General features: G+C 42.4%; 1 protein-coding gene across 1 annotated transcript; it reads right to left on the bottom strand.

The window, feature by feature from the left end:
* Positions 1-38,401: 38,401 nt before the first annotated feature.
* Positions 38,402-51,394, bottom strand: LOC147436970 (vesicle-associated membrane protein 727-like). Its single transcript, XM_086486364.1, has 5 exons — positions 51,126-51,394; positions 50,507-50,687; positions 50,298-50,418; positions 38,907-38,969; positions 38,402-38,824 (listed from the first exon to the last, which is right to left on the bottom strand). The coding sequence occupies exons 1-5, from the start codon at positions 51,313-51,315 to the stop codon at positions 38,678-38,680; spliced, it is 702 nt and encodes a 233-aa protein (XP_086342490.1). The 5' UTR covers positions 51,316-51,394; the 3' UTR covers positions 38,402-38,677.
* Between the last annotated feature and the right edge of the window lie 20,695 nt (positions 51,395-72,089).

The following is a 72,089-nucleotide window of genomic DNA, read 5'->3' as shown; positions in this document are numbered from 1 at the left end:
CCTGAAAAGTGACCACCAGCTACGCCCATGTGTGCCTCTTGTAGAATATATAAATACTCATCCTCGTGGGCACAGCGTCTAAGAACATCATCTTTTCCTCTCTTATAGAGAGTTCCAGCCAGTAAGCAATAGGGTTCACATTCCTTGATTAATTTTCGAGCTATATCTTTTCGCAGTTCTTTGGGTGGAAAACCATTAACTAAGAAGTTAACAATCTTTTCACTCCATTCAGGCATTGTCTCAACAATGAACAAAGGAGTATCAGGAAATTCATCATCAACCCCCGTAGGAGCTTCGCCATTAGGGATACGAGATAAATGATCCGCCATGACATGTTTCCTTCCAGGCCTCACAACAACGGTGAAGTCGAACTCAAGAAGAATTAACAACCATTGTGTAATTCGACCTGTGGAACACGGCTTGTTTACCAAATATAGCAATGCTTGATGATCAACATAAAACACAAACTTGGTAGCAAGAAGGTAATAGCGAAATTTCTTTACTGCGTAAATCATAGCTAGACCTTCGTGCTCTGTAGTAGTGTAGTTCATCTCGGCATCATTTAATTGGCGACTTGCAAAGCTAATAGGGTAGTCCAATTTATGTTCTCCTGGTTGAGTTAGAACACAACCAATAGCAAAATTTGATGCATCAATATGCACATGAAAAGGTACATTCCAATTAGGTGTTCGCAGGATTGAAGCACTTGTTAGGGCCTTCTTTAATAACTCATAAGATTGATGACATTCTTCCGTCCAGTGAAACTCGATAAGAAGCTTGTACAATGGACGCGCTATCTCGGCAAAGTTTAAAATAAACCTTCGATAATAACCAACATGGCCCATAAATCTTTGAACTCCTTTATAGTTCGTAGGTGGTGGCAAATCGGCAATGTCTCTAATCTTACTCTCATCTGTGGATATCCCGTTCTTGGACACTATATGCCCTAGAATGACTCCATGCTTAACCCAAAATTGGCATTTGAAAGGGTTCAATGAGATGCGATAAAATCTGCACCTTTCAAATATTTTTCGTAGATATAACAAATGCTTCTCCCAAGAAGAATAAACACAAAGGTCGTCTAGGAAAGCTTCACAAAACTCCCTTAGAAATTCTTTAAACGCAGTGTTTATTAATCGTTGGAATGTAGCAGGGGCATTCGTTAAGCCAAAAGCCATAACACGAAATGCAAACACTCCAAACTCTGTAATAAAAACAGTTTTAGCTTGGTCCTCTAATGCAATTGTGATTTGATTGTAACCAGAGTACCCATCTAAAAAGCTATAAGCTTACTTGCCCGCAACTCTTTCAAGCACATGTTCTGAATATGGCAAGGGATAATGATCTCTCCTAGTGGCTCCATTAACTTTCTTGAGGTCCACGCACACTCTTAGTTTCCCATTCTTTTTTGGCACAATGACTATTGGAGAAACCCATTCTGAGTGCTCAATAGGGTATATGAATCCACATTGGATAAGTTTTTCAATCTCCTCTTGTACAATTTTGGCGTACTTAGGATTCATTGGATAGGGTCGTTGCTGGACGGGTTTAGCAGTGTTGATCATGGGAATTGTATGTTGCACCACAGAAGGTGGAACGCCCTTCATGTCATGATATGTCCAAGCAAAGATATCCTTGTATTCCTTGAGGAGCTCCTTAAGTACAGCCTCTTCAGTTTCGGTAAGGTCTTGAGCAATAAAGACTGGTTTAGACTCCTCACCTGGTTCTGCTAATTCTATCTCTTTAACTACCGCTGGACCATCATAGACTCCACTGCTTCCATTGGTAGGTATTCGTTGGGCTTTGGCATACACAACCTTTCGCTCCCCCGTGGTATAAGATTTAAAATGTTCAGGAGCCGTATGTAAGTCAGCAGGCTCTTGTCCTGACGGAGACCTTTCTTTTAGTTATGCCTCCTTTTGTTGTTGTGCTAGCTCTCGGTTTTGACATCTTCTTATAGTTCGACTCAATTTCGGCTCTGTAACCTCCAATTGAGCGAGGTCAATGGGTCGCGGGCTGCACCACATGACACTTTGGAGATGTTCACCCCAATTGTCTACTAGCTTTCGATGAGCATCACATGCCCCCATATAGCTAAGCCATTCTGCAGTAGATCTTTCCTTGTTTATTCTAGCTCTCACATTTGCTCGATATCGTCGTCTCTTATATGACCTTTGTTTCTTGTTAAGGTTTTGATTTTGGTAAATGTTTGAACTCGACTCGCTTGATAGGTCTTCGCTTGTATCTTCTTCACTCTCATATAAATTACCATATATGGTCGTACTAGACCTTGAGTGTTCAGTTTCTATACTTGGCTCACTCGATGTTTCCTCAGGTTCTGAATCCATTTCTCCCTGAGATTCCGTTTCTGATGTGTATTGGCCTGAAGCCTTTGAGGAATCATCGGTTTCACTCTCAGATAGGTGTGCCTCTTTCTTATCATCTGATGTTACATGCGCTATACCTAACATGTTTACTGGTGCAATGTGTGGTATCTCTTCCCCATCTGGTGTTACCCAGGTTGTTCCTCTAGCTCCCCATGTATCTATAGTTTCCGCTAGGTGTACCCAATCGACATTGTCTGACTCAGCCATTCCGGGTAGGATATCCATATAAGGAGAGTTCTCCCCAATATCCGTGTCTTCGTTACACGTGTAACAATATTGTAATGGAGCTGAGTGAATTGTTGTGACTGATCGATTATCAATGATGAATTTATTTCCTAGAGGATGCGTTCGACCACTTAAAAGATCAACTCGAATGACAGAGTCTTGGAACTGTAAGTAGACGTGGTTTTTGGACTAGTCATGCACCATTTTTGCTTCCCTCATGAATCGACGCCCTAAGATCATCTCAAATGACATAGGATGCTTGGAAAAATCCATAACAATGAAAGTTTGCCTTACCTTGTGTCCCAAGACCTTGATTCTGAGATCCTTTAGCATTCCAATAGGCGTAACAATAGATCCATTAGCCATTTTTACCACTACGCTTGTGGCTTCAAGGTGAGGTCGCCCCATAGACTCCCAACAACTCTTTGTCACCATGCTAACTCCCGCACCACCGTCAAGGACCCCCTTTACAGTTAATCCTTTAGTAGTGATTGGTAGAGTAGCATTAGATTCATCACCTTCAAAGTATTGCCCCAACTTGTTAACGGGTACTTCAATTACAGATTCATGTCCCGCTAGGTCAGATGGTGGTGCTAAATGTTCCTCATCATTCATTACCGAGTCAGGTTTGTTCATATGTGCAAACTGTGGTAATCCGGCCTGTAATTCTCCATTGAGAAAGGCTCGAAGAGCTGAGACTAGCTCAGGGTCTTTATATAGTTTGGACATGATGGTGGTTCTAACTTCTGAAGACATGAAATCCATCAATTTGGCAACATTTAATGGCATCTTGTGGGACGTAGGACCCTGACAAGAGAATGGTGAAGATGGAATCTCCACTTCCTCAAGGGGGTCGGGCATTCCCTCACCAAACATTCTCTCTAGTAGGAAAGGTGTGTGTCCACTTTCAGATGTCCTACCCTCACTCTCTTCCCGAATGATACTGGGTATAGCTAACGGCTTGTAGTTCTTGTGAGTTTGAACTTGTGTGGGAAACACTGTGTCCGACATCTGGATATGTTTGGGTTCAGGTTCTAATGTTCGTTGAGTTTCTTCCACCAAACCCCTTAGTTGTTGGACTCGTTCAATTTCCACTGTTGGGTTTGGATAGGTTCCAATCTTTCTCTTGCAATCCTCATTTTTTGTCTCTCGTGGCTTATCTTGGGGGTTCGCAACTGGGTGGTTTAACCTTGAATACTCATTTGGTGTTCGTCGTAATTCCCTCTCGTGATCCTCCTCACTGGCTTTTTCCTTTGTAGTAACCACGTGTTGTGCTGTTTGTTCAAGAGGTCGGGCCGACATCAATGCAGGCACTCGAGGTGTGTCTGTCCATGCTAAGGTTGGTCTATTGGCCATCGCGCGCTTAAATACTATGCAATCCTTAGCTTGATGACCATACCTCCCACATGCATTGCAGTTCCCATTGAATTTTACTCTAAAAGTAGGGCATTCACTGGTACTATGCGGACCGTAGCATACTGAGCACCATTGTTGCTCCGTTCTTGGATACATATGATTGTTTTGCGGAGCATGATTGTCTCTAAGACTCTCTTGAATAGCCTTGGTGAGATCTGCTGAAGTCATCTCAGATATCTTTGGCTCCTTAGCAATAGGCTTTAGGGTCATTGGCTGATGCCCTGATGCTTGCGAGCTAATAGATTTAGGCTCAACAGACACTCTTTCTCCTTGAATCATTAAATTATCCTCCAGTTGAATCGCATTGGTGGTGACTGCTTCCCGAATGGTGATACCTCTACTGACTAGGCCATTGTAGATATCCTCATGCCGTAACCCCCTAATGAATCTATCAAGCAATTGGTTATTGTTGAAGCGCTCATTGGATTACAACGAGAATTCAAATGCTTCAAGCGACTAATAAAGTCTCTCACCGACTCTCCTTCCTCTCGTTGGGCTTTCTGGAGCTGAGAGGCTACACCCCAAAGTACACCCTCTCGTATGTATTCTTTTAAGAACAGTCTCCTAAGAGTAGGTTAAATCGTTTTTTCTTCCACCCTTAGGGTTCTATACCAATCCCTAGCCTTTCCACTTAAGCTTAGGCTTAAAGCATTGCTCTTATGTAGGTCATTGTGTTCTCCTAGAGAATCGCATATTTGTTCAAACAATTCGATATGCTTTCTCACATCCCTATCTCCATTAAATTTTTGTGTGAGCTTGGCTATTTGTACTGTGTTACTTCTAGGCTCTCTATTAGGCGCGTTATGCATATTCTCAGCAATAGATCGACCGATAGCTTGAGAAAATGTTGCCAAGTCACCTAAGTGAGCAGGCACCGTGGGTGGACGTGCTCCAGAGACTACATGTGGAGTAGGTATTGGCATTGGGCTTGGCGCATAGGAAGCCCTTGGGTTCCACGTTGGGTACGACGTTGTGCCATGTGGTGGTCCATAGTTCATACGTGTGGCCCTAGGCATAGCAGACATCGGATGTGACATGCTAATGCTAGCCGGTATAGTCCCATGGAAATAAGAACTTGGGTGTTGTGGTTGTGGAGCATAGGTAGTTGAAAAAATGGGAGGAGTAGTGACTACATGAGTACGAGGATCCATGGGTGTATACGATTGGTACACACTTGTAGGTACTGTTGCAGGCATTGAGCTATCATGTATCGATGCTTTACTAACAAATGAGGTCCATGGCATGTTTCTTGGCATGCCCTTCATTGGGGTAGGCATGGTAGCCATGGTGTCATCAAGGGAAAGATGAGCTAGACTTGGAAAGGTGAAGCTATCACTTGTGGGCTCAGATTGTACTGAGACCCCTGGAGAAACAACATATGGAGGATCCATCGGACTTACCGAGGGAGTCTCCATTTTCCATAAGGTCGGTTATTTAGCCTTTCCTGTATCCAAGAATCTCATGAGACCCGTTGAAGGCATGTTGATCCCCTTGTTCTGTCTCTCTAACTCAATGACCCTATGGATGACCTCACAAACTCTTTGTTGTTGATCCTCCATACTAGTAGCACCCATTGTGGATTGTAGGACATCTAACCAAGCCATGTGATAGGTGTGACCTGTGTATAGGTCGGTGAGAGTTTTCGTTTGTAGTTCGTACTCCCAGTTCTCATTTAGGAACACTCCCTCTAGGATTGAGGTGCTAGGGGTGTCCTTTGAGCTAGATGCAATGTTGCTTTCTAGGGGTTGGCCCTTAGCGGTTGCTAAGTCAGGAGCACTCGATTGCTCTCTTAGCAAGGATATTGACATAGGGGCTTTCGCTTTTAACTCTCTTCGTTGCTCCACCTTACGTAAGGTCTCGACTTCCTTTTCCTTCGCTGCAAGGATATATCGCTCAATCTCTTGCGCTTTGGCAAGGCTTCTACCATCGGGTAATATGACCTCGGAGGGAAATAACTCTGAAGAGTCAGGAGGTGCAGTGAATGAAGTATTCACGTGCACATTCTCTAACGGTATAGGGTCTCCGTTGGTCACGAATGGAGAATTTACTTCCCCACCCCCCTCATTTACATCATTAGCTCCATTTTCGGAGCGAGTGGCTCTACTAAAGGTTTCCTTCAGGCGGCTAAGCACGCTTGGCCTGGACCGGGGGCCCATGGCATGCATGTCTTGGCTTGAGCTATCGGGATTAGGCATTGCGAAACCCTCCATGATGTCATAGTCACAGGAAGAGTCACTAGCCGCTATGTTCGGGTCTTGGTTTTTACTACCTTGGGTCCCCGCCGAGGGCCCCGAACCTAAAGCAGGTGGATATTGAGAACTCGCGTAAGTCAAAATTCTCTCTAGTTGCTCCGTCTCTAGCACACAACCAGAGCGTAGATGCATGTGCCTTTGGCACCCTACAAGCGTCGGCGAATAACCTCGAAGGTTAACCGCTTACCTTTTTTAAGCGTCTGTTTTCACTTGTGTTTTTTACGTTTTTAATGTTTTTGAATGATCGATTTTTTGATTAAAGTGTGTGATAGCTCAAAACGAGCGTATCACTTAGAGGGTCGATGTGTGCTTTACAGCATAATTTTCGGGCATCTGAAGTTCTGTTGGTCCTCAAAAAATCAATTTTTTGCTACGTGTGAAGCTAAAATTCGTAATTTTAAAAGGCGACTGAGGCCTAGGCCTGAGCGTGAGCTTGGGCTTGGGTCTGGGAGATATTCTTGATCTCGGTCCTACCTTTTTTTATTAAAAAATTAGTTTTTTTAATAAAAAAATTATAGAAAGGATAAGGTCGCCGCGGCCTGCGTGAGAGCACACACACACACTCTATCTACCTACTTCTAACTAATACACCTACTGTTACACACTAACACACTCTATTAGCTCTCACAGATCTACTTCCTACTTACTGTACATTACATTACACAGAAAACTAACAACCTTAATACACAGAGAATAAACACAGTACCTTTGAAAACTCCATTAACAAAGAAAACTAACAACCTTAATACACAGAGAATAAACATAGTACCTTTGAAAACTCCATTAACAAAAAAAATACACAGTATAACACAAAATCCTTCTTCTCAACACACACACCCTTCTTCCTTACCTTTCCTACAATTGAAATTGCACCACAAAAGAAGCACAGAGTGCCATTCAAGTTTAGTGTATGGCATTCCCCGGCAACGGCGCCAAAAAATGTGCGTGTATGTCGCACGTGTCAATGCAAGGAACTTGCCAATACACTGTGTGTGAGCCACAAATGGCTCCAAGCACACAACAAGCCTAAACTAGTAAGCTCAAAGATGGCGTTGGTGTGTCACTCACCGCTCTCCGCTTCCTGTCGTGGAGGATTCCTCACCGCGAAGAAGAGGGAGACGCCGCTACGCCGCGCTCAACCGCCTCGCCACCGTCGTGCCTCCGCAATGCTCGATCACTCTCTCTCTCTCTCTCTCTCTCTCTCTCTCTCTCTCTCTCTCTCTCTCTCTCACACACACACACACACACACACACACACACACACACACACGCATACACACACACACACAAGGAGATGAAGAAGAAGAAGATGGAGATGGAGATGGAGATGGAGCAAGAGCACTCTTCAATTGCACCAATGAGAGAATGAGTGAATTTTAGGTTTAGTTGACTTTTATATGAGCTCGCCCCATTCACACTTGGGCGCCCATGCTTAGCCAACTATTCCCTTGAATGTTCCAGTTAGAGTGCGCCTCTCATCGGCAATCACGCTTACCCTTTTCCTATTGGACTGACAAGCCCGATACCTGACTCTACCAAGTAAATAATGCAACGTCCGTCGTAGGTGATAGGGTATCCGTAAGCCGTAAGGGTTAACAGTCTACAAAAGGATTATCAAGCACTTAAAGCCTTCTTTCAAGAAACAGATATGTCAAAATATGTGTTTCTCTTTTGCCGATCCTTGAGAGATAGTAATTTAGTTGCCTTATTATGTAAGTCACTATGGATTTTCTTTTTTTGCTTGATATAATGTGCCTGAATTCATTTCAAGGGATCAATGGGTGCTTTTTTTTGTCTACAAAAGTAACATTAGAAGGCTTTCTTGATCTCCATTAGAAGAGAATTCTCTTATGTACTTCATTTTTTGTATATATACGACCTTACTCTATATCTTTCATGTGTTTATCGACCTTACTCTATATCTTTTGTGTGTAAATAGGTATAGAGAGCATAAGTGGTGTGGGAGAACTTTCTTGTGATGCCTAGAACTAATGCTGTAGAGTGCTTGAGGTCCTCTTTGTCACTTGCTTTGGCAAGGGCTAATGGAAAATCCAAGTTAGGAAATTTTGCAACTCGTGAAGTTGTTGGGGCCCTATGCTTGCCAATCCTAACTATCTTATTGTACAGATAGCGAGAATCATGGAAATAAATGTCATACCGTGGGATGGAGCTGATTGAACTAGCACATGGAGGCTACAAGAGATTATCAGTCTCTTAGAAAACACATTCATTCCCTACTTACTCAAAACGTAGAGCTTTCACCTGCAAACTCAATGGAAGTAACGACACTCCAAACAGACCATTCATGAGAGAGTTACGAGCTTCTAAAGAAAGAGAGAGAATACATAGTGTTCTTTGTAATTGCACGTAGCTTCATTATCCAAAATGAACTTACAAAAAATAATATAAAAGTTGGATTTCATACATTGCCATAAGGTTTTAGGTCAAAAATAAAGAGGTGTGCCAACTCTATCTCAACCTAAAGATTAAGTGATACAATCTGGAAGCTTATAGACTCACTGGATCTAGCTCATAATTGCATTATGCACTTGCTTTGGGAAATAATAAAATAAAAAAACTTGCGGCTATAATTGTCCAAATTGAGTAAAAAATGAAATATTACGTCATTGGCTGATTCCTAGAGCATCTCTATTAGCTGGGCGGCTAACATTATCCCCCTCCTAATCTAGGTCGTTCATGACACAACTTCAAAGAACAGGGCTATGGCCAGGCTTTAGTGCTTTCTGCCGCTTCTTGAGAGCTTTGAGGGTGTCATAGTACTTAATCCTCATCTTCTTATCCGCCTCGATCAAAAATTGCATGCCAATGGGGTGACTCAGCTCCATGGCTGTGTATGCCACAAATCGCACTCATATATTTTCCATCATAGGACTAAAAATGTGGGAGCAGAATGTAAAGAATCTAGTGTAGAATTCTTCTTCAAAAGTCAGCATATAATATGATGGCAAAAACATGACTCTAGCACAGAGTCCATAAGGGACCGCATCACTGGTTTGTGTGGACAGGTCATAGCATAACCCTTGCTTTTTCTCCAAGAAAACCATCCATGGTGCATCACTCTACTCTACATGATGAAATGTTTGTATACAGGTAGGGATCATTTTGGTAGTCTTGATGAACATGATGCATGCCAAATCCGGAGTATGCTTGAAGATCTCCACTGCCTCATTGAGCGTCTTTAGCATATAATGTTAAGTAGGCTGACCTTTGGGTGCAGCAAGCTTGGGCTAGTTGAGCCAAGTAAGATGTTTCTTGAGAATATGTTGATGACTTCCCCAGCTTCTAATCCTAGGCATCTGGAAAAAAGAATGATCCTTGTAGAGCTCAGGTGGAGCTTGAGTATACATGATTATATACCTTGGATTCTGCTTGAGCTGTGTCTTTTTCCATGATAGATGTGGATCTATAGCATCAACATCTTGATCTTTGACAAGTATTTCTTTCACCTTGAGGACTTCATACTTGATTAGAGGGTATGGTAGAGATTTCCAATGCCATGTAGCTATAATTTACTAAGATGTGAGCTCTGCTACATTGATAAAATGCAAGATCCTTTCCTCCCACTCCATATCTTCTTTCTAGATATTTTCCGTTACTTGAGGGATCTGAACCTTTAACTATTTTTCAGCTTCGGTGGTGAAACTGTCCAAGAGCCCTTCATGCACTGGAGCTGCTGTTTCTTCCTCTTGGATAGAGGTGGAAGTTTCTGCTAGATCTATACTCTGCAAGAACTCGAGAGCTCCCACTTTGTAGTCATCCTACCAACATTTCTTGATTGGCTTTTGCATGCTGGACTTGCTTATAGTGACGATACTCTTCACTCTTTAGATTTTCTAATATTTGATGAGCATAGTGAGTGTATTTGTCGATATCTTCTAAGCCCTTTATCCTAGACGTGGAAGCTTTGGCCTGCTCTCCACACTCAATTTTGATGGTTTCCTCCTCAGTTTCCTCCATTTTTCTGCTTCAGTGTCTTTTGTTGTTTGTTCTTAAATAACTTGGTTCTCCTCAAGGGGTTGTGTTGTGTCTTCTATTTTTGGTTCCATTTGGACCTCTTGAGCTTCTTTTGATTTCGTCTCTTTCCTGATAGTTTTTTCTTGAGGTGCTGATTCTGGCTCTTGGTTCTTCTCCTCAAGTGCTTCTTCATCTTTTTGTTCCTCATAGATGGGTGAAGGAGATTTTGCAGTTTCTTGAACTTTTGGTGAGGTGAAGGAACATTGGTTGTCTTAGCTTCTCTTTCCTCTCTTTCTCTTTCTTCTTCACCATATAGTCACTCAATATCAGCAAGAGGATCTTGCCCGGCTTGGTACATGGGACTTTTTAGGCATAGCTTGGTTGGCTTTGACTTTGAGAACTCTTCAAAATCACCTGCCAAACCTCCTTCTCTCTCAAAAAACTCCCTTTCCCTTTCTAGGCGGGCTGGTCTCTGTGCTAGTTCTTCAATGATGATCGGTGCTGACACTTTTCTTCTTTTAGTAGTAGGTTCCTCCACCTTTTACTTTCCTTTAGCTTTTCTCTTCTTTTATTCTTCTGTATCTGAGGATTGTGATGCACTTCTAGAAGGTTTTTTCTCTTTAAAGTCACTTTGTTTCTCATCACTTTCATCACTGTCTCCTTCAGAGGGTACTACCTTTTGTCTTGCATACCACCTCAATTTTGGTGCTGGTATCTCTGACTCTTCTTCCTCATTTCTGATTCCAGTGAGAAGCCATGCATTTTGATTGGGGTAGGTGGTAAGCTGCATGCCATCCCTATTGCATGGTGTGCACTTCGTGTAAGGACTTTCGATGCTCCCAAGTAATTGATGCATGTGCTCTTCTTTGTACTCTTGAGCGCATTGAGCACATATTGGGCATGGTCCAGTGGCATAGGTAGCTTGGTTTTCAAGACTATTGTAAAGGCCAATGCAATTGCATGGTTTGGAATGGTGTAGCTGTTGGACTTCTTTGTTGTAAAGTGGAAGTGTTGGGTGAACACGTAGACAGGATCTACAATCGGTTTATGAGTTATATTTGAAAATGTAGCTACTGGTGGTTCCTTGCAATTACACCCACTCTTTTCTTTTCTCTTTACCTTAGTGATTCACCTCTTGTCAGAACTTCAAAGATTTTGCAATGATCTCTTTATTGATTTGAACTTCTACTTTCTAGCTTGCCGACTCTGAAAGCTTAGCATTGCCATCTTCTTGGATAGAGCTTTGGAGTTTGTATGCTCTTGGTAGGTCTACTCCGCATGGTGCCATTTTGTAATAGGCTAGTAATCCCAACTGCATGTGTGCTTCTGCCAAGGCTGGCTCCTTTGCCACATCATAAATCTCTCTAGGCATCATCTGCATCTCTACTGCTTTTCCATATGGTGTCTTGAATTTCCCATGGAAGATGGCTACATGGTGCTTCTCTAGGATCTCTTCCCTTGCATAGGTCTTCTTGGCTACCCCTATAGATTCCTCTTGCATCTTGCAGGGGGGAAGCTCTTGCAATCTTTGATTCATTGGATTCTTTTTTACTGAGCCCGATGAGCTCTGCATTGAACCTGGGTGTAAGCATATAGAAATCGGCGATTAGGTGCATTTCAGAGTTGAAATACGACATTCTGTCTCACTTGAGTTGTTATTGATCATTTTGAAGTTGAAAGCCAAAATATTACTACCAAAATCTATAGAAACAAATCAACTTTAAGCAAAATTTTCATCCATAGCTATTAATCACGATCAATAGCTAACCGCCATTTTGGCTTCATTCTTGAGTTTTGCTTGTGCACTTGGGTTAAGGGCATTGGAATTTGATAGGATTTCACTTTTGTAACTATCTGGATACCAAAACATCAGATCTTGATTAGTTTTTGGCTAGAAGGCTTCTGGAATTGATAAAGTGATGATGCACATTCTTGACATGTCTATTTGGCTTGAAATTTGGTGTGTGGGCTAGTAAGAGTGTGATTAAGTTGGTGGTGACTAAAATTTGCCAAGTCAAATCACCTTTTATCCCAAAGATATTAATAATGATTAATATCTTGGTCTACATTTGATGGACTTTTTGGCATTTTGAAGTTATGGGGTGTTTGGTCATGGTGTCCCCAAACCCTGAATGTGACTTGCTACTTTTTTGGACACATGAGTGTTATTCGGTGTCAAATCTTGGCTTTGTGCAAAGTGAGTGCGTTTTTTTGGTCTTGGAGTCAATGAGTAAGTGAATTTTGTGCAACATAGGGGTTTTTGGCTTTAACACAACACGTGGAAGGGTGCCAAAGTGAAAAAATGCAAGTAGGTGCCAGTTTCAACCATTGAGCTATTGCGATTAATACCTAAGAATGTAAATTTTTACCAAGTTAGTTTTTTGATGAGCCACACTTTTCCTATACCCTTAGTAAGTAATACTTAGCTCCTGATTGGCCTTTTTTCAAGCTTTTGACACCATTATGGCACTTCGTACTCTAACTCTGGCGATGTTTTGGTTCTTGCACTCTATGGTAGGCCATTTTCTTCACTCCACGCATATGGGCACATCACATAGGTTATCTAGACATACTTTGTCAAGTTTCATTCGATTTGGAGTTGATTTGTGGCCGTAGCTAAAAAATGATGCTTTGTCGACTACCAAGTAGTTTTTGGCTACCATAGGTATCAGATGATGATTTCTCCAAGTCCCACTATAGTACATTGGTTAGTTTGCACTTGGGAAAGCTTCTTGTGAAGTTAGAATTGAATTCCGACCTCGGGCCAAAATTGAGATTATTATCTATGGACCCCCCCAACTGGTCAACTAGTCATCTACTCACATGGGAATATTTTATAGGTCTTTGTTATGCTCCCTATCAGGTTTGGTAACATTTGATGGGCTAAGTTGGCTGGTACGGTCATTTTTGCACTCGCGCTCCCCGAAGAGATTATGCTAACCTAGGGGATTTCTTGCCCCTTTCGGACCTCAAAGGCATGATAAAAAACATTCATTAGTAGGTTAGGAACTGACCCCTCATGTCTCGTGTGAGAAGGTATACTATAGTGGTCGTTAGAAGATGCAAAAGTTGCACACAGAAAGGTCACTGAGAGCTCTCTCCCAAAATAGACAAGTGAAAATAGACTACTTTTAGCCTACCTTGACTATACATACTTGCGCTTCCCGACTCATTTCCTTTCAAACCCCCCAGTTAGTCCTACTAGATTATGAAATATACTTTCCTTTCAAATATTGCTTGATTTGGATTTTGATTGCTCCATTTTTGAAGGTTCTGCAGAATCAGGTGTTGTGGGTCTAAATTAGGCTTTTTGTCACCAACCTTAGAATTGCACAAGATTTGACTTGGTTGTTTGTCTCTGCTTCTTGATCATCATGGTCCCTTCTGTTCTTCCATCTGGATTTGTTTGACATTTATTTTTTATTTTTTACCTTATTATTAAGAAAATTACAAACTCACCAAAAATAGAATCCCATACCTAAAATTACGAAAACACACCTAATTTTAGTACTTGGCCATATTTTGGTGGATTTCTCCATTTTGATCACTTTTTCGGCCAAAAAACACGCAAAAAGAGTAAAAGTTACAATATTTTGGGGCTTTTTGGGCGATATTTACACTATTTACACACACGTAGGGATTATCATATCACATATCCCCTATTTTGTTTGCTTATCATGGCATTTTACTCTTGAGTGGCAATAATTCCACACATTAATATTCAAACACTTCAAAAACATTGCCCTTTTCAAACACTGTAGATATTTGGGTCCGCATTAAGAATGCTTCCCCCCCTCTTTGCTTCAGTCCTATGGGAAAACAAGGTGTTGCCCAGGTTGTGCAGTGTATGGGTGACAAAGTCGTGTCTATGCATGGTCATGATTGGCCCTATCATGCTATTGAGGTCAATGCAATTGGAAACAATATGATGTGCAAGAGGTGGGTCTTGAGCGGTGTACTCAAGGATTTTTGATGGCAAAGCATCTGGTTGGTTAACTCTCTTAAAGAGAAGATCTTGCAGTATTTGTGCTCGCTCTTTGATAGTGTTGTGCACACATTCTGTAACCATGGTGCTGGAATCGATGGGCATTACAGTGGGTGGTGTTGCTAGTAGATTGATGAAATCTTTGGTGCCCATTTATACATAACTTCTTGTGGCTTTGCCTTAAATTTCTCCTTACAATCAGCCTTTGGGTTGGTCTTGGCTTCTGATTTTTGCTTAGGTTTCCAAACTCATTGAGCTGGTTGTTGTGACTTTCGTGTTCGTTGTTGATGTTGTTTGGGTGGTGTAACTACGGACTTTTTCTTAGTTTTCAACAGATGTTCAGGCACGAAATCTACTGAGGATTGTTGATAAGTTGGGTTTTAGGAACCCAAAATTTCTTAGCTCCTTGCATGTCGAGATTACGAGGATGGACTTGTGTTGAGTAGTGGATATGGGGTTGGAGTTGTTCCTGATGTCTGGTACCATAGGAGTCTTGAGAGCAGCTTTCCACTCCTCACGACTATGAGAAAATGGAACTCTTAGCTGTCCTCCCTTGAGTGTTAATGCTAAAAACTTTTCATCCTAGTTTTGAACAGCTTTATAGATTCTCATCGAGGGGACTTCTAGCACCATATTTTAATTCATATGCTCATCATCATGAATGAAAATAAATGTGTGTGTGTGTGTATAACAATCCATACACAAAGATGTTAAGATTAATCAATCCCAATGTTGGAGCGAATTCTTTATGACATCCCTTGACTTTGGCTTTGCAATATTCTAGCTGTCGCTTTTTTGTATGTTGAATAGTTAACAACGTTAAGTCGTGCACGTGTGTAGGCTAAATCTTTGACTCTATATCCATCTTTTGGAGTCACTGCTATTTGTTTATCTAATCCATCCAAACATTCAGCATCTGTCTCCACTTCATCATCAGCTAAGGATTGAGTAAAGTAGTGAGGTGAACTTGAAGAATATTGGGTGGCAACACATCAAAAATTGGTTGCATTGGCACTTTTTGCTTCAAAATACGACTGCATGCTTCTTCTTGTGCTTTGTCAATCATGTGTTGTCATTTGAGATTGTGTTATTTTGCTGCATGCATTCTTTGCAAGAGATCATTAGTTAAGGGTACATGGTATTTCCGAAGACGACATCCACTAATCCAATCTTCCATGACCTCTCCATCTAAGGTAGCTAGTTTTATAGCCCCACTCGGTGAAACATTCTCAATGACAAAAGGACCATGTCTCTTCTTCTTGAATTTTGGAATGGTTTAGGGAGTACCAAATCCCTTGCTTGAAGGTTTCATTAAACAAATGTGAGTCAAAGAACTGTTTTTGTTTACGTTTTTGCGCATAAATATGTGCCATGGCTGCTAGTCTTTGTTCATCTAGCCGCTCTAAGTCTTCCAGTCGTTTTGACAACTTGTGGCATTTCCGTTCCACTTTGTGCGCAACTCTAAGAGTGGTAACAAGAACTCCATGGGCAATATTGCGTCTAATCCATAGACTATGTTAAAGGGAGTTGTACTCAAGGATGTTTTGAATGACACTCTATAAGCCCACAAGGCCGAATGAAGATGCATTTCTCAATCAGTCCTTCTCGTACTAACAATCTTGGTAAGCACAGAGCTCAGGATCTTGTTTGTATGATTGGCTTGAACATTTGCTTGAGGATGATAGGGTGCAGATTTGTTATGGATTACCATAAACTTGTTCAATAATTTTTCTATCACCTCATTAAGAAAATGCGACCCTCTATCACTTAGAATCTCAATAGGAAGTCCATACCTCGTGAAAATGCACTCATACGTGAATGATATAGTGGTTCTAGCATCGTTCTTCCTAGTGGCTCTTGCCTCATCCCATTTGGTCAAGTAATCCGTGGTCGGGGGTTCACCGTTTAGTACCCCCTTATATAATGTGGGTTCGCGGGGTGTTAAAAACCCCCTCTTTTAACATGTCTGAATGAATAAAATGACCCCTTATTTTAGGATTTTTTTTTCAAAATTGAATATGAAAACCCCTTATTTTAATGTATCTCTGTTTAATTGCCTATTTTTTTTTCATTTTACAACCCCTCCTTTCGAACTCACGTTATACATTAACATGATTACATAGTGCATCCCCCGAGCCACAATAATATACTGCGGCTAAGTCTTATTTGATGGTGGTTGTATTGTACAAACAAAGTCTATACCCCACTTAGTAAATGCACGTGCTCCCATCATAGGTCACAATGGTATACTTTCAAATTGTGTTGGCATCTTTGCTCGTTGATATGAATCACATCGATGAACAAATTCTTTTGCATCAACAAACAAGGTTGGCTGTAGTTTCATGAGAGAAATGACCTACATGTGCTTGTTCCAAGACAGAAATGTATTCATCCTCATTGGCACATAGTTTAAGTTTTTGGTCATTTCCTTGTCGATAGAGTTGACGTCCAATCAGCACATTGTTGGTTACTTCCGTCTTGATTACTCTTTGTCTTCATTTACTCATATCTTTAGGGAATGTCCTATTGGTTAGATACTCTACGAGATATGTACTTCATTGTGTTGTCATCAAGATCTAGAATAATGTGGCATGAGGTACGATAGCCTTTCCCTTACACCAAGAACAATTGTTTACATAATCATGAATGTATTTTCTCATCATAGGCCAATGGACCCCTAGCCAGGTTAATCCTCGTAAGGTCTGGTCTTTTGCAAATTGGAGTCCCATTATCGTCTTATGAGCTTGACTCAAATAGCCTACATGTTCTTCATGCCCAATGCATAACACTAGAATCCCATCCTTGTTTCTCTGAGACATGCTTCCAACTTGTAATTGATATAAAGCCAATCGCTCAATCAATCGTAGTGTAATAGAAAGTGGTATATTTGAATTTACTTGCACTATGGTGTTTAGAGATACAAGGTCTTCTGACCATCTAGGAATCATCTCTACAAAGAATAGATAAGCATCTGGCAAATCATCATCTACCCCTTTTGGTGCTTCCCCTGAAGTGATCTTTGATAGGTGATCTGCTCTTTGGTGCGTGATGCCCTTTTTCACTACCACTGTGAAGTTGAATTCAAGTAGGATGATAAACCATCTCACTATTCTTCTTGTATTGCATGGCTTATTCACCAGATAGAGTAAGGCTTGGTGGTCCACAAAAAAGACAAATTTGCTAGCTAGCAAGTAGTGTCAAAATTTCTTAATTGCATACATCATTCCAAGGCCTTCCCTTTTGGTGGTGGTGTAGTTCTTTTTCACTAAGTTTAGTTGTCTACTCGCATAGGAGATAGAAAAATCCATTGTCTCCTCACCAAGTTGAGCTAATACGCAACCAATAGAAAAATTTGAAGCATCGACATGCACATGGAAAACTTTGTCCAGTCTGGAGTCTTCAGTATTGGTGCTAATGTCAAGGCTTGTTTAACTGAAATGACTCCCCACATCATCCGTCCATTCAAAACAATAACAAGGCCATAGATGGGCTTTGCAATGACTACATACATGTAGATGAATCTACAATAATCCGTCCATTCAAAACAATAACAAGGCCATAGATGGGCTTTGCAATGACTACATACATGTAGATGAATCTACAATAATAGTCACAATGCCCCATAAAGGCCTAAAATTTCTTGACATTTGTTGGTCTTGACATCTCAGTAATTACTGCTACTTTCTCCATGTGTGTAGCAATAGCACTTTTTGATACACTAAGCCCAAGAATTTTGCCTTGTCTAACTATAAATACACACTTTTTTGGATTTAAACAAAGCATAAGTGTTCAAAATGGATCTCTCTTTTTGTGGAATGCACACAAAGATCATTCATGTATACTTTTAGAAAATTTTGTAGATATTCCTCAAAAGCATGGCTCATTAGCCATTGGAATGTTGCTGGTGCATTGGTCAGTCCAAAAGGAATGACCCTATAGGCAAAGATTCCCCGTTCTATGGAAAAATCCGTTTTATGTTGATCTTTGTGATCTATGGTTAATTGATTGTTACAAGAGAATCCATCCAAGAAGCTATATGCCTCTTTCCTAGCTACTCGTTCTACGACATGGTTCGTGATAGGTAGAGGATAGTTATCTCATATGGTAGCTACATTCACCTTCTTGAGGTTCATACACACTCTAAGTTTGACATTTATTTTTGACACTACCACAATAGGTGATACCCAATGAGTGTGTTCTATTTCGTAGATGAATTTGGCTTCCTTGAGCTTCTCAATCTCTTCCTTGATTTTCTTAGAAAATGTCTCATTGTAGTTTTAAGATTGTGGCTTAACATCATCTCTCATAGGGATAGTACACTGACATATTTCAGGATCCACTGCCTTGAGATCTTTGTAGGACCAAGCAAAAACATCCCTATACTCCTTTAATGTCCGAATAAGAATTTCTTCCTCCTCTTGAGGAAAATTTGTAGCTATATATGATGGTTTTGAGTCCTCTCTTGGCTCCGCTAAGTCAATTTGTTTGGCATTTTTAGGTCCCTCATATGATTTTCCTGGTTCTTTTGGCTATCACAACGGTTTCTCCACAATGATTTGTCAATCTTGCAAAGTGTTCTTTGTAGTGCAAAGGAACACTAATTGCCGTTGGTTTGTCGTCATTTGACTCCATTTCAGTTGCCTGGACCTCTTTCAAGGTCCGTTTCAACTCCTTATACTTTGCTTTGTGCTCAGTTTTAGTCATTGGAGGTTCTCTTTCCTTGGTCTCGTCAGGCTTGCTCAATTTTTGTTTTGTTTTCATGCATTGATCCGTGTTTTTCATGGCTAGATACCTCCCCATTATTTTGTCCTTGATGCAATCCGATGCATCTATCTTTGTCAAAAAATGAATTTTGTTTTTCATTGACTAGTTTCAATTGTTTTCTTTTAAATTTATTTTATCTTTTTTCGCAATACCTTTGTTGGCATCCACAATGCTGATTTGAAAACTCAAAAAAAATTTCTTCTCCTCCCCGGAATAGCAGTTTTGCCCTTACATGTTTCTTTTTACAATCCATTTTCTTCGTTGTGAGTGTCTCTTCCTCTAACTCAACCGTGGCATCGTAATAATGATCAAAGAAAACTTGTTGGTCCTCAATCAATTCAATAGTTATTATATGTATAGGAACTATGTCATAATTGTCCTCATCACAAAACTGTGTGGGTGTGGATCCGTTAATGCATACGTCCATGGTAGCCAGAATTTGAGTCCGCTCGAATGGTTCAAACATATGCTCAATAAATGGTTCATGTACGTATTCAGCATTGTTGACCTCTCGATCTAATATGCAATATTCTCTTTGTAAACTACCAGACTCCAAAGCTCCACACATCCAAATTGGAGTGTCTTTACGTATCCATGATGGCAGTTTAGTTTTCGTTGAGGTTTCCAAAGCCAACTCTTGGATTGGTGTCCTCAAGACATCCTTGTAAGAATGATCCTTCAAATTTACTCAAGTAATTGACCCAACTTGTTTAGGTAAAGGTAATCGTTTCCCCAGTCCTGGATCAATTGTATTTGTCTCATGAAAGGTCTCCCCAGAATGATTTCTTAATTGATTTTTTCTCAAAATCTACAATGGAAAAGTGTGCTGGTAGGTGTTGAGTATCACATTTTCCAATAGTCCCATTGGTTTCTCAATATGTCTGTCTGTCAGTTGCAGTTTCATGCATGTTTGTCTAATTTTTGGTTTTCCCTAGGCCTCCTAGATAGCTTTCATTGCTATGGAAATGCTTGCGGCATTGTCCAAAATAGCCATGGTCTTTACGTCATTGTATTGCATTGGAAGGGTTGTGTTTCCTTTGTTCCCGTCACAGTAATCCCCAACTTTGTTCATGGGCATGGATTTGACAACTTTAGCATGTATCTCCTCATTCTAAAATTCCTCTAAGTTTTCTTGGGTTACCTCCTTCAATCTAGGTCCTATTTATAGGCTATCGACTGCATGTGCACTGTCACTTACTATGGTAACTCACTAGTTATTGCTCCTAGAAGCATCCTTTGTTCGTCAGTCCAACTTGGGGTTGGTTCCGCCTTCTATATTCCTCCTCTCCTTTCTTGAATTTTGGTATATACCAAAATTTCCAATAAACAATTTCCCGATTGTTATCCAATTGCCTAGTGATGGTGTCAATAAGGTTTCTCAGTTTCTTGTTGCTTATTTTGTATTTGGACAGCCAGCTCTCCTATGTCACCATAGGACTCCAAAGGTGACGATTGTGGACCATCATTGTATTATACCACGCATCTCTAGGTTCCTTAATTGCCTCCTTGTCAGCACCCTCCATGTGAGCAACAATGGACTTCCTCACCCAGTGTCTGTCCAAAGAACCTTCTTCTTGTCAAGTGCCTTCTTCCTCTTAGATGGTGCCTGGGATGCTTCAAAAGTAGTGGGTCCGACATTTCCCTTCTGAATCAGTCTAAATAGTGCCTCTTGCTCCAGTTGGTCCTTCCTCACTGTTGTCATTTCAACTTCATAGGGTGTCAAAGCATCCCCAGTCTTGGTGTCAACATTATATAGGGTGCACTCCCCATTGTCAGAAGACGAGTTCTGACTAGCTTGTGAGAATAAGAGGACATATGCATCCATCCTTGAGGTAATGGCTGGTTGCACTTAATGCGGGATTCAAACAAAATCTCAGCCATTTCTCTAAATTGTGGTTTAGAGCTTGCCTCACTAGCCATTTCTTTTCTAGAATTTAATAGGCCTCAACTGTCAGTTGTAGTAGCTGATTTGTAATGCGAATGAGACGTTTGATCTCAATTTTCTATTGGCCCATTAACAACTTAAACTACACAGATCCTCCCTTAGTTCATTGGCCATGGTCTTGTGTTGTGCACCTTGCACTACTCGATTCCATGTCAGCCATTGTGCAATTGCCTCTTCATACCATGTTCGGAGCCCATCTACTATCTCTAGATATTTTTTTTAGTCTGCTGGCTCTGTATGAGGTGGAAAGAGAGCTGGAAAGAACCAAGGTAACTCAGCGTCCTTAACTAGAATGGCATAGAGCAAGGTTGGAGAGTCAGGGACAAACTCTAAGAAGTTCAACATTGCTTGATTTTCTTGCTACATCATTTTCCTTGTAAGTCGAACCATGTGAAATAGACTCTTGAGCTGTGTTTCCTGTTCTTTGAGCGACATCCTAGTCTTGGGTCCTTTATTGTTGGCCTCACTACGTTCTATTAAGTCCTTGAATCTTAGATCTAATACTCCTCTAGCACTTTGCATTTGAATGAGCACATCCTTCAATTGTTGTTTGATCTTCTCCATACACTCGTATGTAGGCTTGTTGCCTAGCAGTATTTTGATTTGATGTGGTTAAATCTGTGGCTTTGGGATACATTGCTCTATCATTGCTAGTGAGGTCCCACTCTGGAATTATTTCCAACACTTAAATACATGCAGGATGAGCTCGTAGCCCGAAAAATTGTCTGGTCATGATAACTGGCTGACTTCCATGTTGTTGCTTCCTTAATCACCTCTAAATCCCAAAGTTTGAGCAATTCCTCCACACTTTCTTGGAATACATACTTTGCTATTTTGCTGTGTGGTATGAGACCTAGCGACTCCTTAAGGCTCTCTGTGTGTGAGCGTGCATCTTGTCCATGGATTCCTTCATATACTGTGACATTTTCTTCCTTTCCATACATGACTCAGACAAAGAGGTATTTGTTGAAGAAGACTTACTTGTTGTTGATGTCGTGAATGATCTTTGAAGGAATAGTGTGGCATTTCGGGTGTGGTTATGGTTGAAGGAGTTAGACTGTGCGCAGGCGAAGCAAGCTGCTATGGGTTGGACACACTCTCTGCAGGTGGAGGAGCAAGTGGTGCCAAAGGTTGTAAGTAACTTGTTGATGGGCAAACCCATCACATAGTTATACGTATCCTTTCCATGAATGCTTCACTAGCTGGCCACCCTTGATCTGTGCACTCTACTTGTGATGTGTCGAACATGCATTGGCTTGTCTATTTAATTATTACTAGAGAGATTCTCTTTGGGATTTGGTTCATTCTCCACTTACAGCTGAGTGGGACTTTAAATGGTTTATTTGTTCTGAATTGACTGATTGGATGATTGATGCTGGTTCCTTCAATGAATTGATCAGATGAATGGTTGAGTATTGCACTGGTATTGGTTCCCTTACTGAATTGACATAGAATAAGTAGAGTAGTTCCCCTTCTAGTTCTGGTTGTGGTTCTAGTTCAAGTTCTGGAACCCCTTCTGTTTTTTAATAATAGAGCTTAATCTTGGCCCCATTGTACACTCCTAGAAACTGTAGACCAGACAAATCTTTGAGTCTGACTGTTCTATTTGAAAATATCCAATTTACCTCATAGGGTCCTGACCATGCTATTTTCAGATTTGGTTTCTTTGGTCCCAATTTGAACTGGTAAAGTATAACTAGGTCACCTCTCTGGAACTCTCTAACTTTGATCCTACTGTCATGCCAATTCTTTCTCCTTTGTTGTACCACTTCTTGTTCCTAAATAGCCCTCTATTGGATCTCATGTAGCTGTAATAGATCATCCAATTGTTCCATCAATTTCTTATTGAAATCCATCCCATATTCAACTGCCAGTCTTAAGCTTGGAATCACAAATTCCATAGCTACAATTGTTTATGTGCCATAAACTAGTTTTAATGGAGTCATGCCCGTCGTGACTTTGTAAGCAGTTTGGTAGGCCCATAATCCTATATGAAGTATTGTATCCCAGTGGTGTGGCTCCTTCTAAACAATTTTTGTAAGAATAGTTTTGATGGTTTTAGTACTACTTTCTGCCTGACCATTGCATCCGGGATAATATGGTGTTGACTTCTTGTGTTTGATTGAAAACATTCCCATGAGAATTTCAATTGTATCATTAATGAAATGAGTGCCCTGGTCTGACACCATCTCAATGGGACAACCATATCTGCACATGATATTTTCATAAAGGAATGAAGCGATATAATTGTTCTTTTGGGAGTAACCTTTTTGAATCGTCCCATGAAGTCAAGTCCCCATTTCATAAAAATTCATAATGGCATAATTGGAGTTAGTTGTGTCATGTCAGTTGTTGTAGGTCTACTTATCCTCTGAAAGATGTCACAATTATTACAAAATGTTCTAACATCAGCCATCATTGTCTGCCACCATAATCATGCTTGAAGGATTTTCTTGTATGTGACGTCCACTAAAAGATGACCTCCAGCATCACCATTATGTTCTTCAATGATGACTTGCATTTGTCCTTTTAAAGGTACACAATGTTGAGGTACTCCATAAATTCCCAATCTATGAAGTGCTCATGCAATAATGGTGAGCTTCAGATTTCGGACGATCAGTGCCTTTTTCTTGTTCTGAGGCCAATCTTCTGGAAATTTTCCTAGCTAAAGGATATCATATACTTCTTGCCATTTTGGGACAGGTTCTTCCTCAGTGGTGCTTTGAAATAGTTCAGCGTCTACTGGTTCATCTCTCAAGGATGTTTCAAAGTAACCTTTAGTGCTTCTTGAAAGAAAGTCATCTCCACAATGTGACTTTCCTGGTTTGTGGAAATTTTGAAATCAAATTCCATTAAGAACATCACCACTTGATCAATCTTCCTTGTATGATCACTTTATTAATAAAAAACAATAAAGCTTGATGATCAATATAAAAGTGAAATAATTTCCTCAGTTGGTTGAAAGCGCAAAGGAGAGGCTACCGGGAGATGCGGGAGGTGAAGGAGTGCAGGTTTGACCGGGTGGAGCTAGGCATGAGTGCAAGAAGACTATCACGCTGCAAATCGAAAGCAGGGAGAGGGGGGGGGGGGGGGGGGGGGGAGAGAGAGAGAGAGAGAGAGAGAGAGAGAGAGAGAGAGAGAGAGAGAGAGCTTGTACGGTTTGGGGAAACCCACATAAGTGGTTTTGTGGCCTTCCCACTTTTATTATAAGTGACTTTAAAAATGTGTCCAGGTTCAATGTGAACCTGGAAAAAGTATAAACATGTACATAAAGGGGTTCATTTAAAGCCTTTAACCCAGTAACCTCCCACTTAAAGGCATAAATGACACCTTTAAGCTAACCAAATCCCACCAGTTGTATGCAATTCTCATGTTGAGCCTTAGCAAGACTCTTGGTGAGAACATCTACAAGGTTATCCTATGTATTGGTCTTAGTCATGGTGACTAGACCATCCTCCAATACTTGACGTATGAAGTGGTACTGCACATCTATGTGTTTGGTACGCGCATGAAACATGGCATTTTTGGCTAAATAGACAGCACTCTGGCTATCACATCCCAACACTAGAGCACTAACAGGCATGCCAAAGTCTGCCCAACCAAATGGCTTCCTTTGAAGCCTCTGTGGCTAAAACTCATTCAGCCTCAGTAGTACTCTCAGTGCCACGATTTTCTGCAACCTAGAACACCAAGAGACTGCACCACCAGCAATAGCAAATACATATCCACTCGTAGATTTCTTGGTATCCATGTCACCTGCCATGTCTGCATCACAATATCCCTTCAACTTTAAGTCACTTTTTCCATAACAAAAACACTTTGATTGTGTACCTTGCAAATATCTCAGAATGCATTTGACAGCTTCCAAATGCGCTTTGCTAGGATTCGACATGTATCGACTAACAACTCCCCCTGCATAAGCAATGTCGGGACGAGTGGCAACCATAGCATACATAAGAGAACCACAAGTTGATGCATAAGGGATTCCCTTCATTTCTTTCAATGCCACCTCATCCTTTGGGCAATCTGCTTTGCTAAGCTTGGTGTATGGAGGTAAAGGCACTCCAAGAGGCTTAGCATCAGCCATATTAAATCTGTCAAGTACTTTTGCAATGTACTTTTCTTGAGATAAAAAACAAAAATTTCAGCTTTCTATCTCTTTTAATACGCGTGCCCAAAATATGCTCTGCATCACCCAAATTCTTCATAGCAAATGTTGAATTTAGCTTACGCTTCAGAGCATCGAGACTACTCTTATGTTTCTCGGCAAGTAGCATGTCATCAACATAGAGAACAAGCACGATGGGACTACCATTTTCATCCCTTTTTGTATACAAACAATAATTTGCATGGCTGCGTTTAAAGCCTTCAGACAGCATAAAAGTGTCAAACTTCTCATACCACTGTCGTGATGATTGTCTCAAACCATACAGAGCCCTTTTCAGTTTGCATACTACTTCCTTGCGTGTAGGAACTACAAAACCCTCAGGTTGTTTCATGTATATGTCCTCCTCAATATCACCATGCAAAAACGTTGTCTTTACATCCATTTGATTCAATTCCAAATCAAGCACCTCAACGAGAGCAAAAAGGACACGTAACGTTGTAAGCTTTACAACAGGGAAAAAGATTTCTTGAAAATCAATTCCATCTTTCTGTGCATATCTTTTTGCAACCAATCTTGCCTTGTACTTGGGTTTTTCATTCACGATCTTAATCTTGTACACCCATTTGTTAGGAAGAGCCTTTCTCCCTTTAGGCAATGGCACAAGATCCCAAGTATCATTTTCATACAAGGATTTCATTTCCTCTTGCATTGCAAGCTTCCGCTTACTGCTTGACTCACATGACTTAGCTTCTTTATAAGTAAGAGGTTCACCCTCATCTGACAACATTACATGATGCAAAGAGGGATTAAATCTCTACGGTTGCCTTCTCAAAAGAGTTGACCTGCGTACCCAATGATGTAGCCCAATGATCTACATCATGAGGCAACTCATTTTCAGCTCTATCATGCTGCTGAAAATCATTTTCAACCAATTCAGGTGGTTGTCCATCCTCATTAGGAGCATCAATATCATGTCCTACCTCTTTTGGCTCAAGGTTAACCGACATATTATCAATTTTAGCTTGCAGTAATGCATCATGAGGCTCTTTTTCAACATCAATGGGTGGCACGAGAGGCTGAAATCTTACTGTTTCTTGTTAGAATCAATTTTTGTAGCATTCTTAAGAAATTTTGCCTCATTGAACACTACACATCTTGGCTGTGAATTACCTTTCTAAATTGTGGTAGCTATACTCTATAGCCCGTTTTACCTTCTTCCCCATAACCTAAGAAGACTCCCTTAATGGACTTCATATCAAGCTTTGTTCTCAAGTCATTGCGTACATGAACAAAAGCTTCACAGCCAAATACTCTCAAATGATCATAAGAGGCAGGTTTGCCGGACCAAACCTCCTCTAGAATGTCATTTTTTAGTGTACTATTAGGATAGCAATTGCAAATATGAACTGCAGTTTTTAATGCCTCTCCCAAAAACTCTTGGGATGGATTAGCGGTGGACAACATGCAACGCACTCTCTCACATAAAGTGCGGTTGTACCTCTCAATCACGCCATTAGAAGACGGATTAAAGGGGCTATCAACTCCCTGTTGATACCATTATCATCACAAAAACGCTGAAATTCAACAGATATATATTCTCCTCCATTGTCGGACATGAGACATTTAAGCTTAGCACTCTTTTGAGTAGTGACAAAAGCATGAAACTTCTTAAAAGCATTAAAAGTCTCACTCTTACTTTTCACAAATGCACCCATCCTTTCCTAGTACAGTCAATTGATAAATGTAATAAAATACAATGCACCACCAAAAGACTTAACAAGCATAGTGCATACATCAGAGTGAATAAGATCAAGAGGATTTACTTTGCAAGGGACACCAAAATAATAAGAAGATTTATTTTGCTTTCCATAAAGACAATCGTTACAAAATCCCAATTCTTTGCCTTTTACATCAACCCTCTTCGAAGAAAAAAGCACATCAATACCCTTTTGGCTCATATGGCCAAGTGCCTTATGCCACAATTCTGTATGTGAAGCAATTTTAGCAACATCAAGAAATTTTCCAGGCAAAGCTTTGCATTGAAGATAGTAAAGTACCTCTTTTAGACCCTTTTGCAACAAGCATAGAGCCCTTAAGAAACTTCCATGAACCCCCAGCAAAGATGGTAGTTAAACCATGTGCATCTAACTGGCCAACTGATAGCAAACTTTTCTTAATGCCTAGTACAAACCTGGCATCATTTAATAAAAGCTCTTGACCATTGTTAAAATCCAAGAGCATGGTACCCATTCCCTCAATATTGCAAGCAAAATTATCACCAAGGTAAACCTTGCCATAATTGCATGTGACATGTGTAGCAAAACACTCCAAAGAGTCACATGGAAAGAAGCACCAGAATCTACTATCCAAGACTAGGATAGGCCATCATTAGCACTAAGCAATGCATCAATGACATCTTTCTTTGAGATAAGCATGTCTTCTGCATTAGCTATCACCAAATCTGATGGGCATGAAGCCACAACCAAGATTTTCTCAACATCTGACAACTCCTCAATGACCACATTAGAGGATACATTTGCATTTTCAGCATCCTTGGAGGAATCACCTGCTGATTTTTCCCCTTTCTTCTCATCTTTCTTCTTCTTCTCTTGCACTTCCTTCTTCCTTTCTTGCTCTTTCTTGAAATAACTGTAATCGGGTTTCTTGTTACCCTTTCTGCCACATTGATAACAAGTGACATCATTATCCTTTCTCTTGCTCTTTACTTCTATTTTGAGTCCAATTGCCCGCATCACGCTTTTGAATTTTTCCTTTTGCATTGTAGGCAGATCTACCACCTTCCCCACTAGACTTGCGTCTAATCTCTTCATTGAGAATATACCCTCTCACACCGTCATACGGGAGGTTGGGACTATTACTCAAGGAGACAACCAATGTCTCCCAAGTATCTGGAAATGTCATAAGCAAGAAAATACCTTTCAACTTATCATCAAATTGTTGAAGCCCACTGTCATGCAACTAACTCGACACACCTATAAAAGCACTCAAATGCTCAGAAGTTGGCTTTGAGTCATCAAGCTACATATTCACCAACTTTTGCATCAAATTCACTTGGTTCACAGGCGTGGTGTTCTCATAATTGGACTTTAGTTTTTGCCATATAGCATAAGCAGTGTCCAAATGTTCGATGTCCGTCAAAATGTCATCATTGATAGCCATTTTGATGTAGGCCATGGCCTTCTTATTCAACCTGGTCCACTCTAAGTCAGAAAAACCTTGCGGCTTATTCTCTTCCAATGCATTTTCACAATCCTTTAAGAAAAGGATACCTTACATGCATTCTTGCCAAATGTCAAAACCTTGACCATCAAACCATTTGATTTCCATCGAACAATCCTTTAAGAAAAGGATACCTTGCATGCGTTCTTGCCAAAGGTCAAAACCTTGACCATCAAACATTTGGTGTTTAATGCGGAAGAGGTACCAGTCATCTTAACTCAACCACAAGTGTGTATACAAGATAGATGCAATAGGCTAAACATTTTCAACAAATAGGAGCAACCACAAGACTTTGCATACAAAAGACCACAATTTCTTTACATGAAACAGTCCAAATCTGAATTTTCAACTGAATATATGATTTAAGTCACTGTACTCAGCTTTCACTGCCTCGCAGCAGTAAACATCAATACATGTGATCCCATAAATTTGGTACACTTGCATATAACTGTTATAGCCTGAAATAACATGTAAATCACCTGTTTTGACCTAAAAACAGCCTGTTTTGGCAATTTCAATGACCCTCTTGACCCTGAAAGCAAGGAGCTCCGCGATGGAAGTGAAAATTGTTGCAAGAAAGCAATATAGCTTGCTATCCAGCAGCCTGCGTATGTCCTGTTTCGGACCCTAGGGCTCTGATACCAATCGAAAGCACAAAGGAGAGGCTGTAGGGAGATGCACCAGGTGAAAGAGTGCAGGTTTGGGCCGGGTGGAGCTAGGCGTGAGTGCAAGAAGACTATAGCACTGCAGATGGAAAGCAGAGAGAGAGACAGAGAGAGAGAGAGAGAGAGAGAGCTCGTACAATTTGGGAAAATCCACAGAAGTGGTTTTGTGGCCTTTCCATTTTTATTATAAGTGACTTTAAAAATGTGTCCAGGTTCAATGTGAACTTGGACAAAGTATAAAAATGTACATAAAGGGGGTCATTTAGGGCCTTTAACCCAATATAGGTAATGTCTAAACTTGGTTGCACTAAACACATTCTTAGTGCCTCCCTTTCTGTTGTTGAATATCCTTGTTCGATTGAACTGAATCTGCAACTGTTGAAGTAGATTGGGTAGTGTGTCTTTCCATCGGGCTAAGCTAGTATAGCCCACATCACCATTCTTGAAGCGTCAACATGTACATGAAAGATAATATCCCACTTGGGCTCGCGAAGGACTGTCTTCCTGCTAATTGCATCTTTCAAGAATTGAAAGCTTCTCTCACATTCTTCAATCCAGATGTATTTAGTTCCTTTCTTTGTGAGTTCATAAAGGGGTAAATCTTTAGCTGCAAACTTGTGAACAAATCTTCGATAAAAATTAATGTACCCCAAGAATGAACTTAATTATGAGACCGTACTTGGTGCTCTGGCTTGCTGAATACTCTTAATCTTGTCCTCAGCCATCTAAATGCCATTTCTTGAAACAATGTGTCCCTAACTAACCTTTTCAGACCATAAACACATACGTGAATGGGTTTAAGCTGATTCTTTTCTCCCTGCACCTTTCAAAAACCATCTCCAAAAATAATATGTACATCTCTACAGTGGAAAACACAATGAAATCATCCACAAAAATGGCTAAAAATTTATGCAAAAACTCACTTAAGATTTCCATCATACACCTCTAAAATGTAGCTGGAGCATTACAAAGTCTGAATGACATTACTAGATACATAAATGCTCCCCATTCAGTTATGATTGTCATTTTTGCTATGTCTTCTGGTGCAATCTTCAATTGGTCATAGCCATTATAGCCATCCATAAAGATATACATCTCGTGGCTTGCAATTTTGTCCAGCATCATATCTATAAATGGCAATGAAAAGGGTCTTTAATGATCTGGGCATTGAGTTTCCTATAGTCAACACAGCCTCTGAGCTTGCCATTCTTCTTTGGGACTACCACTATAGGAAATAATCATTCGCTGCTTGCTACCTCTCTGCCTTAAGAAACAAATTATTGATCTTCTCTTTAACCTTCTTTGCATAATTGGGATTCATTCTTTATCTCTACAATCTTACTAGTATGGCATCAAGTGTTAGTGGTATGTGGTGCTGGCATACTTCTGGATCCACTCCCTTCATATCTATATGTTCCCAAGAAAATATGTCTTTATACTTCTAGAATAGTGCTTTGGCTTTTTCCTTGATCTCTGGCTTCAGATGTTTGTTGATTTTAATTATTCTTGGTTCTTCATCTGAGCCAAGATCCCATTCTTCAAGTTCTTAATTGTCTGAAAGTTTGGTCCACCTCCTTTTCAACTTCCTTGTCTGTTTGAATGCCTACACCATAATCATTAAATGTGTTTCTGACTTCCAAGAATTAATTTTGAAGATCTTGTTGTGGTACTACTGGAATTTCTTCATTCACCTCTGAATGATCATCTGAGCTGGTTTTTGCTCTTCCACTGAGCTTTTGAGGTACCGACTGGTCTGGTTCTTGACCATCTATCTGGACTGATCTCTCCCCAACATTTACTTTAGTGATTAGGTCAGGATATTTTTTTTTTTGTCATTCCTCTTGTTGTTTGTCCATTAGCACCGCGCTGAGGTCGATCTCTGTTAAAGGGAAGATATTCATGGAGACTAACATCCTCTCGATTTTTTTTGTACCATACTTCTTACAAAGCTCTTCCGATCTTAATGACTTTCTCCATGATCTTGTGTTATCTTTCTTGACTTGGATTCTCTTGCTGGAGCCTTGGATAGGCAATGTTTGGTTTGCATAATCATGTACAGCCCCATCAGTTTTGAGCCATGGCCTTCCTAATAACATTTCATAAGCCCCTTGGACATCAAACACCAAGAAATTGGTTTTGGATTTCTCTTTTCCCACCCTTATCTGCATGTTTTCAATGAGACCAGTGGCTTGGACTACCCTGTAATCTGCCATCCTTATTCTAAATGGGGTTGGGTTCATCTCAATGATTCCCAGCATTTGTCGAAGATGCTCGCCAAGAATATTCACTCCTGCTCCCCCATCCAGAATAACACTAGATAGTGGTTCCCATTGTTTTTGAGCTTATAGTCTATTTGGATTACTGGAACTTTATCAACTCTGATAGCCGCCAAATCCACTGTTCTGGCCTCTGCTTCAGCTTTTCTCTTCTGTCTGATAAATTTGGTTGCCTTAGGAAATGGAAATGTGCGTCGAATGTCATCCAACTCTACATTTAATTTTTGAATCCGATCATAGACCTTGACAGATATCTCATCCTGCTCATTGCCCGAGCTCCCGTTGTCTGAACCGAAAGATTTCTCTTGAGAATCTTCATAGTTCCACTCCACTGATTTTCTTGTAGTTGTTGGTTGGCTCTATGATGAATCCATTTGACTCTTCCCTAAGCGAGTATGTCCAGCCTTGTCCAAGTCTGCTATGACTTGCCTTGATTCTTCTCTCAAACTTTGTATTGTAGCAATCATAGACTCATCTAGTTCATCTACTGCCTTCTCCAGTTTTGGTTCTGAAGGCTGAGATGGTATTTCGTGAATGGTCTGAGCATCTGAACTTTTTGGTTGATATGACAGATTTCTTGATAGATTTTCATTAATTTTTGCTGCAAGCTCCCTTTGTTCTTGCCAACTATCTTTTCTTTACCCTTAGCCTTCCACGCTTTTTTCTATTGTTCCCACTTTTTGGTCTCATCGGTTCGGCTATCTTCTTCAGTAGGGATTTCTTCAATCACTAATCATCTGCTTCTTGTGACTACTCTTACGGGTACTGGCTCTGGCGATTTACCTCAAGTTTTGGTAAATCTAGACATTGAGCTACAAAGTGGCCATACTTTCCACAAGTATAGCGGTTCATGTTTCTCTTAGAAAAATCTCCCTTGCCTCTACCCCTTTCAGTTCCATTTTGATAGCGTCCCCTTCCTCCTCCGCTGCTTGTAGTAGCTTCATTTTCCATAGTCCCATTGGCTCCATCTGCCTTGGGAGCTTCTGGATTCATGAGGCCAATCATTGATAGGTCCTTTCCTTTCTTGAAGTGATGAATCTGAATTCCACAATTTTTCTAGACATGAACAAAGGCTTTGCAATATGTACATTGGGAACACCTCACTTGACGTATGGTCCTTTGACCTGCACTTAAAACACCATATTTCTATTTTCCTTATTGAAGTTCTTGTTTTGGCTATCTCGACGATTTTCTTAGACATTTCTTCAATCTTTTTGGTCCAAGCCCCTTTCTTAATTTTACTCTTTTCCTTTGGCTCGCTTTCAAAAGAACTGGAGTTGGATCTGGATTCTGAACTTTCTACAGTAGATGATTCATCGTCACTGGATTGCCTTCTTTTATGCCCCTTTTCACGTGTTGTTCCAACTTCATTGCTCTTTGTACTAGGTCATTGAATTTCCTTTTTGGTGCTATTATTCTTGCACTCGCAACTTCCTACTCTTAAAGTCATTCAGGAACCAAGCTCTCATCCTTTTCTCTGAGGGAGGTTCTTGTAGTTGTCTAGTTAGTTCTTTTATGTTTTCCACAAGACTTCTGACTGACAAGTTGCCTTGCTTGATCTTATCTAGCTCACACAAAATATCTTCATCTCCCCTATTGTCTGAGTATTCCAGTTTGAAGGCTTTAATGAACTTGTGATATGATCTGAGTTGGCATGTTGGGTAATGGTATTACCATTTCCTAGCTATGTCCTTCAATGTTTGTGGAAAGTATTCCCCCCATTCATCTTCATCTATGTCTTTCAGTTCAGCATACTGCTCAAAAGCTTGTATGTGAACACCGGGGTCATCCTTCTTTCGTCCTTTGAATATAGGAAAGAAAATTTTCAAATTAGTAGAATGTTCCTTGGTCTTGCTGATTCTGGTTTTACATACTGGTTTCTTCCCTCGTGGCTTGTTCTTGTCATAATGATCAGTGTCAGCCTCACAGTCCTCTGTTCCCATCTCTGCCACTGTCTCTTTGATTGCTTTCTTGGTTCCCTTGTCTGTTGAGTGATGAGTTTTTTTGGCTCCTATCACTCTCATCAGTCTGGTTTTGACTTTTGGATCCTCAAGTCATATTCTATCTAGCAGCTCTTTTATCTCATCGATGCCTGGAATGACTGGAATGCTACGAATCCCTTGATTCCTCAACAGTACCCCCACTTGGAGCAAAATCGGTCTCATTCCTAGGTTGAGGATCAATTTTAGAGCCTACCTCGGTCTCCTCTAGAATTGGACTGGCCCTTTCTTGATATTTTGTAAAACGAGTTGCTGACCTATGACATCTGGTACTTTCCTGGGTAGCATTGTGGACATACAATAGCTCTAATACCATTTGAAAGATAGCTCGCCTGTCTCAAAGCTTTTAGCTCAAACCAGCGTGATTGCCAAAATGGAATGAGTTGGATGCATTTAGACATCTATTCCAGGTTGGTACTTAGAACTAAAGATGTCAGACTTAGAGACTTGACGATTATTGGAAAACAATACTGGAACTAAAATAGGAAACACCAGCATCCAAAGGTGAAACATTGGAACTGAAAGACAAGACACTGTTAAGGAAGCTGAAACTGGAATTGTATTTCACATATGCAGAATACACTAGAGAGTGTTCGATATCCCAGAAGCTGGCTTTATCATTACAGAAGAGAGAGAGCACACCAAAATGATAACAAGAGCACAAGTAGCTTTGAACATAGACTAATTAAGATTCTAAAGAGCACTACAAAATGAGTAGTGGGTCCTATTTATAGGTTGTAAGACTAGTGTCAGACTGACTATGCATTGTCAATTATTGCGGTAACTCAGTGGTTACTATTCCTGGAAACTTCCTTTACTCGCCAATCCAACTTGGGGTTGGTTCTCGCCTTCTACACTAATATTTGAATCGCTTTCAATCACAAATGGAAAGCTTCCAAAGCTGCATTGATTGGTTCATATATTTTGTCCACAAGTACAGATCCTGCCAATCTTGGTTTCAACTCTTCACATTCTGACGACAATGTTTGTGTCATTTTCTCTATCTTCTTTTGCACTTCCCCTTCCTCCCTCCGTTATTTTTGTCTTCTAAGATTGTATCATTTGCGTCGCTCTTTTTTGGAGTCCTTTGAAGGTTTACTGGGTGTTTCTGTCGTCCCACTCACACTTTTCTCTCGATCAGCTCTAGCTTGTGCTCTCATAACTACCTGAATTGGAATTGTAGGTTCCCCTTCGGATGGGCTACTTGGTATAACTTGAACTACGTTTATGGTTGCCTTTCCTTTGTTTGCTGGATTCCTAGGACAATCTTCTAGAAAATCTCTGCCTTTGCGACCACACTTTGCACAATATGCCTCCATGGGTCTAACATTCTTATTTGGCTCTAGACAATCATTTTTCTAGTGGTCATCTGCCTCGCAGAAATGAAAATTCTTGCTTTTTGTTTTAAGCATTGGTTTCATCATGGGTGGTCTAGCCCCTTGGTTTGCAATGGAGTAAATTGGTGCTACATTGGATGGTGCCTCGTAAACTTGTTCCACTGTGACAGGTGTCGACTGATTGTACCAATATTCCCATCGTCGTAGAACTCGCTTCATTATACGTCGTGATTGATACTAGAGCTTGCTCATCCACTTGTCCTTTGGGTAGCATATAATTGACTGGTATAGCATTGTTTCCTGGTAGTGGTGGTTGCTGTCTTAATACAAGTTGTAGTCTTTCCATGGCTATAGGTGGTTTCGTAACTTGTGCCATGTTTGGTGGATATCTATACATGGGTTTTCCTTGTTGCTCATTGGCACATATTGGATATTTCCATCATATTTAGGCTTACAATAGCACTCATTCATTTTGTGGTTTGTCCATTTCTCTTTGATGGCACACCATTTCAATGGTATGTGATGTCCCATAGGTTGTCCTTATGATAAACCCTATCTTGATCCTCTCATAGGCACCCTTTGCATGTTATTCATCATGTCGATGCACTTAAGCATGTCCTCTATAGCATTAACAAGAGTTGCCGCAGTTGGTCATACTTGTGCTGGCACAATGGAAGTGGTTTGCTCACTTTGTGCATCCTTAACGGTGCTTTCCTCATTGAAAATCTTGCAATTATCACTCAAGGCAATTGCATCTAGGATTCATGCTTCCCAAGTCACATGTTTTTTACTATATAGAATGGCATGCAAATCCTTATTAAGTAATCCTTCTAGGAGCAGTGAGACTAGCTTCTCCTTGATTGGAATTTTCAACTCCGAACATCTATCAATGTATTGCCTCATCCTCGACTCACTCAATCTCTCAATGTTTCTCCTTGTTTTTGTTTGAAGCTGTAGATTTGTGCTACGGTGCTATGTTTGATTCCCATTTTCAAGCAAGCGGCAACAAATCTCATAGTCAAAGTCGGTAGATTAGTTAATATTGATCCATAAGGTATGATTTGGAGCCAAGTCAAAGCCTTGCCCTCCAAAGTCATCCCAAACCCCTCAAATTGTAGATGGAAGTTTGTTATATATTCAACTCTCAGAACCTGTCTGAAGCTTGCGAAGCGGTTATACACATCTCCTGACCTACTGTATTTTTTGATCCAATTTTTAAAATCATTTGGCATGACTGTACGATGATGTTTTGCACCCGCTCTCTTGGCTGGTGTTTCTCCAGTTAAGCCTTCAAACCAATAGCTTGGTAGGCGTGACTCGTGTGGACCTCCTCTTGTCCTTGTGTCACTGGTTCTTCCCTTGTTAAAGGTGGTTTCTACATCTCTATCCCCATTTCCATAATTGAGGTGACTATTCTAGGCTGTACGTCCCCACTCGTTAGCCATGCTACAGAATACTCCCTTGTTTGGCACCAAATTCTGTTCTGTTTCAAGTATGGTCCCCATAATAACTTCTCAGATTAAGTTTCCTGGTAGTTTGTCTATTCAATCTCCTTTGGAGTCATCATACCAAAATTATTGTTATAAAAATCCCTAAAGAGGTGAGCGAGAAGTTTTGCTAAACCCTTCTCCCTTATTTTGAAAATATACATGATTTTCAAGGGTGTCAATTGCCCTGGTTTGGCATAAGCAGTCCATATCAAATTTGTAACATTGTTGTATTTCCAATAATAGACTCCAAGCCTTGGGTTGTCGGTGGGTATACGCTTTAGAGGTTTGGTGTCTGTCAAATCATATCCTTCTGCTAGAATCAGAGTGTCAACTTCCAATACCCATTTGTCTACAGTGTCTGTGTTTTGTATTTTGAGGTATTGCACTCTATTTCGGTTCGGTCCATGTAGAAGGTATCTTGCTTGTTCACTCTAACTTCCTCTTCAAACTCAACGATATGGTCATCTACCCTTATGACATATTTCTCGTTAGGATCCAGATAAATCTGGACATCATGCTTGTTAGTCTTAGAAAAGGTCAAAATATGCTTGAACCTTAGTGAGGTCCCAGTCCCTAATTAGGTTAAAAAAAGACATCTTGAAACTTGAGTTGGAGTAAGTGTCTATCACTTCTTCTACTGTAGTCTCTAAAGGTCTCCCTTGGTTTACGTATACTCTACTCTCAATTTCTCAATTATAGCCTTGATTTGCAACAAAGCGTCTTGACCTTAGGTACATAAAGATTTGGGCTTCTCAATAAAAGGAATCCCTAGTTTCTTGTACCAATACCAACCCGTTTTAAATGTAGTAAATTCAATCTAGCAATTTTCAATGTAACAGACCACATAACCAAGTGGGTTGAGCCACAAGCCATCAAGAAGAACGATTCTAGAACCACTATTACAATCGTGTACAAATGCTTCTTCACTAGATACGAACTTCCTATTGAGCTTATGAGTGATTGCGGGTTGCATTTTCTCAATAAGGTGATAGAATATCAACTAGGTGAGTTCATGGTAATCCATAACAAATCTACACCCAAGAGTGAAACACAACCCATTTATACTCTCTCCACCTGCACCTCTTCAAGGTCTTACTTCTAGCAATGTTTAGTCTCGGTCCCACAGTAGAAGCCTCATACAAAATATATAGAGTGCATTCCCCAATTGTATATAAAAAATATACAACATGCTTGCAACAACTCAAATATCAATTCTCTCCTCCCCCTGCTCTTGAGGTGCTACAAACATTGATTGTTATTAGGCAAAATAACATATAGCCATAAGAGGCACAAAAGAAGCATGGCTCTCATTCACATCTCCAGTTTAAGATTATTCAATTTATCAACATACCATGTATAGAGTTCGATTTTATATCCACTATGTGAAGAAGTGCGATTACCAATAAGAAAATTATTTCTGTATACGCATATCCAAATGTTCGTCATGTAAGACATGAAAGTCAATATCACTCACATTCCCATCGTGATCTATCACGTGTCAACTTGCAAACTGAACAAAAGCACATTTTGTGTATTTCCTACAACATTCTGAGACTCATTGCCCAACGCCCACCTTCACAATCGTGACCTATATTTGAACAATATCATGTTCTTCCCACCTCCCCTTCTTAACCTTTAGCATGAGCTTTTAGCAATGCTCTATATGTATTCAACTGAAACTATCATTCAATAGAAGGTCTCTCCATCAGTGCCAAAATATACCCTTCTTAACTATCCAAAGATTGATGAAAGGGCTCTCTGCATCCACAATTGGGCCACCAAGGTTCCTTCTATAATCCACACAACTTGTACAAGGTCAGAATTCACCTCTGCATTTAATCATAACACAATATACTTCAACTCTCAACCATCACATGGATCAATTCTCAGCCTGAATATAGCTGAGAAGACTATCAGAGGCCTATAAACAGGGATACTCAAAGCATTAGCAAAAGCCAGAGAAAAGCTTTCAGTCTTATACACAGAAGACACCATCTATTGAATACTTTAAAGCATTAGAAAAGTCAGGGAGAAGCTTTCAATTGTACACGGATATCTCACACACAACATAAGTATGTTCTATATTCAAGCCAGTGGCCGTCGTACCAATACATTATCTCAGACTTTCAAAGCTTGACGAATCAGGCACAGCATTCGGCTCTGTTCATATGGACACTCCCTAAACATTTCCCACTTAGGCAAAAGGCAAATGAAAATGATACACAAATCAATTGCTTATCAGTACAAGGGTTTTGTAAACACACTAAGCATCTGTTCACGTAGCCTAAGGTAGGCTCCCCGTATATTGCTGCTCACAGACATCGACTGTGTGTAAATTACGGAAAAAAAAAACCACCTGAATGAGCTTTGTTCTTATTTGATCTAATTTGGCAAGTACACTGTTACACAAAAGTGATGAACCTTCATGGGCTATTTCAGTAAAGACGAGCCTTAACTCGATGTCCCCAATCATGTTTCGCTTTCTCACAAAAGCATACACAATCCCCTAGCCTAAAGCTCTATAGCCACAATGTTCGTAAATATATGTACAGCTTGATAGGGGAAATCCAGGTAAAAGCATCTGATATATAACTAATATAGGCATTCACTATTTATTTACACTTAAGACCATGGCAGACAGAAAGCCATATTATCAGTATAAAAATGAATGTTATGCCAAACATTGCCAGCTTGATTTTGACACTCTGCAACCACATTTTCCTGCGTAACTGCCTGCCTTGACGCTGAAAACTGTCTGCCTGCTCATTAGAGTGGCGATTAATCAGCCTCAAAAACAATTGAAGATAAAAATTGGAAATATTTGGACTCTCAAAAGCAGACCTGGAATCGAAGGTTCTCGGTTTTGTCTACTAGAAGCTCGATTTTTTCACCACGATCCAGAAGCTGTAAAAGACAAGGGAGAGAAAAGTTAACCCACAGCTGTCTATGCTTTGCCCCTTATCTCCATAACTGAACCTGCAAGAAATTTTTGGACAAAAAGTGAACAGTTAAAAAACCCTTGAGCTGCAATTTTGGTATCAATGGCTACTCCAATCCAGGCAGTCACCACTGAAGGACCTTTCCCTCTTGACAACAAGGAGTTACACCATGCCCTGATTAACCATCCCAAAAAGGTGAGATTTTGGGAGGAGTATGTCTCGTCAATTTTGAAAAAATAGGGAGGAGAAGAATCTCTCCGAGTCTCGAGATGCTTGGATCTCTCTCTGTCACAGTGTGTGAGAGGCTCTTCGCCTCCACGATTTTCTCTCTCTCGATCTCTCTCTCTCTCTTCGCACGTCCTCGGGATTAGGTGGAGACTCGACTCTCTGTCAGCGTGTCGCCATGCGTAGAGTTGCCAATTGCAGGCCTTCTTGCCTCCCCCAAATTGTGTGCTCTTTCTACTTCACAGCCAACTTCCATGCGTTACACGAGCCATGAGCTCAATTGCTCTGTCTGTTCTACATTCATTGCTTCCATACCTGCGGTCCCAGGGTGCTTTGCCTTAGCAATCAGTTGTCCCATGGATAAGCTAACCTGCAAAGCATGCTTTAGAAGCCACAGGAAGAAAGCCGACACTCGTTTCCTACAGTTGGCCGAGAGAGAGAGAGAGAGAGAGAGAGAGAGAGAGAGAGAGAGAGGACACAAAGGGGGTGGGCTTGTCTCTCACGATGAGGTTGTTAGAGGAGAGTTGAACATGGAGCTCTGTGCTGGCGAGCTCTCTCTCTCTCTCTCTCTCTCTCTCTCTCTCTCTCTCTCTCTCTCTCTCTCTCTCTCATGTGACCACCAACGCCTGTGAAGAGCCGCAGAGGCAAGAGGGGCATGAAGGCAGAGATGGTTGCGCGCAGACTGAGGCAGGAAGCGCCTTTGGAATGTGGGTGGGATCAGGGCAGGGGAGGGGAGGGGAGGGCAGGGGTATATTCGGAACTAATAGGATTTCTTTTAAGTGTTACCAGTAAGAAGAGAGCGAAGGGGGCTGATAAAGAAGGAAGAGATGGAGAGTTTTTTATTTAGTGCACCAAACAGCGTTTGAACGTAGCCTGGAGTATGTAAACATCATCTATCCAACCTCGATCAGCGGGATACATGGAGAATGAGATTTGCGCATATGTGCACCTTTTGCATGTACCTTAAATGAGAATAGCCACTTGGGGCAAACGCCTTGAGAGACCTACATAAACGAAAAGCATCAGCAGCCAAATAGTACTGATAGCACATGAGGATGGGAGGGCCGCCTATGGTGCAAAATAATGCAGGCAGAGTGCTGATGAAGAGCAAATCCTGATAGACAAGTGCTCCTGGGCTGCCCATCCACTAAAATGACAAGTAAAACTCCCGTATTAACCACCAGAGCACCTCATCACAGCTATCCCCTTCTTATACATAGTTAAACATTGGAGTAGAGTAGATTATCTCAGTGGCCATTGATTTTTTACCTTCTTTACCAACTCAGAAATTCCTGGCCCTTATGTCACGTGCAGATCTAACCGTATGTGCATGTGGACAAGCTGTAACTCCTACATTAGGGTTTAGGACAGCCTAGGAAGCGTTCTCGCATCATTGTGAGCCTCTACGCAAGACCTGCATGCCTAGACACTTTTGAGAAGTTCCATAACCTCTGATTGCACATGAGCACAGCTAGTATCTGCTAGGTGTAGAGGGAGTCCCACACAGTAGCATTAGTACCTGGCCTAGCTAGGTCACCGCATACGAAGCACCTCTTATTATGAGTTCAACTTATTAACAAGTGACAAGTTGGTGGATGTCAAATTGCCGTGCTCCACCCAGGATTATTTTCCTATAAAGGTGACTCCACGGTTAACATTTCAACCATCAGAACACAATACCAGAAGGACCCTATGGACAGCCGCCCATCAGTGCCCATCAGTGCCCCAGTTATCTGGCATTTTTTCCATGAAGCAGATCCAACCAGTGTTTTTGCATCAGCGTTTTCAGCAAAGTACCAGATCAACCTAGCGAAGTCAGCTCTCAGCCCTAGCACCCCAGATCAGCCAGCGTTTTCAGTCTTCAACCCATCCTCGACATCATCCATAGCTGATCAGCCCATAGTATCATCGAGTTCGCAGATTCAGAGATGTGTAGGGGGCCGTAGGGAGGGGGGGGGGGGGTCTCAACCAACCCTCTCAAGAACCCTCACACCGTTGCCGATGTGGTATTTGCTTTAGATTGCGTAAATGGAGTGTACACACATGCAATACCTCAAGTGCAGACTCTACTCACTTGAATGGTGAATGTCTGCACGGTAACTCCTCAACACGAGGCACCTCCGGAACTGATTTTCATCCACTTTTGGATGTGGGATTGAGGATCGCCACCAAGGTGTAGATCTGAGGCTGATTCACGCTCCTGATGTGAGAGGAATGAAGGGCTGAAGAGGCAGATCTCAAGGATGCCCATGATGGACAGCAATGGGAGCACTCGATGCCGGCGAGCGAATGGCCGAGGAGAGGGTTGATGTGTCACGAGAGACGGACACCACGCGCCAATGGAAAAAGAACAAATTGAACAACTTTAAGCACTTCAAATAACAACTGAACTGAAAGAGATAGAGAGTGCACGACACACGAGACAAGGAGTGGCGGTATTCCACCCCAAGAGAGAGCACTCGCCCCAAACATTGGCACCCCTTTCGGTATTTCTTTATATTGCTTCAACTGAGTACAACTCACATGGCTCTGCTCTGCATCTCTCACTTGTAGACTACCAGAGTGCGAGCTCATGGGTCATATTTAAAGGCCCTTGGCCACTTAGAGCAGTTTACATGAAAAGCAATCAAACTCAAAAGCTTCCGGTCCAAAAAGCAACCAACGCGTTTTGTGGAAATCCGTACGGTTGCCACATGGCACTGTCAGTGGAAATTACGGGATTCCGTACATTTGCTGCCACATCATCATTCTCCACGTTGTGTGTGTGGGGGGAGGTCCCGCTTTATTTAACCTCTTTAGGTCACTTGGGCCCCATCGGACGGGGTCCCATAAGTTGGTGGGAACTTCTGATTCTTCTTCTTCTGCTACTTCTTCACTTAGGGTTTAGGCCCCTCGGTCGGGATTTGCAGGTTGGCTCCATTCTTCAGTGGCTTGACACGTCAGCAGTTTGTGACATCCCCCAGTTTGTGACATCCCCTCTTCTTGAAAGAAATTAATCGTCCGCGATTACAGCATATCTACAAAACAACTCAAGTTAGCCAAAAAAAATCCAGGGTCATTCCGACAAACATTCCGAGGGACAATCAATTTTCTCATTCCAAATCATAGCTCTTGATTTCCTTGGTTGTTGGCTTCCCACAAGAATCTTGTCCAATAAGGAGTCTCATTCCAGATTGGAGCTCTTGATTTCCTGGGTCTTGGCTTCCCAGAAGAATCTCATCCAATAAGGAATATTCAATGGTTGGCACATCACAATGCAACACAAATGCTCACATATGCATGTTACAAGACACAACGAACGTCGTTGCTGAGCACTCCCCTGAGTCAAACGATCTGCGGTATGAAGCTACTCGAAGGTTCAAGCATACAACCAAACGCTCCACAGACATCCTGAATGTGTGGCTTGGTAGCTATAGACTTCCACCACTGCATGGCACTGACTCTGGAAAAAACAACCGCTTGAGAAATCCTTGATCCTACTCTTGTAAGTGATCTTTATGGCTTATGCCTTGTAAGACAAAGCGATGAAGACGGGATCGAGCAAGAGTGGCAAGTAAGTCCGAGGTCGAGGCATGAAGATTCTTTAATAAAACTTCCAGGAAACTTTGGAAGCGCCGCTATGTTTGCTCTTTGATAGGACCGGTATGCTTTCAGAAAAGCACATGCCTGAAGCTTTGATACCATTGTCACGAGAGACGGACACCACGTGCCAACGGAAAAAGAACAGACTGAACAACTTTCAACACTTCAAATAACAACTGAACTGAAAGTATCACAACCTGCTGACGTGTCAAAGCCCTGAAGAATGGGGCCAACCTACAGATGCCGACCGAGGGGCCTAAACCCTAAGAAGAACAAGTAACAGAAGAAGAAGTCCTACCAACTTATGGGGACCCCATCCGATGGGGCCCCAAGTGACATAAAGGATTCAAATGAAGTTTGACCCTCACACACACACAAGACTTGCGCAAAGTGATGACGTGGCAGATTTTCGAAAATTACGATGACAGTGCTGACATGGCAAGCTATACGGATTTTCGCGTTTTGCGATGATTGCTGACGTGGGCAGTTGTACGGAACTCCGTGATTTACACTGGCAGCTTTTTGGCATTGCTTTTGGACCAAAAGCTTTGTCTAAAGGCTTTTCATGTAAACTGCTTTTCATAGGCCAAAGGCCTTTAAATATGTGCTAAGGGCTCATTCTCTGGCATGCTTCCTGGAGAAGGTGCACAGTCTGGAGTACCGACTTGTACTGTGTTGATGCAATATAAAGAAATACCAACAGGGCCGCCAAAGTTTGGGGCCAATACTCTCTGGGGTGGAATTCCCCACTCAGTCACGTCTCTCTCTCTCTCTCTCTCTCTCTCTCTCTCTCTCTCTCTCTCTCTCTCTCTCTCTCTCTCTCTCTCTCTTCAGTTGTTATGGAAGTGCTAAAAGTCTGTTCAATCTGTTCTTTTCTATAGGCACGTGGTGTCCGTCTTGTGACAGAAAGAGATAGAGAGTGCACAACACACGAGATTGGGAGTAACAATGTTCCACCCCAAGAGAGAGCACTGGCCCCAAACATTTGCGCCCCTTTCAATATTTCTTTATATTGCTTCAATTGAGTACAACTCCCATGGCTCTGCTCTGCATCTCCCACGGGTAGACTGCCACAGTGTGAGCTCATGAGTCATATTTAAAGGCCCTTGGCCTCTAAAAGCAGTTTACATGAGAAGCAATCAAACTCAAAAGCTTCTTGTCCAAAACGCAACCAGCGCGTTTTGTGGAAATCCATACGGCTGCCACGTGGCACTGTCAGCGAAAATTGCGAGACTGCCCGTACAGGCCGCCACGTCAACATGTAAGCGCAAATTGCAAGATTCCGTACATCTGCTGCCACGTCATCATTCTCCACACTATGTGTGTGTTGGGGGGGGGAGGTCCCGCTTTATTTAATCTCTTTAGGCACTTGGGCCCCATCGGACGGGGTTCTATAAGTTGGTGGGAACTTCTTATGCTACCTCTTCACTTAGGGTTTAGGCCCCTCGGCCAGGATCTGCAGGTTGGCTCCATTTTTCAATGGCTTGACACATCAACAGTTTGTGACACGATGGGCTGCCAAAGTACCACAACGGGGATGGCTAGCGACTGCAGACCCAAGCCGATCCAAGAAGGGAATAATATTGGTTCACAAAGGTACAACTCTCGAGGGTCATCTTCTCCGAGACTTTGCGTCCAAATGCTCTCTAAGAATGAGGGCCCAAGGGTCCTTATAAAAAGTACAAGGGATGCCCAAAAGCAATTGCTCTAAAAGCACTGATGTCCAAAAGCATCTACTACCAAAAGCTTGCCCCAAGAGCTGCCAAAAACAGCCAACACAAATCGCAAAAATCCATACAACACTGCCGTGTGGCATGTCAACAACGCGCTGAAATCTGCTCCACCCCTCAAGCTGTCACAAAACGGGAGCGTACACGAGCACTTCGAAAATCTGAAAATTATAATACTTTGCAAACATGAGAGAAGGGAGAAGATCGACACAGTATTGGGGACTAGAAGATGGGCTGGTCCCCCCCCCCCCATTAAGAGTATTCTTTTATTCAGGGAGAATTCGTATACAAGCACGAGAACCCGAGGAAACCCCTCCGTTCTGTAATCTTAGACCCGAAGGTCGTGCTTTCCCGTAAAGGGCTTGGGCACAAGGCCGTTCCTTCCCGTAAGGGACTTAGGCACAAAGCCGTACTTTCCCGTAAGGGACTTAGGCATGAAACCGTACTTTCCCGTAAGGGACTTAGGCGTGAAGCCGTACTTCCCGTGAAGGGCCCTCGTAAGTTATTACCACTAGCAGTGTTCTCGTGACGCCTACTAGCATCTCTTCCTTGCAGAGGCCATCCTTGCAAGCATCTAGGATTCCTCGCAAAATCTTAGGCATATAAAATTCTAGCCATACCATTCTGTGAACATAAGTTCAAACTTGGCACACTTAAAGGTGAACCCGCTTTGGATCTCAAGGATGTTCTCCCATATGTGGTTAAGGTAATTCTTACCATTTTAAAATGGTTGGCAAATTTTACTCTTACGAACATAATAGTTCGAATTTATTCCAGCAGCGTGTAAATGCTACTTGACCTGCTCATGGAGAAACATATACCGCAACCAAAAGTTGCTACTGTAATAATAAAAGCACATAGCGTACTCAATAATCAACGACCATCAGAAAACCTCTTCTCTGTAGAGAATCCTTCTACCGAACACATCTAATTCTCGTGTCGGAATATCCTTGCGCATAAAAAGGCGCTCAAGAGAGTATAACAAACTCTCGTCCAGTTCCTTGGCATAGGTCTGCATCTTCGTGTGTTATCCATGTACCCAAAGGTGTACATAATTCTTAAGCTGTGTTAGAGTTTTGGTGAACCTGGGAAATTACCTTCCCTTCGTAAGATCCTTAGAGCGAAGACGCTCAGCTTGACGATCCCTTGGCTCGATCTTAGAGCAAAACCCGCTCATTAAATAACTAGGATTTCAATCCTTGGATTCCTCGAGCACAGGCCGTAGTCGTCGCTTGTTCCTTCTCTCATAAAGAGAGTGTTCATTCATTTGTGCGAAAAGCACTACCATGTCCTCCCTGACCGGGTAGGGGGTGTGGGCTTAAAGAGTATTCAAGCTTAATGAAAGCTTTTCTTTGCTTGGAATCTCGGAATGGTTCCTTCCTTTCTGCCGTCCTACTCAGGGCATGGCATCCCTGCAACGCTTTTCCGGCTCTGTTTCCAGAGTCCTGTTCCTGCAGAGTAACTCCGCTTTCTTGGACACGAAGTCCTTTCCTTAGGAATTTCAACTTCCGGATCACATCTTGAGAGTCTACCTCTCTTCAATCCGTGGATCTAGTTCCCGAACTTGGGTACGAAACCCTTGGGCTGATCTGGCTCTAGTTCCTCAGAGCACTTTTATCCTGCAGAGGCTCATGCCTTCCTCTGCTCCTACTCCCTCACGAAGAGGAAGTACACCTGCAATCAAATACTTAGAGATCATAACATAAAAATCGTACCTTCAAAGTCACGACGCTCGTAACGCAACTCGGTTCTCGAAAAAGCATTTCCCCGGAAGAGATCTCTGCATAGAAAATCCTCTCTTCCAATCCTACACACAAAAGAGGTGTGTTCTCGGGTTCCTTCTCGTTAATCAGCCCCGTCTACGACATTTATGGGCTGAAAACAGAGAAAAACAGCAGCTTGTTGTGATGAAAACACGCTCCGTAGGCACTTCTTCGCGAGGGAACTCGCGCACTGAGTCTTGACGACATCTGGTACACTGGGGGCAGCCATGGGCATCACCGGCAACGTCTTCTTTACGGCTGAAATCTGCTGCAGCATCTCTTCCTTGCAAAGATTGGTCTTCCCTTCCCGGGTAGGGAGTGTTGGTTTGTAAGGTACTTAAGCTTGATAAAAGTTGTTCTTTGCTTGAAAGCTCAGAATGGTTCCTTCATAATTTCCTACCCGCACTAGCAGGCAATTTGTTGGAGAACTACCGGATACCAGATCAATCATGGGCCTTCCGGGATGGTTAAGCAAAGCAGTTCATCGTATAAAACAATGTTCTGACTCAACACTCGAGAGTGATTGTCCTGGTTAGACACGTGCATATGTCGTGCATAAAAGCAATACGCATTTTATGAGTTCCTCAAAGATTTAACTTTGATCAAAGATATGCCCTCTCACTTAAAGTTTGAGGGTCAAAAATTCACGAGTTAGATTGAGTTCTGTTACTCCAAACTTTCTCCGGATAGCAATGTATCCTTCGAGAGAGGTAACAAAAATTCTGTTTCTGTGTTCCATGGTTCTCGTCCCACTGCGGGGATTGTATTTTATGTACATCAAGGTGTACACTTTCAGCTTTTATTGCTGACTCCACCATCTGCTGCAAAGTATCTTGCAAATGGGTTTACAAAATTCGGGCAAAAGTCCTTCGTTAAATTTGTTCATCTTTCCTTCCTCAGAGAGGATCAAGAATGGACCTACCTTGGTAAGAGTGAACCACTACTTGCTTTGACTCGCTCGTGTTCCTATTGGGCAAACCAATCCCAATCTTCTTGAATGCCCTCCTCAAAGCGTAGAGGAAAAAAAAAAATTGTCGGAGAATTCAGCCTGAATTGTTGTTGTAAGTTCCTTGCAGAGCTTTGGTATACCACCAAGTACTTGCAATCCCCTGGAGGTGTTTGGTCACATGCCTCACCTTCGACACTTCTCAGAAATTGCCGTTTGCAAAGGCAACTTCAAACTGTCGAATAAACGCAGTAGCTTTCAGGACATCTTCCCTTCCGTCAAAAGTATCAAGCTTGACTGGAGTGTTCCTAGGTCTAGAGACCTTCTTCATATCCTTCCCGAAATGACGGGATTTCTTGGCTATGGTTCTCGATTGATGTTCATGGATATCTTCTGGGTTCTGAAGTATCTTGAGCATTCCGCTTCTCAGATTCTCTAGTTTCTTGAGCATCATGCTCTTGTCGCCTTCTCAGAGAATCCCAAGTCTTGTGTCGCCTTCTTGCAGAGAGAAAAAAAAAATTCCAACTCTGCGAGATTTTCCTGCAGGACTTAGGTTTCCGCCTGCTTACTTCTCTCTTGGCTTGTCATGGCTTCTTCCCGTATCTTCCCAGAGTCGTCCTCCTTTACAGAGAAAGAGAGGAGACCATGCTCTGATACCACTGTCACAAAACGGGAGCGTACACGAGCACTTCGAAAATCTGAAAATTATAATACTTTGCAAACATGAGAGAAGGGAGAAGATCGACACAGTATTGGGGACCAAAAGATGGGCTGGTCCCCCCCCCCCCCCCCCCCCCGTTAAGAGTATTCTTTTATTCAGGGAGAATTCGTATACAAGCACGAGAACCCGAGGAAACCCCTCCGTTCTGTAATCTTAGACCCGAAGGTCGTGCTTTCCCGTAAAGTGCTTGGGCACAAGGCCGTTCCTTCCCGTAAGGGACTTAGGCACAAAGCCGTACTTTCCCGTAAGGGACTTAGGCACAAAGCCGTACTTCCCGTGAAGGGCCCTCCCGTAAGACGGGAGATTCCTGCAAAACAAACCACACAAACACGCGACAACAATTCGTATGGCGAATCCACAATAGATACCTGTCGCTCTTGCGCGGGAAAAGCGACTTCCGTGCTTCGTAGTCTCGCGATCTCTTGCGGCAGAGTCTTCTCTTGCTAATGTTGGCACCTCCCGTGAGTGAGGGCATGTGGTGCTTTTATAGCTCCCTGGCCACGGCACGAATAACTGCTCGCGTAGAGATCGCGGCCGTTTTTTTTTTTTATTTAATTTAAAAACCCGAAATAGGGAGAGAGAATTCGCTGGCTGGTTTTGTTGCTTTATCTTCTAAGTGGCTGCCCACTTATTAAGTGGGCGGCCGGCATATTTTAAAATTGGTCTGAACCTGCCCAAACACTCAATAAAACCTTATAAGTTAAAACCAATGCATTTAACACTTCCCAGGAGTCCCTGGATGCAACCACATGCACGAATGCAATGCAAACATAGATTCCTCGCGGGAAAGCGTCTGCCTTCCCGCGATTGTTCCTGCTTTTCGTAAAAAGCTTCATTGAACCCATCTTTATTCTTGTGCTTGCGTTCTTACGCGTATTTTCTTACTCAGTTCGGATTTCCTCCTTAGACCCTTAGTGTGTCCCCTTACCGATGAACCTGTCACCCATCTTGTGACTCCTCAGGGACCACCATTACCTGGTCTTCTCCCACCGAACTAACAGGCCAACTCCTTCACGGTGCTTCTTGTCACCCATCATATGACACACCAGAGTTGTCTGTTTCCTGATGGTTTTTCTTACAGATCTGTGATTCCTTAACTTATTAGTTAACTTGTGCACATTTCTTATTAAAGTCCTAATTCTAGAAAATAGAAATTAGAAACAAAATAGTCAAATTAGTTTCACAAGCGCTTGACTTTTTAGGTTTTAGGCCCCTCGGCCTGCAATTCTTCTTGTCTTCTTGGCCTCGTCCTCTCAGGTCGAGCATGCCACGTCACCAACTTGTGACATGTACTTCCTTCATCTACCAAGAGAGAAGAAGATTAGGTTGCCAAAGCAGGATTGAAGAAGCAAGTATTGTATCTAGCTACGATATTAACTTGGGCACTAGGCAAGAAGAGGATTGCTGGCTACCGAGCTCAGAAACTTCAAATGCTGATCGCTTGCAAAGCTCCAAATTCCACCACCAGTACTAGATCAAGTTGGAGCCAGCTAATTGTGGTGATATCACCGTCAGTGCCATATGCATATGACACATGAGAGTTTGATTGCTGCCAATCTTTGGGGCCAGTGCATCTTGGCGTGAAACTACGTCACATCTCTCTCTCTCTCTCTCTCTCTCTCTCTCTCTCTCTCTCTCTCTCTCTCTCTCTCTCTCTCTCTCTCTCTCCTCTCTCTCTCTCTCTCTCTCTCTCTCTCTCTCTCTCCAAGTTCAGTTCAGTTATTTGCAGATTTTGTTCGTGTGTTCCTATTGATTTCTCACTTGGAGTGTGCATGCCTCTAAAATCAGCCCCAACGGCATCCATCTTGATGATATTTTTGGGACGGTACCATATGATTGACCATCCGTAGGTCACATAGAGACAAAGGAAACGAGCATCACGCCCTTGAGCAAAAACAGGGGGAGTGCGGGAGCAGTGGGGGTTTGGGGGGGGGGGGGGGGGGGGGGGGGGGGGGTGTTGGGGTTGATTTGCAAGAGCTTGTCAAACATTAAAAAAATGCCTATTAAGCCGAAGCAGAGAATAACACCTTCAATTGAGTTGTTGTGCCTGAGACTATGTGTAAGTTCAGACCTATCTACTGCAAGACATGATCGGCTCCTAGAAACTAACCATTCCTGGCCTGGAGGGTAAAGTGAATTGAAAGAAACTACATGTTGTAGACTATTCAAAAAGTTCCCCCCATCAGAAGGAAGCCTAAAAATTTCAAAAAAAAAAGAGGCAGCTACAAGATCGCTCTAACGACAGCACATACTGCTTTTGACATTTTTCAGTTACAAGCAGAAATCTTTGTTTGTTAAATTGACAACCTATAAAGACACCACAAACCTTCTCTATGTTTTCGATCACAATGCCCCTCACATCAGAAAGAGTTGACTTTACTCGAGCAATCCTACTCAGGTCCTCAGGATGTTCAGAACAATATTGCATGTGCTCCTTCAACTTTGGCCTACAAAATCACAATAAAAAGCTGATTCAAATTACAAAAACAAATGAATGCAATACAATACACAAAGGAAAGCCAAAACATGAACTACCCAAATTCCTTGTCTAAACTGTACGCAATGTCGAACTTGTCTTCAAGTCCAAACTCTGTATCAAAATCATGGCTTGTCTGATCTCCTTCAAGATACTGTCTCTTGAAATCCTCCTTTATACGCTCAAGGAAAGCAAATGGTAATTCTCTACCAACGCTGTCATTTGCCACCACAAGAAAGACTGTGGCAACAAAACTTCAGCAGTGAATCATACGGAGCCTCAAAATGATTGTTCTGCAATTTCAAGTATTAATCTACGTATGGATTATCAAATACATTAACCTCCACTTCAAAAAAAACTCCAACATTTACACTTAGATTGATCCTCTAGACACAAAAAAAGGAATTCTTGTCTATCTCCTTTAAATAAAGCCTTAAGGTTGACAAGACAACAAGAGATGCAAACTATGTGCATGCAAGCAATAACGCTAACCCTCTTTTCAGAAGGTGAAGCCCTGAAAAGGCTTGGAAACAACATCAAAGATGCATACAGAATTCCAGACAAAGGTGCCCATTATAAAATGTTGAACTTAGTGTCACTCTACTTTGTCCAGTATAATGTGCATCGCATGCACAATTTGACACCATATTCTCTAAGATGAAAAGTATAGATGCATACCGAAGCCATCCTCGACAAGGTAGTTAAAAGAATGGCCATCGCAGGCGTAGGTCTGTCTGCTATTGTAAGAGGGTAGCTTCTCCAAGCATTGCACGGCAATGGTGCTGAAGTTTCCGGAGTAGGCGGTTTGCTCCGCTAGCACCACAGATCCTTTGGCTACAAAGCTGTAGATGAGCGAGTTAGTCCCCATCACCGCATCAGCGTCTGGCCTCCTTCTCGTATTCTTCTGCTCCACGGCAGCCTCCAAAAAATACTGGTCCAAAAGGAATGGTACGTTATGGGTTCGAATCTCCTAATGAAATATTATTCTAAATTCGACATGATAATACATATCCAAGAATATTGAGAATTTGAAAAGTTAATAGACGTGCATGGAAAAATCAATGGAAAGGAGGGTGCCAAATTCAAATCAAGGTTCCACTGCTTTGCAAAGAGTACACTAAAGGCTAGTGCCAATTCACGCCTTTCCCCTTCTTAAGAAATTGTACAATTTACATACCTGTCAATAAAGAGCCTCAAACAGCAGCTTGAGAGAGTCAATAGTTAGCACAATGACCTCTGTGAAATCAACATCTAAGCAATACTCAAGGTCAAAGGATATGACATAAATGAGTGATAAGGTGAGTAATCAAGCTTTTATGACCGCAACATATTTTTCACAAATAGATTACTAAAGCTCCCAAACTCTGTACCGGCCCTCTCATTAAAAAAATTACCAGATCATGCAAGATTTATGGGAGGGGATTATTTTCGTCAAAAAACAAATTTTTTAAGAGGGTTCTTACAAGACACCCATAGTGTAATTGTAGTTTGTGTATAGGGCTATTATTATTATTCTCTTGGAGTTGGAGGCATATGATATAGGTAACTTTTGATAAGTGACCATTCTTCCAAAAAAAACCCAATAAACACTTGTTGCAATGTTATGGGCATAAATTTAAAATAAAACCATCACTCCTTTTTTACTTCACCTCCACATATCCATAGTGTATACATATATTTAAGCTTGCGCTAAGGCTAGCAAAGTTTCCCCCCAAATTTGCAAGTTCACAAGCTCTACATCCGCTTTGGCCAATTGGAGGGTGCAACAGGATAGAGGCAATGTGCACACACACCCAAGGGGTGGAGAGATGGAGAGAGAGAGAGAGAGATACTACACAGGAGCTTAGTTGAACATATACCTCTTTATTGTTCATGTTTCTATCACTCAAGGGGGTGTATGCGTTTTGACTTTTCAATTGCAAACAATATATCAATAATAGCACCTTGATATCATTCTAGCCTCCTTAATGTTATGAACATCTCACACACAATTTTTTGCATGTAATGTGTTGAATCTGCATGTTTTGTTAAAAGATGTTGTGAAGTAATACCTCTCTCTCTCTCTCTCTCTCTCTCTCTCTCTCTCTCTCTCTTACAAACACACACACACACACATATTTGTGATGCTCATTTGAAGTTGACTAAGGATATTATCATTGAGGTGATTGTGATTCATGGGGCCTGTAACATTTAATGGTCTACTAACTTGTGCATAGCAGAAATAACATAGACATAGTGATCATTTCATTAAGAATAGATTCCTAATGAGCATAGCAAGAGTGCTTGGATGGAGAGAGTAACAAAAGCATAACACCTAGTTAGATAGGCATGAACAATACTTCAAAAAGGGAGAGAAATTAAGCTATTGACAACAGTTGAGGACCGGATTTACATGGAGCCGGTCCCCCCTCCAAAAGGCTTTGTATTATAGGTTTCCTTCATCAAGGGAGACATTTTACAATACAATACTTTGTGTTCCTTCAATAACTTGGTGGTGCATTGAAGATGGAAGCTTCAAGCACCAAGCTTACACTTGAAAACACAACATCAATTGCCTCACGATCTCAGACCCAAGACCTCACACACCTTCGAAGATGGTGAGAGCTAGCGGGGTATGAGAGTAGATCGAGAGGAAGAAGGAGTATTCTTACAAGAAAGAAGTATGTCTCCTAAAAATCACTCTTAATATCTTAGCATAACTTAGTAATTAGCATGGTAGAGGAGATGGGCATGCATTGGAGCTTGGCTCTTGGTTGGATTTGCATCACAAAGTCAAAAATTGTTGGTGTAGGCCTCCCTTCTCACAAGCTTGGAGTAGATGATGAGCTTTCCATTAAAGCTTGAGAAGGAGATAGTCTTCTTTACTTCACACATGAGATTGTGTGAGAGTGTGTGTGTGTGTGTGTGTGTGTGTGTGTGTGTGATAATGCCTTGCAAAAATCAGCCCCCTCTCTCTCTTGGTTGACCCTCTTGCTATTTGCTCATGATGGCATCCTATTGGCCCCTGCAAAGCTTAGCCAATGACAATTAAGAAGCATAAGTGATAGACTTGTGACATGTGTCCCCCTTTCCCCTTTTGTGAGAGCTTTAGGTATTTAAATAATGCAATTAAACTCTCATTGGACCTCTTAGTCTTCTGGCCAATAGGAATCAGGCAAGCCATTGGGCTGTTGAATGCTCATTGGACCCCTTGGGAGACTGTCCAATAGAGCTTAATTTCTATTGGTTCTTTTATCAAGTGTGTTTAAATGAATTAAACTAAATTTACTCTAGCCTAATTCTCATTGGTCCACCTCTATGGCCATTCAATAGGATTTGAATGCACCTTGGGGGCAATTGGGCTAGGGAGTTTACATGTGTCCACTATGCCCTTTGTGTAAAGGGAGCTTGCAAGAGTATGTGTGTGTTTCTCTTTCATCCCCTACATAAAAGGCTCGCCCCCTCCTAGATAGGGATGTGGGAAGCTTTTGAGTTTTCCCACAAGCATCCAATTTTTCCCTAAAGCTTGACCATTGAGTATTAATTTAATTTTGGAACCGTAGCACTTCGGAAGTCTTAATGGGCTGAACCTTAGGGTCTTTGAAGCCCATTGATGCACATTGCTCTTTTGCAGATGGCCCCCCCTTTGAATCCCTACTGTGACCGATTTGCCAGCCTAACCAATATTCTAGCTTTTTCTCCCTTGGTACTTCCCCATATTAAATGATCAGTTTAACATGAGAAAATCATTTAGGAGAATGAGATATTAGTTATTATGACAGGGCAATCATAATGGTGCTATGGACATTATGGGATCACTACAAGAACTCTATGGGAGAAATAAGATAATGTTAAGGATTGCCAAGATTGGATAAAGAGAAATGTGCACGTGGTTAGGAAGGTTGCCAATTGAAGACTATGATGTCGATGTTGAATATAAAGCTCAATGTATGTAGCAATCCAACCCCATCAAGGTCGAGATCTAAGAGTTTGTAAAAGCTTTCCATTTTTCTACTTCATCACTGAGTCAAAGCTTAGTCAATATTTACCTCTATCTTTATCACAAAGATAATTTTAGCTAGGGTGGTTTTTGTTATAATACAGTAGAATATACAAATAGAAAGGGAGGGCAATAAAGATAGGACAAGATAGATACAAAAGAGAACGAGAGATGAATGAGAGAGAGAGAGAGAGAGAGAGAGAGAGAGAGAGATCTCCCTCATCGACATCTACATCTTCCTTGTCTTGTGATCGTTTTTCTTCCTCACTGATATCTTTGCACTCTTTGCATCTCACACCTACACCCATGGATCGTGCAAAAGTATGGAAGTTGACAATAGAAAGTCTACGTAGGAAGAGCATAAAGACCAATTTCCTATTAGAATACAAGGAAATATCACGTCAAGGTAGATCAGAGAGTTTATAGAAGTTATGGCAGCTTGAGAAAGTGTGTGAGTGAGAGATACCCCTCCCCAGGCATCGATGCACAAAATTTTAATACACATTTTGCACTTTTAAACAATTTTCAATATACACCAAAGTTGCGGAAGCGTTTGCATAGGGGAGGAGTTCTCAGCGCTTGACCTAGCATGGAGTTTAGGCCATGAGTCGGACTGCATGCAAAGGTACCTAGTGACTAGTGCTACCTCTGAATGGGTGATATGAATGAAAGCGTACTCAAGAAAAATAGCATTGTGGAGGGTGAATATATGTGTACACCCCATTGTGGGAATAGAGAGAGAGAGAGAGAGAGAGAGAGAGAGAGAGAGAAAAGGAGGGTGAAATAGAGTGCACAAGGACAAAGGAGAATGAAAAAAAGAGAATCTTTAAATGTCCCATCTAAATGAAACAAGTAACTGTTGGGGTATAGGCGTATGTGCCTTGTCCGGCCGCCCAGAGTCTGGGCGCCCACTGACTTGTATACCTTATACATAGCATAAGTGTATAGGGGCTGCTCACTCTTTTGAGTCTCCCCACCCACATCGTGTGTGTCTCTCCTTCTCTCTCTCTCACTCTCCGTCTGTGGTGCTCCCCGATCCCCTTCAATTGGTATCAGAGCTATGGTGACCGCGGAGAGCACGACGGCTTTGAGAGCTTCGCGACGATAGCTCGCTCGCTCTCGACGGTGGAGTTCGATCGCGGAGTTTCACGGAGAGCGATTTTATCTTGAGGAGCATTGTCTTTGGAGCTTAGGAGCTTGGTGTGGTCAAGCTTGGTCGAGGAGGCGGTTGTGGCTTCCTTGGTGAGAGGAGCTTTTGAGCTCAGTGGAGCTCGTTAGAGAAGTGCTCGACGGAGGAGAGCTTGACATTCGAGTGCTTGGATGCTGTTGTGGCAGAGCTCTTGCGTTGGATCTTGCATTGAGAGGACATTGCATCACGCAGAGTGGAGCAGGAGCAGGTTCAAGACTGTGTGCAGCTCGTTTTTGCCATTTTCGGGCTCTAAAACGCAGTTTTTTGCGTAGCTTCGTCATACAGAGTCAGATCTACATGATCCAGGAGTCTAGGAGAGGGTTTTGGCACGCTCCGGACGCGATGGTGATGTCTATTTGCTGAAATTATGCTTTGAATTACAGCAGGTACAGCAGCAGATTTATTTGTGCACTTTCGGGTCCCAAAAACACTGTTTTTGGTATATCTCACACACACGGAGTATTTTCTGCAACAACCAGCAAATTTATAGGTGTACACAGGTTTTTGGATATGCATTTGTCCAGAGAGACACTCATGCGAGAGTGAGCTATGTTGCCATGGTCTTGGCGGTTTATGTATGCCATATATGGATTTGTGTATTTGTTTATGGCTGAGATTATTTGAGTGGTACTCCGGCAAGAGCGGGTATGCTCATATGTATGGTTTGTGAGGTGATTCCGGTCGAGTTTATTCCCGGATTGGCCATTGTGGCATATATTATTGTCTCTTTGAGGTTTACTGTTGAGATTTTGCTCCAGTTACAAAGGAGACTTTGCCAAAATTTTGTCAGATATTTATGCGCGATTGAGTCATATTGACTTGTGATTTTGTGCAAGGTTTTGCACGGTTATTGGTGCAACTTTGCATCAGATTTTACAGCCATATTTGCAGACTTTTGTTGATGCGATTCGAGCCAGTTTAGGGCTGATTTGGTTGACATTTGCTACTCATTGTTGGTTGCTCTTTTGCGAGCATTATGGCTGATTTTTCATTTGACTTCCAGCGTTATGGTCTGACACAGTTTGATGGTGTAGATTTTGTTGCTTGGAAGGAACATATGCTTGTTGCATTGGCGGATTTGGGGCAGGATAAACCCTTGCGTGGTTTATCGGCGAAGCCCAATTCTATGCGTGATGATGATTGGCAGGATCTTGATGAGTTAGCCATGTCTACGATTTGTTTGCATCTGGTTGAGTCTATTTACTGGCAGGTCTCGAGGGAGACTACAACTCATGCTTTATGGCAGAGTTTACATGCTATGTACGCGACATCCATGTCTACAGGGAAGTTTAGTCCCACTTCTATGTCCATGGGAGAGATTGGTCCCACACGCAAGTCTCGACGGCATAGAGACTTGACATGTTGGCATTGTGGACATAGAGGGCACATTAGGCGTTGATGTTTCAGGCGTTTGAGACAACGAAGGCGACAGATGCGTGATGTAGATTTGGGCATGACAGATGCTAGTGAGATCAGTACGGTGGTTACTGAGTATGCTTGTGACAGCGATGTCACATTTACATCTAGCTTGTCTTCAGACGATCTTATGTCTACGGATTGCACATTGTCTTCACATTGGTTACTAGATTCAGATGCTACTTTTCATGTCACGTCGCATCGTGAGTGGTTTAGCACGTTTTCTAGTGGGAGACTTGGTTGTGTGCACATGGCTGATGGTGTTGTGTATGACATTGAGGGTGCAGGAGACGTATGTTTATCCTTGCCCAGTGGTATGAGATTTACTCTGCGTCATGTGCGTTATGTGCCAGATCTGAGACGGGATTTGATCTCAGTCAGACAGTTACGGGATAGTGGATGTCAGATTTCGCTACGAGAGCAAGATTTTGTGATGCATTTGGGTTCGCTAGTGATTGCGAGAGGTGCCAGGAGTGGTACAGGCTACCCATTGCATGTGGATCACGAGAGAGACGGTGTTGTCTCTGTGATCATGCAGCCAGGTAGAGAGCGAGAAAGCAAGTGAGTCTCTTTTGCTTGTGGGTTGCAGGATGCTTTGCATGGAGTGCATAGTAGTGAGCTCGTTGTGCACACAGTTGGGGCACGACTTGAGCAGTCACACAGAGAGGTGACAGAGTCAGACATGCATGCTTTGCTAGTGACTGAGCAAAGCAGAGAGTCAGTTGTGCGAGATACTTCTATGCAGGATAGACAGGTAGAGCGGTCTTGCTCTAGTGAGTCACGACAGGAGGACGTTGTGCAAGAGTCTATGCATACGGAGTTAGAGCATGAGAGCTCTAGTGAGTCACAGCAGATTGAGTGGTCATGTATGCAGTGGATGATTGCAGAGGAGACTGAGATGTCAGCGATTATGCAGTCATTCCTTTCTAAGCTCGACAGTGAGCATGGGGATATAGTTGGGCAGGATATGTCTTCCAGCAGACACCTAGAGCAACTAGTTTGCTCTGAGATTGCACGACAGGTTGATGCATCTTTTGCGGACAGTCAGAAGATGCATGTGGCTGACACGCCTTGTCAGTCAGAGATGCCTATTGCCAGGGATATATATGTTGATGCATGCTCCGTAGAGCTAGCAGGGCCCGCTAGCATTGCATCGGCATTCGGTGGTCTCATGTATGAGATGTTGATCTTGAGATCGGATATCGCAGCTGCAGTGGGAGCATTTGCAGTTGGGGTTGTCAGTCGTTTGTTGACTGATGATGGCATAGTGCACGATGGAGATATGCAGGTATTGCGTACATACTTGCAGTACGTGTGCGGTACGTCTGGTGGTGTATGGACTTACATGGGAGCAGGACAGCCGGATGCACACGATCACAGCAAGCCAGTGGGCATCGGTTGAGAGCGGTTTTCTCTCGCCCTTTGTAGTCTTTAGACTAGGTTCCCTTGCTTAAAGGCACAGTCGCCTTTAAGTGGGAGGTTGTTGGGGTATAGGCGTCTGTGCCTTGCCCGGCCGCCCAGAGTCTGGGCGCCCACTGACTTGTATACCTTATACATAGCATAAGTGTATAGGGGGCTGCTCACTCTTTTGAGTCTCCCCACCCACATCGTGTGTGTCTCTCCTTCTCTCTCTCTCACTCTCCGTCTGTGGTGCTCCCCGATCCCCTTCAGTAACCATGTATTGATGAAATAACAAAATTTGGGTACAATATGATATCAAAAAATATAAAATGACTAGCAATGCATCGGGCCCTATGTAAGGATCGATCGGTCCACCCATCCACTTCTGCTCTACTACGGATAGAGGGAATTTCTCTTTGTTGGGAGCGGCTAGAACACCTCCAACCTACCTGAGCCAACAAATATAGGCTGAGGCCGCTTCGCCTCCTTCCATAAACCCGAGCTCTAAAAGGATCCCAAATACCAACAGGTGGTAGGGTATCAACACCAACAATACTAGTTCAGGCGCCATGCATCTTCAATGCCCAACATCGGGAGTTTAGGCAAATCCAAGGCAAGATCCCTGAGAACTTAGCTGTGTACGTCATTCAAACCCTCGACACACTAACTGTGTAGATGAGCCTAACAAAAAAGAAAACATAGGCAACACCTCGATCCAACAAAGCCCCAGGTCTTCGACCCTTTTGTCTAAGGCTAAGAGATGTAGGTGATCCTAGTCCTGTAGCAACATTGCCATGAGAAACATAACATGTTGGTGTAGCCAAAGTTGGTCTAAGCTGGGAGGTGTGAGATGCAGGGCAAAGAGCACTAGCAGGTTGCAGGACAAGGCTCTAAAGCAAGTGCAAAAGACTTGGGCAAGCAGGTGCTAGGGGAAGTGTATGTCTAATGGGATTTTTTAGGCCAAGAGGGCTCCAGGGGGCCAAACAGGTTGATAGGTAAAGGTGCCTGAAGTACTGAGTTGGTGCTCTAGAATATGGAGTTTGAGATGATGTGGAAACCGGCCCAAACGGCTCATCAAATGGAGCCCCGGTGTGAAAGATATTCTAGCTCAAAATTGGAGTGGTTCGGAGATCCCCAACGGATAGGGCAGCTGGGGACAGATGCCCCCAGCAGATGTCAGTGGATAGATGTGAAATACTCATGTTGTGGAGCATGCCGACCTTTTCGGATCGTCAATCGGAGCTCCAGAGTGCAAGTTATGGCCAACAAAAGATGTGTTGGGAGCTAGTTATGGGCCCAGTTGACCGTATCATAAGGCATGCCATCCGGAGGTTTTTTGGGCTCGATCAGGCTCCAGCAAGTAGTATGCACCATGTGGAGCTGATAGCAAGTGGTAGTTTGTCGATCAGATTCCCAGTGGCCGAGATACGGCAATCGAAGTTGGCGACAGATGCTAGAGAGAGGGTGTCGAGTGATCTTTCTTGATTTTTGGTGCCTTGGCTTGTGGCCTCAAGGGGGTCAAGATGCAGAAAGGGCTTTGGGGCTTGAATTCGACATGTTGAATTTTCAACTGGTTTTTATAGCTCGGGAATCAGAGCACCGGGCAGAAGACTGCAAGGCTTGGAAGTGAGGAAGAAAAAACTTATTTATTTGTGTATTGTGGTGGTTTTGGGAGGCTTAAGATCTTGGATTGCCCTAGCGGTGCCACATGGCATCCCTTATGTCCCATCTACAATAGTTTGGCAAAGGAGGTCACGGTATAAACCTGGAACGTGGCACTATTGTGGTTGTGATTTGGGAGAGAGCTCTCAAGGAGCCCACGGCTATGGTGTGGCGCATGTGGCACTACCTTTGTTTGTGCGTTGCGGCTTTGAGCGCCACTCGGCGGCAATGGAGGACCTGTGACTAGCTTCAGTGACGAGCAGTGGTTGACGGCATCGGGCGGCGCACTCAGAGTGATGATATGGCATCCCGATAGGGAGTGCTCCCGCGGCCTTGCGCCCCCAAACTTTTGAAGAGGAGCCCAGCCCCCCACTAGAGACATCGAGAGAAGGTATGAGAGAGTTTGAGTGGAGGTGATCCCGGTAGAGAGAGTGGGCCAAGGGGGAACTTAAGGAAGTCAGAGAGACGAACACAAAGGTGGTTTCCAAAGGGTGAGGTAATGGGTGGCCAAAGAGGGAATTTATATGCGAGGAGCACACACACACACACACACACACACACACACACACACACACACACACACACACAGAGAGAGAGAGAGAGAGAGAGAGAGAGAGAGAGAGAGAGGATCTAGGAGTTCCAAAGGTGGGTCAATTCTAGAGGCCATTGAAGGTAGTCAAAGGTGACCAAGGGGCAGTCAAAGAAGGCGGTCCAAACCAAGCCGGACAAAGGAGGACCTAAGGAGGGAAAAAAGAGGTAAAAGGAAAAAAATAAAAAATTGAAGATGCAAAGGGCACTAGTGACATTGCTAGTGCACACCCTTCAAGTGCAAAGATGGAGAGAGCAGCTAGAGAGATCAAGCAAGGCGGTGCTACCCCCCCCCCCCCCCCCCCCCCCCCCCCCCCCCCCCCCAAAGTTGCTAAATTGGAGTGCAAAGTGGACCAATCAGAGGCCCGGTTCCAAAAATGAGATGAGACCCCCTACATAAGCCAAATTTTGTACATTTTTAATGCTTTTTGCAAGAGAGGCTTTTGCCAGGGCCTTCAGTTGTGAAGCCTGCAGAGAGCCAAGAGAGGAGTGTGTAAGTTGTTGGGTGGGCTTCTTATGCAGAGGTGTGTGCCTGCAAAGTCCTAAGTGTGTGTTTTCTTGCCCGACGACCATGTGGGTGCCTCGTTTGATGTAAGTGAGTTGTATATGGACTTTATGAGCATGGTGAAGCTTCCATAGCGTTTCTCGGGCGTCGTTTCCCTTGCTCCCCTTCTCTACTTCTTCTGCTTTTGTGTGTGGTGCCGGTGTGGATGTGTGTGTCCCCCCGGGCCCTTTTTTGTGTGCGGAATGAAAGTGAGAGAGCAGTTTTGCGTGCAACAAGGGTGTGTGTCTTGAAACGAGCTTGTGACATGCATGTGGGTAGGTGTGGTGAGTGCATTTGTGCATCGGTGTGTGTGCAAGCAGTGGCGTGGTTGGTAGATTGTGATTTTTTGAAGGTGTTTTTTGAGAGGATAGGGGTGTTGTGAATGCCTTGAGCTATAGAGAGGCCTTGTGTTGTGTATTGGGTGTGTTCCCCCATTCCCCCTCTCCATCTTTTGGTGCCCCCACTAAGGACCACAATGATGCTCCTGGTTGAAGTTGAAGGGGATGTTTCAAAGATGCAAAATTTGAAGAGTAAGTTGTGGTAGAGATGGCGTGGTCCAGTTTTCCCATTTTTACTAAGGTCAAAGATGGGGAAACCTGGCTCCAAGATTACGATTTGTTTCTACTAGAGAGGAGTTTCTCGAAGGAAGAAGGTGCGATGCAAGTGTTCCCACTCGTGGTTCGTGGAAAGGCAAGGAGATGGTACGACGGTCTATGTGAAGAAGAAAAGATGGATTGCGGAGCCTTGGAAGTGACTTTTTGGAATAGATTTGTGGTAGATGCGAAGCTAGATGAAGTAAAGCAAAAGCTGGATGGATTGAAGCAAAGCTTGGAAGGTGATTTTCAAGCGTTTGAATGGGAGGTTGAGGCCTTTGGGGGCGGCTAATCAAGGTAACTACTGCAGAGAATGCTAGGTTTCTTAAGTTGTGCAAATTCATGGATTGCCTACATGAGGAGGTGTGAGACAAAGTGGAGATAGATGGATTGATGCCGTATGAAGAAGCAGTGGCTCTAGCAAAGGGCCGGACCAAGAAGATTTTGAAGAAGCGTGAAGCTAGGCGAAGTTTGCCAAGTGCTATGGTACCAGAGCGAGTTGATGCGGTGGAGGTAAAGCCAAAGGCAGTACAAAAGGATATGTCAATGCAAGAGGAACCGAGTGTTTTGTGGTTGCAAAGACATAGAGGATTTTCGATGCCAAGGATGCTGGCTAGAGGGGCAATAGTTATGGAGGAAGTGAAGATGGTTCCAGAGTGGACAAGAGATGCACTACCAAGTCAAGGTATGGTTGGTCAAGCTCCTTTGAAGTGTGCTAGAGATCAAAGGGTATGGTTTGCAGACAAAGTCAAAATGGTAAAGCTTGAGGAGATTCCAAAGCTTGAGACGAAAGAGGAGATGGAGACAAGTGATAGCAGTTCTATGGATGCGGATACGAGCTGGGAAATTGAATCGCCTCAATCAAGGTATGAAGAGTTTGATCTCTTGCATGTGAGAAAGGATGCGGTGAATATGTGCAAGGACCAGGGTGAAGTGCAAGCTGCGGTGCTTGATGGAGACCAAATGGAGGAACCCAGGCCTACAGGTGATGGTATGCACGTGAAGATGGTGTGTAGTGCCATGCTAATGGCCATGCTGGTGCTTTGATGGTGCATCGGGTGCAGAGTTTCTCCAAGAGGGATAGAGAAGATTTTCCTACGGAAGAAGACCAGGATGATGCGGTAGAGGATGAGTTTATCTCCTCCTTGACAGAGCATGATGCAGTGGTAGAGCAGGTATTTGAAGAGCAGGCAAGTGAATCTGACATGCAAGAGGTGATGGTCAACCTTGAAGGACCAATTGACAAGGAAGGGCTCGATGATGCTAGAATTGAGTGTGTTGTAGATGCAGAGGAGAGCAAGGAGCCAAAGGTGGAAGAGTGCCTAAAGCAATAGGCATGCTCTATGGGTGATGAAGTGAAATCCCAGGTTGCATGCAAGTTTTTTGAAGAGGTATGTGTGTGGTGGTTGAAAGGTATGTTGGTTCAAGCAGCTGTGCAATGGGATGTCAAGCAGGTACAAGGTTCACTTGAAGAGGATCCCGCTTTACATGGTTGGGAGGGTGGGTCAGGTATGTCCTTAGATGATGACAGTGATGGTATGTTTGGTAATGCTTTGTTTGAAGTTAGCAGTATGACGACGGGTGCTTGGAGTGGTAGAGATATGATGTTGGCAGTTTGGGTGCTTGGAGTGGTAGAGATATGATGCTGGCAGTTTGGGTGTGTGGTTGGCTATATGCCTTGGTGAGAGACTATGCAAAATTGTTACATGTGGATGGAAGACACCAGTACCAGGTGTTCGACCCATGAGGAGCTATGCGATAATGAAGGAGGTTGCGCAACCCGCATGAGCAAGGGTGGCACATAGCATGTGACATGTTTTGTACATACAGTAGTTGTTTTGGTATGTACAGAGTGTCTGTTTGGTGGTGCAATTTTTTAGATCATATAAGGCTATGTGTGGTTGAACATAAATGTTTAATGCAGAGGTTGGGCAATGATGGTGCAACCAAAGTTGGTCCAAGCTGGGAAGTGTGCTATACAGGGAGAAGGGTGCTAGCAGGTGTAGGATAAGGCGCAAAGCACGTGCAAAAGACCTGGGCAAGCATGTGCTAGGGGAAGTGTATGTCTAATGGGGTTTTGCAGGCCGAGAGGGCTCCAAAAGGGCCCAAACAGGTTGAAAGGTAAAGGCGCCCGAAGTGCTGAGTTGGTACTCTAGAATGTGGAGTTTGAGATGTTGTGGAAACTGATCTAGTGGCTCATCAAATGGAGCCCCGATGTGAAAGATATGCTAGTTCAAAGCTAGAGTGGTTTGCAGATTCTCGAACAGACATGGCAACTAGGGACAAATGGCTTGAGCAGATGTCAGTGGATAGATGCAAAATGCTCGTGTTGCGGAGCATGTTGATCTTTTCGGATCGTTAATCGCATCTCTAGAGTGCAAGTTATGACCAACGAAAGATTTGTCGGGGGACCATTTATAGGCCGAGTTGACCGTATCTAAAGGCATGCCATCGGGAGGTTTTTGAGCGTGACCATGTGTCTCGATATTGTCCGTTTAATGATCCAAACTTGCAAGACAAAATGATGCTGGAAATATGGACAATAACAGAAGCCTCAAAATTTACAGTCTAGACCTAATATGACACAATAAAACTTGTATCAAGACCAAAGACCACCACAAGTTTTTCATGATTTTTAGTGCTTTTTAGTGAAAAGCTAGGCCACTTTCTTGTTCTGGTGGATGAGGGAAACCGTGGTTCAATTTTAGATTTTTTTTTCTTTTTATACTATTTAGCTTTTTGTGCTTTTCGATGTTTTTGAAAAGAAACGTGCTTTTTAGGATGACCTAAATATAAAATTATTATTTTTAGTCACCGTCAGATTTTAAAACGACCATTCGGTGAAGAAACAGGATTAAACGAGATTTCTACGAGAATTATTTTTATAAAGAGCGACATTGTAAATACATCAGAGGTAGTACAAAAAAGTTATAATTATGTCGGGGCACCACAATGCAGCATAGTTTAGTCACGGTCACATTAATTGCCAAGATATTGTCAATAGTCAATATTCATTGTAAAAAATTGAATGGTAAGTGGGAGAGTTTACCACCAAAAGCGAAGACACATTTTTAGCAAAGTGTCCAAAAGCATGCAGCTATTCCTAGCAAGAGAGGTAGTGCTGCCTACAGCATGGGGCTTACTCCAGTCTGCCATAAGCAACTATAAATTGACCTGCAAGCCTCAGTTTTCAGTGTCGATAGTTGCGTCTACTATCGCATGGAAATACGTATCTATTGTATGGAGTGGTGTAAGTTCTCCATCACCATCTCCGTAAGATATTCTCTCTCGTTTACAGGAAGAAGAAGAAGAAGATCTCTCTCTCTCTCTCTCTCTCTCTCTCTCTCTCTCTCTCTCTCTCTCTCTCTCTCTCTCTCTCTCTCTCTCTCTCTCTCTCTCTCTCTCTCTCTCAGCGCTGCTCCTGCTGTAACACCACCTGCCTGTAGTAGCTGTTGCGTTAGATCTGCAACCAGTGCCCCCCCCCGCCCCCAATTCCCCCATCCCTCCCTCGCCCCCCCCCCTCCCCCCCTTGCTGCCGCCCCTACACACACGCACACATGCACACACATATTGCACGCTACACTCTCACATCACACATTACCCACATTGCACACACACCCCCCCCCCGCCCTGCATGTATCACCTCATTTGAAGGTTGAGCAGACAGTTCATAAGCACATCTATAAGTGTCCTGGAAGAATAATATGTTGTCTATTGCTTGTCCAGGTTTGAAGACCTCAAAGACTGCCAGAAGTGTTTTACATATCTTTCTACGCATAATGCAAGAGAGGTCAGGCAGTGCAATCAGCAGATACTTGAAGGCAACCTGAACTGTTCTTGGATTTATATGAGATTGGCAACCAACCTGCATGCGGGAGCATTAATTCAAGTGAATCTGGAATACTACTCTTGCAAGAGGCGTCCGCACATACCATCTCTAATCCAAGCCAGGCATCAAAACACAGAGCATGGTATGCATGACCACACGCTAGCGTGTATACACAAACCACATGGGAAGCCATAAATGCAAGACCACATGCAACACATAGTCCTAGAACAGAGAATGTAGCCTGCAAGCGGCTCAAGTGTTGGCCAGCTGTCGAAAGCAGTAACATTGTGTCACCAGCCTTCACCTGCTCCAACATGCTCTCACAAAAGTTGATCTGTTGCACACACGTACTCACTGATGCTTCCAAGTCAGTCACTTCTTTCTGCATGACAAGTAAAGAACAAAAGGCCCAAAGGGGTTAGATATGAGAAGCACCATTACAACCCAAAGTACCATGACAAGTACCTTTAACAAAAAAAACTACCATAAAAAAGTACTTTGGACACTCCAAAAAACCACCAAGGCAATTAAAAATACCATGGCAGGTAGAAAAGTACCTTGGACACTACCACCATAACAGAAAACTGACATTCCATTAAAAACATCAAGGCAAAATCTATTACCATAACAAGGAAAGACTGTCATCATAAAAAAGCCACCATGACCAAAAACAAAGTACAATGACAGGTTTCTTGGAAACTACACACTAATTATCAATGATCGTACAACCACCTTAATAGAAAAAACTACCTTTACAAGTACCTTGGGCACAACCACCATAGCAAACAAACTTCCTTAAAGAAACAATCAACCATAGCAGAAAAAACCATGAAAAAGTACCTTGGACACTGCCACCATAACAGAGATGGCTTTCCAAAAAACCTCTAAGGTAATGATATATACCATGGATAGTAGAAAAGTACCTTGAGCACTACAACCATAGCAGGAAATACTGCCATGAAAAAAACACCACCATGATCAAAAGAAGTACCATGACATGCATTTTGGCCATTACATGATACTTGGAAAAATAGCCATGACCCCTGCACTTGTCATGGTAGAAAAAACTACCATGACAAGTACCACAATAATACACAAACTCCCATGGAAAAACAAACACTCATAGCAAAAAAAACCACCATGGAAAAGTACTTGGTCAATGTCACCGTAACAAAAAGAAAGCCATGTAAAAGGAAACTACCATGCCAAGTACCTTGGGCACTATTACAATGATAGAACCCCACAATAGAAAAAACTACCATGTCAGGTAGGTTGGGCACTTAGCACCATAACAGAAATAACTGGCATGACAAAAACAACCATCTAAATAGAAAAGAGTGCCATGTCAAGTACCTAGGGTAGTACCACATAAACAGAAATAACTAGCATGGCAAAAAAAACCACCTAAATAGAAGAGAGTACCATGTCAAGTACCTAGGGCATTACCACATAAACAAAAATCCTGCCTTGACTTGGTCGACACATACTTGGAGACAATCCACCTCATCTCTTATGTTCGAGCTTCTTGCATCGGCCCCAAGAGCTGTGAGTGCACTAGTTAGAGCAGCCATCTTGCCTTTAATCACCAAAAAATGAGGGTCAGTATCGACAACTCCCTTCATGCTGGACCGCGATATCTGGAGCTCTTGCAATTGCCCCTGAAGCACTGCTGCGACTGAAGATGTCCCTTGTATCTTCCACATATTTTGGTTCCTGTCTTGTAGCTCTACTCTCACATTATCCAATGTTGTGTTCAAAACCTTTAATGCATCCCTTTTTGCATCCAGAATTTGCTCCACCTGTGCTTTTACTTTTTGGCTTATAAAGGAGGCACTAACTAGAGAAGTGATGCCAGATAAGAGAGCATCTTGCCCACTTTTCCGACTTGCCCCGACATTGTCAAGACGAAGGGGCTGAGGTGATGTCCCCTCATTATTCTCCAACCAGATCTTTACTTTCTTGTCAATGCCACCCGGAAGCTTCTTGAAATGGTCCAAAACCTGTTCACCAAAAGCAGCCCATGCAACCTTTCGACCTACAAGATCTTGCCGAGCAGCTGGGCATCGCTCGTACACAAACAATGTTGCAATCTTGTGTGTGATCTCTTTGTTGGCTGGCATGCTTTGGTAGACTTTGTTAAACAGTAACCTGCATTCGTCTACAAACTCAGGTCGCATCATATGCAGAAAGATTTTAGAGCCCTTCTCCCTTGAATCCTCCAGGAAGATCTTGCTGCAAACCACATTTGACATAGTAAACAAACATTGAAAAGAACATTTCTACAATTACAGAGATAGAGTTGATATGTACCAATTCTTTTGTCGCCGATAGTTTCAGACTTTATGCCCAATGTTGTGGAGCTCCTTGGCTTGCTACTGGATGAAAACATGCTAGCTAAACCACCATCAGCTGCTGCCATGGTGCACTTTTGCGGTGGAGTCTTCATATCACTGTACAAACAAAAAAACACAATCCATGATTCACAATGTCCTCAAACAAACACATTGCTCAACTACAACAAAAGAGAGAGAGAGAGAGAGAGAGAGAGAGAGAGAGAGAGAGAGAGTGGGGGGGGGACTAAAGTACCCGGTGAAGATTGAGGTCGCACAAAGAGGGTAGGCGTCCGCAGTTCTTCCTCTATTCACGCAGTGTGCATGAAGATGGAGTAGCGTGTGGGTAGCTTCCTGCTGTGTAGAATGGCATGCAACAGAAGTCATAATCACCCTCTACCCGTAAACAATGTTCAAAAAATGATGGCATTCTTGAAGTGGCGGCATTTTCCATTTCTTGCAATTTTCCACGTCCCCGATAAATTATTTGAAGGGAACAAATAAAACTTGAGAACTACTTCAAAAACCACCTAGAAAAGCCCTTAAAATTGACCACCATTTCATGCTTTCACCCAAGCATTTTTATATCAATAAATTATGTTAGAAATTGTGGTAAGAAGGGACACCCTCCTTCTAGGTGCTCTTCAAAGGATCAAGGTAACAACAACATCAACGCAACAACAATAAAGGCAAGAAGCCAATGAAAGGAGCAGTTCATGTAGTCGAAGAAGAAGAAGCAAGGGAAGAAGGGGAGGTTTGTTTTGTTACAGATATACTTTGAAAATCCATTTCTACCTTCTCTAGTTCAAGTGGAGGCATTATTTGTCATCCTGTGTGGATAGTTCTTGTCATCCTTAGTGGATAGTGTCATCTTGTGTGGATACATGGGTCTTCATTATGTATTACATGCCCAAGGGGAGGATTGAAAGGTGGGCATGGGAACTCCTTCTACACCTAGTGAAAGCTTTGAAGTGACACATAATATATATGTGTGTTTGGCTACTTTGAAAGCCACCTGGAGATGAGAGCTGTCGAATAATGTCAAACCTTTTGTATATATACGCCTCCTTTTGTATATGAATTTATGCTATGTTGTAAAGATATTGCATTGTACATTATAGTCTATTGAGTGTGAGACTCTATCTCTCTCTATTTCCCTCTCTCTCTCTCTCTCTCTCTCTCTCTCTCTCTATTGTGTGTAGCTATGGATGCTCTCACTTTCAAACCACCTTGAGCTAATTACACCTTGAGCTCATTGCACCCACCGTCGATCCACTCAATCCCAACAGTCCCTCTCTTGCATTTTTTCCTTATTGGTTTTAGTCTCAATTTTTGATAATTTCCCTATATTCTCCAACTGAGGTTTCAGTTTTTCAAGCATGGATTGTGTTATTTGGGCTAAGTTTTTGTATGCTTTTGGTTTAGCAGCTTCCATTCAAGTGCTGGATAGTTTTTCCATTTGGTTGCCAATGGTTGACATGCTTTCAATACGGCTTGGAAAGCTTCCAAGGCTGCGTTGATTGGTTCATAAATTTTGTCGATCAATATTGATCCTACCAATTTTGTTTTTGATTCCTTAAAGTCTAATGACCGTGCCTGCATCTTTTCCTCTACCTTCTTTTGCACTTTTCCTTCAACCTCTCTAGGTTTTTTTTTGTCTCTGAAGATCGTATCATTTGCGTCGTTCTTTCTTGGAATCTTTTGTTGGCTTGCCGGTCGTGTCTGACCTATTGGTCCTCATAGCTATGGAAATTTTGGGTTTTTGGTTTTGGCAGTATTTTGATTATGGGCGGTCTAGCTCCCTGGTTTGCAATGAAGTAAATAGGTGTTGCCTCTGGAGGTGTTTGATAAAATGACTCTACTGTAGTAGGTGTTGACTGGGTATACCATTCTTCCTCTGCTCCCATTGGTATAGAACTCATATCAGGGTATGGTGTAACTGGTACAAGAGCCTGTTCATCCACTTGCCCCTCAAGCAATAAGTACTTGAATGGTACAGTGCTATTCCCTGGTAGTGGTGGCTGCTGGCCTAATACAGGTTTCAGTATTTCCATATTCATGGGCTGTCTCTGCATTGGTGCCACATTTGGTGGATATCGATACATGGGTTTTTTTAATAGCCTCATTGGGATATACTAGACATTTCCATTATATTTGGGCTTATAATAGCACTTGTTTGTCTCGTGGTTTGTCCATTTTCCTTCAATGACACACCACTTCAATGGTATATGCTGTTCAATAGGTTGTCCCTGAGGGAAACCCTATCTTGGTCCTCTCATTGGCATCCTTTGCATCATGCCGTTCATGCATTTAGCAGGTCTTCTATAGCGTCGGTAGGAGCTACCACAATTGGTCCTACTTGCACTGGTAAATTTGATGTGGTTTGCTCACTTTGTGAGTCTTTAATAATTCTTTCCTCGTTATAAATCTCATAATTATCTCCCAAGTTAGTAGTGTCCAGGCTGCATGCTTCCCAAGTTGTGTGTTCTTTGCTATACAAAATAACATGCAAATCCTTGTTTAGTAATCCCTCTGAAAACAATGAGACGAGTTGCTCCTCGGTTGGAATTTCCAACTTCGGACATCTATCAATCTCATTTGACTCACACAATCTCTTACGGTTTCTCCGTGTTTCTATTTAAAGCTGTAGATTTGCACCACAGTGCTATGCTTGATTCCCATTTTGAGCATGCAACAACAAATCTCATGGCCAAGGTCGGTAGGGCAGTTATTGATCTAGGAGGTATGGTCTAGAACCAGGTCAGAGCTTTGCCTTCTAAGGTCATTCCAAACCCCTCAAATTGTGTGTAAGTCATTTATGCATTCAACTCTCAAAACTTGTATGAAGCTTGCTAAGTGGTCATACAGATCCCTTGTTCCGACGTATTTTTTGACCCATTTTTGGAAATGTGTTGGTGTAACTCTTTGATTGTGTTCCACAACTACTCTCTTGACTAGTGTTTCTCCCATCAGGCCTTCAAACCAACTGTTTGGTATGTGTGACTCATGTGGACCTCTTCTTGTCCTTGTGTCACTCATTTTTCCCTTATTGAAGGTGGTTTCTACATCCCTTCCTCTATTTCCATCATTGAGGTGACTGCCTTTGATTGTGCTTCCTTTCTGATAGACCCTGCTATCATAGGATCTATCATTTGGCCCTATGTTCTGCTCAATTTCAGGTGTTGTTCTTGTAATGGCCTCTTGGATTGAATGTCCCTGGTATTTGATCTGTTCAATCTCCTTTGGAGTCATCATTTGTTATAACAATCCCTAAAGAGGTGGACAAGAAGTTCTACTAAACCCCTTTCCTTGATCTTGAAAATATATGTGATTTTCAAGGGTGTCAACTGCCTTGGTTTGGTATGAGTAGTCTAGGTCAAGTCACTGACATTGTTGGCTTCCCAACAATAAATTCCAAGCCTAGGGTTGTCAGTGGGTATGCGCTTTAGAGGTTTAGTATATATCAAATGTATCCTTCTAATTTGAGCACAGGTGGTCCTTCCTTCATAACCTTGTTTGGAATTAGAGTGTCAACTTCCAATCCCCATCTGTTTACCAAATAAGGGTCTTGTATCTTGAGGTATTCAAACTCGACGGTATGGTCATCTGCCCTTAGACAAATTCCTTGTTAGAATCCAAATAAATCTGAGCTTTGTACTTGTTGTTTTTAAAGAAGGTCAAAATATGCTTGAACTTGAGTGAGGTCCCAGTTCTTGATTGAGTAAAATAAAAGACATCTAGGAGCTTGAGTTGGAATAAGTGTCTTGAACTTCTTCTGCTATGGTATCTAAAGGTCTCCCTTGGTTTACACTTTCTTCTATGGACACTCTGCTCTTAGTTTTGCGGTTATAGCCTTGATTTACAACAAAACGACTTGACCATAAGTACATAAAGACTTGAGTTCTCATTGGAAACGAATACCCGACTTCTCGTACCACTACTAACCCTTTTTAGATGTAATCCTCTCAATCTGACAATTTGCAAAGTTCCCTTCCAATTGCTTGTTTGATCAAAAGTGTATAAGTTAGTTGAAGGATCACATAGACATATAGGAACTTCTGATGAAATTTCTTGCTTAATCCTGACAAACTTCAACTCTAGAGTACTCAAT

This window comes from Adiantum capillus-veneris, chromosome 17 (genome assembly GCF_014529385.1).
Source record: "Adiantum capillus-veneris isolate H3 chromosome 17, ASM1452938v2, whole genome shotgun sequence".
Classification (NCBI taxonomy): domain Eukaryota; kingdom Viridiplantae; phylum Streptophyta; class Polypodiopsida; order Polypodiales; family Pteridaceae; genus Adiantum; species Adiantum capillus-veneris.
The sequence above is the reverse complement of the archived record's forward strand: the minus strand, read 5'-3'. Positions and strand labels throughout refer to the sequence as shown.

Bases quoted from the DNA above. Each gene is read 5' to 3' on its own strand.
- LOC147436970 (XM_086486364.1), bottom strand. From the start codon at position 51,315: ATGGGGACTAACTCGCTCATCTACAGCTTTGTAGCCAAAGGATCTGTG. The intron at 38,970-50,297 runs GTTTGTGGTGTC...TGTCTTTTACAG, and splicing joins TGATCGAAAACATAGAGAAG to CTTCTGGATCGTGGTGAAAA. The intron at 38,825-38,906 runs GTCTGCTTTTGA...TCTAATGAGCAG, and splicing joins CCGAGAACCTTCGATTCCAG to GCAGACAGTTTTCAGCGTCA.